Raw genomic sequence first — 72089 nt, 5'->3', positions numbered from 1 at the left:
TAATATAGTATTTGGTAAATTTATCTTCAATTAAATGAATGTGATTTAATATTCAAAAATTAAATCATATTTTGCTGAAAAATTGCATTACGGATGTCGACATCCACAATAGAAAATTTCTAAAGCGGATGTTGGCATTCACAACACATTTTTTTTTTAATTTTGATATTTTTTTTTTTTGCTTTTATTCTTGATCCATCATTTGTTGTAGTAAATATCTAATAACATGTATAAACATTAATATATCTAATGCGATGTGAATAGAGGAGGAAGAGAAAAAGGGGCTAGGTCAAAATGAAAATGAGATTTAATTTGGGGGTGCAAGAGGTAATGCACAAATACATTGTTTCTTTTCTCTTTTACTTTGTTACTTTTACTTTTTTAACTGCGAGGTAGAACAAGAATTGTTGGGGATATAGGAGAAAGGCATGGGGTGCAGAGAGAAGCCCTCCTTGTTTTATTTTTGCACGCTACACTCCACTCTTGGACATTCATTTACTACTTGCACCTGACTTATATGCATCCATCCTTATATTTTTCATTCCAATTTTATCCCTCTTTTTTATAGTTTTCAAAGTGGGTCAAAACTCGTAGGCCAACCCGACCCATCACGGATTCGAGCCAAGTTAGGTTGAAATAGTTAAACCCATGTTGAGCTGGTTTTTATATTGGGTTAGGATGGGTTGGGCTGGTTTTTTTAGCCAACATATTGGGTTGACTAATGCAAACCTAATATTTTGTGATTTTGATTTGTATTTGAGGTTGAACATTATTTTAGATTGTATTGAAGTTTATTTACATTTTAATCACAACTACAATTTAGTGCTTTTATGGACTGAAGAAAAAAAATTGTATTTTTTTAATTGAGTGAGCCGGTGAGCCAACCTTTTTAACCCACCAACCTGTAGTGAGTTGGGTTGGGTTGGCTCACTAAGTGGCTAACCCATCATGGACCGGGTTAGGATGGATGACCTGTTTTGACAGCTCTACTCTTTCTAATTAAACCTTACATCTTGCACATTCATCCTTATTTTTTATTTTATCTTAATTTTAAGCTTTGGGTCTTTATTTTTTTTAAACACTTATTTTAAACACTTTATATATATATATATATATATATATATATATATATATTTTAATTATTTAAAAATAGGTGTCAAGTAATGCTAGCAGACGTATAAACACAAACAAGTAAAACAAAGAAAATACTTTTAAGTTTTTTTAAATGATGGTGTCAAGTGATGCTAGCAGACGTATAAACACAAACAAGTAAAACAAAGAAAATACTTTTAAATTTTTTTAAATGATGGCATATATATATATATATATATATATATATATATATATATATATATATATATATATATATATATATATATATTTTGTACCACATCTAGCCAACTCAACCAAATAATAATAATAAACAATCACCACATCTATACTGAAAACAATTCAAGTAGCCGGCTCAGGCCGACATAGGCCTAACCGGCCTAAACCCATAACCAAAGCTGCTAAAGGAACAGCCAACCTAGGACAGAATGCGAACAATGACGACATAAATCAACTAGAGAAGTAATCGAACTACACCGACCACTCTAAAAGACTTGACGAAGCCAAAACACCTAAGAAACAATAAGCCCACGATAGTCAGGACTAAGGGCCTGGGCAAAGACCCAAGCCCACCTATGGCCCAAACCAGGTGATAACGCTATCGTCAAGCGATCAAATTAATACTACTAAACTATAGCAACTTCAGTATTGCTAAGATAGTAGTCAAGAAAATAGAAAGGGTAAAGTAACCTAAAGTCGTCTCCCAACGAACACGGAATTGATTTTTAACAAATTAGTTCTTATAAAACTATACAAATGAGTTAGTCAAATAAAATAAAAAATATAGGGGATTAAGATAAACAAAGATAGAAATAAAATTTAAAAGATAAAAAAGAAATAAAAACAATAGTAAAGAAAATAGATTGATTCCATTACTTTTTCAAAATAGATTCATCATTGGTTATCTAAAGATTATTGCTCAATTAATTATTGTTATAGATTTACAAACTAATCAATGTAAAGTCTCAATTAATTTGTTGGCGTTCTCACTTTTAACCAAAGTACAGTCTCAATTAAAAGTGAGAACTTTTAGATTATCCACAGTAAATTCAACCAAAGTACAATCTCAATCAAATTTACTATACCTAATAATGTCTATTCTTTTATCTCCTCACCAAATAAAAAGCTTAATTAATCAAAGTAAAGTATCAATTAATTGTAGTTAGAGTAAATACCTTTAACCAAAGTAAAGTCTCAATTATTGGTAAAAACTCATTTAATCATATGAAAGTTTCTAAATAAAATCAAAGTAAAGTCTCAATTCAATTTAAAAACCCTTGGACACATATGACAACCATGCATATAGATTTAAAATCATTACTTCTTACGTGATTTAAAGATAAAAGACATAGATGAATGAAAACCTCAACAATAATAAAAAGAACAAAAAATTAATTGATCTAACCTCAGAATCCAATTAAGAAATTACAATGGAATCAACCCAAGAAGTTTAGAACTCCATGAATGCAAAATAGAAGAAGAATAGAGAGAGAAAGGAAACGAAATTAAGGCCCCCCTAAGGGTTCCTAAACTCTGAAGTCCCGAGCTCTTTTCCCTCTACTTCTCCCTTGGTCTCTTTATATAGGATTTGGACTGGGCTTTTCGGTTGCTAAAACCTCTCAGATATCTTTTAAAATAAAGATAAAGATAAATATTCAAAGATATTTGGAGAGATCTAAACTATTTGACAAATATAGTTTGATTAATAATTTATGATATAATTAAATAAATCAATTATTTAAAGATATCTAATAAATTATTAACAAATAATATTTGCATGAATTTTCTCAATAAGCCATTTTTAATCTTGTAGTCCAAATTTGCAGAGACATCCAAAAATTTCAATATTTACAATTAAACCCCTCTCCTTTGACCAGTCTTTGACTGTTTGACCAGATTTGACCAGCTTTGCTGCTCTATTGACCAGTTTGACTTGTTGACCAGTTTGACTGTGCAATGAGAAGATGACACGTGGCAGCCTTCTCCTTCTTTTATATCAAATTAGGGTTTCCTCTCACACTCTTCTCCTTCCCTTGGCTGTGCCGCTAACGATGGCTGCTCCGACGCGGTGGTGCTGCTACTATGGTGGTCGTGACTGCAGAACGCTGGTGGTTGCAGGTGTTGCGCGAGGTGCAGAGATGGCTCGTTGTCATGGTGCAGTCGTGTGTCGTAGGTTTTAGGTGAAGGTTGCGCATTCACGGCATAGTGGTGTGGGAGCGCGCTGTTGCAGAGCTGGTGATGGAGGTGCAGTGGTGGCCATGGATGCGTGAAGGTGCAGGTCTATTCCGACGAGAGTGGCGCGATCTGCGTGAAGATGATGGTGGTTGCGCCTACCGTTTTCTAGCGACGAAGGTGCAGTGGCTGAACGTTGTTGTGGTGGAGAACAATGGCGGTTGTCGGGGAGGTCCATGGCTGACGGTGGTGGAATGTGAGGCTAGGGTTTCTGGTTTGTGGGAGAGATGGAAGATGATGATGTGGCACCATTTGATTGTCCAAATTCTGAGTTGTTGGATCATGACACATGTCAATATGTGGTTGGACATATTTGAAAATTAGGGATTGCCACATGGCATGATCTGAGTGAGTTAGGTTTAAGTGGTAAGAGGGGGTGTAAATAGACATATTAGGGGGTGTAGAATAGGTTTTTGGTGAGACCCATTTAGAAAGAGGGGAGTGTATAAGTAAAAACTGAGGTGTAGAAGTGATTTTTCCAGAACTTGCTAATTTCAGCCTTATTTAAAAGTGGTTTGTAACTTCAATCAATCTATTTCCGCACCTTGAATGAGCTTACTCTTAACTTCAGTTGCATCAACAAACGTTAAAATATCCAAGAAATAATTTATGCAACTAAAAATCACTTTTTGGCACATTTTTATCCCACAAATTCAAATAGCCTAATTATCATAATTGTTAATTAAATCACTCCTTAAGCACACAAATTCAATTAAATACTTAGAATTAAACACTAAATGAGGGCAAAAATACACAATCATCCCCAGGGCCCAGCCCATGGAATGGTCAAACACAATTAATAATCTATAAATACACTTGGACCCCACAAATTAAAGGTACGCATTCATTACTTCATTAATCACCTGACTTGACTTTCTAAGAGCCTTTGCTGACTTAAGCTTCGGAGTCCCTTCTGCAAGTAACCCCTCCCGGGTCCAAGCAGACATATGCCAACCGGGAAGAGGCCAACTGAGAAGATAGCGGACTATATGGGTAAGGTGACACTTGTGCCTAATGTATCTTATTTGTTCTCTGCAGGAACACACACACACACACACACACACACACACACACACACACACACACATATATATATATATATATATATATATATATATATATATATATGAACATTCAAAAAATTAAAACATCAAATCCAACAAATAATCTTTTAAGAACTACGTAATTCCTAATGGGAAATACGTAGGAGATGATGTTAGTCATTATCAAGTTCACACAAAAAAACTAATTTATTTTTCATTGTGAATTGAAATACGTAAGAGTGAGAATTGATCCATGTCAAGGTCTTTTTTCAGAAAAAAAAATCGTTTATTTCTTACCGTCTTTTCTTATTATTTTTGAAAAAAAAAACACTTAAGAAACCATATACATTTTGTTTTATTGTGTTTTATTTTACAAATATATTGTGAATGTGGAAGTATGACTTAACATGGTAAGTATGCGTGAATTAACTTAAATTACATGATAGCTTGATGATTATGCATATGCTTGATGGGTGGAAGGATGTGAGTTCAAACCATAGTTACCAAGAGTTGTTCTTTCTCATGTTCTAATATTTTTGCTAAAGGAGGGAAAAACCTAGAAACTCTAGAGATTCCTTGAGAAATCAGAAGGGTAGCTTGGTAACAGCTGAGGTACATTAAAAGTATAGTAATGGCCACTAGCCAACCATTAATTTTAATTACTTTCGTTTTATTAATTTTTATTTATTTTTGGGTTGGAAATTGTGAGAGGGGGTGACAAAACAAAGTCCTTGAGTGTGGCAGTAAGGAGAGTAAGGGAGAATTGAGAAAGACCGTGATCTAGAGAGAAAAGTTTAATGTTGAGAGGGAATTGAAGTGGAGGCAAGGAGTGGAGCCTTTGGAAATAAGGAAGAATCCATTAAGAATTGTGTTAGAGCAAGGAATGGTATGAGTGCTTGATTTCCATTCAATTGACACTATTTTTCGTAAAATATGGGTTTCTGCTCAAAAACCACCTGGCGGCTAAGAAGGCTCGCCAGGTGACACAACCATTTCTTCATGGTTTTCTTTGTTGTATGATGAATCGCCTGACAATAATGAAGAACCGTCAGGTGATAAGCACTAGAATTGGATAATTTTTTACATTTTTTGTGTTTTCGTGATGTGTTAGGTGTGTAGTTTTGTGAACTTGGTAATATGTTTCTTGGCATAGTCTGATGATAATATATGCTTTCGATGGTAGTTTGATGAATCGAGGCTTGTGTGCAAATAAGGGGTCAATATGGGTTTGGGTTTGATTGTGTATTATAGTGTGTAGAAGTTGGAAATTTATTGTTGTAAGATTTGGTTGGATGAATAAAAATTTGAATGTAGGTTGGATGTGCAATTATTGTGATTGAACTGAAACTGGAACCTTAAATAGGGTTAGGCGTTTTACATATTTTAGCAGGTGCAGGGAAACTAGAAATTCAAGAATTTTGATGCATTGCCTAGCAATAGGTATGAGTCGCCAAGCGATGAAGGTTGGCCAACACTCTGTTTTGGGTTGGTTTAGTGAGAAAATGAAATTGGGGATTATTGAAAATGGTTCAGATTCGCATATTGCCTGGTTGTATGATATAAGTAAGTGTTAAATTGTGAAATGAGGTATGATGTATACGGATGCAAGAGTAGTAGTGGTTTCGTGATATTGAGATTTGTACGCTTGATGGTACTGCTGGATTTAAGATCATTTGTTTTCTATATATGCTTAATTAACTTTCAAGTGATGCATTATTTTAAAGTTGGAATGCTTGAGTACTTATGTCCAGTGGTACTAAGAAATTGTGATGATGGATTCTGTGGCATTTGAACTATAATAATACGAATTTGATATTCTGGTTGTATGATTGAAATGCATGGGTGTGTTAGGAAACATATTGTTCCTAAACCAGTAGAAGACTGAATTACTTATGTAGTGCCTAGTGGTAGGGATACTCCGCCAAGCGATAAGCCACAAATAAAGGAAATATTGGACGTGTGGCGCCTGGCAGCAGGGAATTACCACTAGGCGGTCTGGAGCACGTTTTTGCTTGTAGGCGCTTAGGCAACGCTAGGCAATAATGCAAGGCCAAGGATCCCATGCAGATGGATTTGCATGGATGGGTTTGATGGTTTGGTCAGGGATATGCTGGATTAGTTATGAGTGGGGAGGTTCGTAACGGAGATTGGAAATGCGTGATTGATGTGGGCAAGGAGGTCCATATCAATTGTACTCTTGTGTGGGGATACAAGCGGGGAGGTTCGTATGTTTCGCGCTCACACCTGAGGCTGCTATGAGTGGGGTGGTTCATAGCAGGTGTTCACGTATGTTAGACTATAAGCGGGCAAGTTCGTGGGAGCATGATAATCCCTAAGGACCAAGGTTGTGAATGGATCTTTCTCATATAGGTGACGAGATTGGGTGGTGGAACGATATAAAGGAGTCGATTGAACTAAAATTTGGTGAAGCTAGATTGGGTGAGGGATTAATTCTAATTTAATTAATGTGTTATTTTTCTTTCTTTCTTAGCGCACCCTTTCTGTTTATGTTTGACGATGATCATGTGACTTGTCACACGGGAGAAGATGTGAATCTAGGTGAAAACGTTGATGCCTAGAGACGAAGCAGGGCAGACTATAGGGGATGTACTCTATGTTTTTTTATCAGACATTTTGTAATAAACTTTTATGATGTTTTTCTCTACTATGAACTTGTAACAAATATGAAGTAGTGTAATTGACTTGTAGCGATATAAGTTTTAAATTTTCCCACGCTTGAGAACCTTATTTATCATTTTTAATTTCAAGAAATTATATGATATTTGCATTATCAAGTAATATCCGCCTTGGGTGTTACACATTTTACATGTTTAATTAAAGGTACTATTTTTGTATGGACATTGTAAGGTGCTAACACATTTTCTACATGTAACCATTTTCCGAATCCAAAATCTGATTTCGTATACCATGTTTTATACGTACATTTTTTTTCATAATTTTTCATAATAAACTATGGTAGTGACTCAAAAAGTCTTACTTTAAAAAATATTTTTTGATTTGTTGTCTTATCACAAATTTCATTGTGATAAAATCCATTTTAGGTGAGAGATAGATGGAAGATAGGCTTTTGGGCTTTTAAGTGTTTGTATTCAAGGAGAATGGTTACGATCGAACTTAACACATTAAAAATAATTCCAGAATTATAAAAATGCAACACTTCGTTTAGCATAAGAAAACATCATCTTCTCATGCATCTGATACGTTTAATATATCTATATCGTTTGATGCAAACAACATACTATTTTTCATTGTAATTGATAAACATATTAAGCATATTAGTCAAGCGATTGATAACGTTATTCATATGGTTGTCATAGGTCTCGTGCATCTAGTGAATGTTGTCTGTGTATTTAAGTTCCTCTCATATGAATTCCTTTTGTGGTGTATTCTACAAACACCTTTCTCTCTTTTCTTCATATGAAGGTTTAGGTATATTAACCTTCTTTCTGTTGTGCATATCAAGCAACCACTTTCCTGATTCAATTTTAGGAGTACTCTTTGTTGGATTCAACATATCTGCAAGAGATACAACTTTTGACCTTAGAACCCATATTTCTTTGGTTCCTTTGTGGTTAGTTTTTGTTGACCTTCTATTGAAGATGTAAATTTATCCAACAAGTCCATTGGTTCATTTGTAGTACAACAAGGTCGTATAATCAATAATCAATAATCAATAATCTATTTGAGTTTGTAATAAAACAGTAATAAAGGTTTGACAATTTTGAAAATAAGTTTAAAAAATAATAAAGATAAATGATGTTAATTTAAATTTAAAGGATTGAACTTTGCTTCTTTCACTTAGTTGCACTACGCTTGATTCTCTATAAATTATGTTCTTTACTTTAGTGTTCCTAAAAGTACTATTTCATGTAATTCTAACCTCATTTATGTAGTATTAGAATCTAAGGTTATCAGACCCGGTGTAATCCCTCACCCCTAGTTGAATGACTCCTTGCTTTAATGGACAAGACTCTTTAAACCAACTAAAGTCTTAGATCCATTTCTTGTATCAACCATGCATTAGGAAATTTGATTGGATCTAAGCTCTAAACTAGTTCTCACTACATTTAGACTGATGAAGTATGATGATTGATCAAGTCACCAAAGCAATAAAAGCAAATCAAATAACCAACACATAATGTAAGAACATAATATATATTGGATCAAGAGAACTACAAAGAGTTTAGAGAAAGTTACATCCAATCCTAACTAGGAAGAAGTCAGCTACTCATATTGATCTCTACAATAAGTGGAAGGAGTTGTTTCATTTCTTTCATGGTTCTCTCTAAAGACATTACAAGAAGTGCCTAAGAACCTAGAACTGAACTACTATATCATACCTCAAAACCAACATACAAATAACATAGGCATGCTCTACTTTTATAGAAAAATAATGTGTTGCTTCAGCTCCCAAAGTGTTGGTCAGCCATGAGGTTTCCTCCCTGGGTTTTCTTCCATGCTTGAGCTTCCAACTTGGTGATAAAAAATAGAGCTTTCCTTCCTAGTTGGGTTTTCTTTTGAGGTTGAGTTGCTAATTCTAGGTTTGAGGTATCCTTACAGTGAAGGTTTCTTCATGTGTAGCTCAACGCAAGTATCGTTTCTCAATCGTATGACTCATATGCAACAAATCGCCTTATAATGCTCAACTTCAACTTTGAGGCTCAACGCCATCTTTTTAATCGAAAACCAAAGATAATTATTCAAGACACAAGTGCAGTTCATATTCGCAATCTGGGATCAAGACAGAGTTTTCGTAACACCATTTCTATATCTTAGTGTAAATTTTTTCTCATTTAAAATGTGAGGCACAACCTCTGATACCATCCTATTAAATATGAATTTTTCACAATTATTTTATTCAAAATAACACTTGATAAAAAAGCTCATTCAAAATCTCTTTATTCATCAATATAGATATATAATTCCTCCAAACCAATAACTTAAATTGTCAAAATGAGACTTGAACTAAAATCCTTCAAATACCAACTAAACCACTACACTATTACATTTTTTTATTCATAACAAAAAAACCTTTCAAAGGTTAAATCAAAACTCCCCAAAGCTACCCCACGAGCTCTTGACAACTAAGTCTCTCCAATTGCATGTCCAAGGGTGAGCTAACCATGTATCACATCACATAACAAGCATATTAACATGTAACTCATGTAACATATTATAATGTAACATATCTCATTCATAAAATAAACTCCACCAATATATGTTCTCAATACCACAACTTGAACTCATCAGAATATTACCACCAAGTAATATTAACAGTAAATCACTATCTCATAGCCAACCATTATACCTTTCATATGCACCAATGCCTATTGGAAAAGTATTTTTCCCTATTTTGCATAGACTTACTAGCAACAATTCCACCCACTCGACAAAGTCTTGGGTGGAGCACTCTTGCTAAGCTCATGTTAAAGACTTACAAAGGAACAAAACACCTTTACCCTGACTCGACAAAGTCCTCTAGGTAAAGAAATCATATTGGCTTTACAACTATCAAAGAGTTCATACTTTATCATCACATATGTACACCCATACATATCATACCTCATCACAAGATCAAACATACCTCAACTCATCATGCAATCCATAATATCAAGTCATATCATCAGATTAATCATAAATCATCATCATATCATAACCCAAGCATTATTTTCTTACACTTAAGGATTTTAACATACAGCTCACCCAAAATTTTTGCACTAGATAATAAAGAAACAACCACATTTCTAAACCAGCAACAACACCATATTAAAACAAACCACAACAACAAAACAACAAGTTCCACAAGGGACTAGTGAATTTTTCCATAGCTTGTGGATTTAGCTCTATAAAACAAAATGCAAACCAGCGAGTTCCACAAGTGACTTATGAATTCTTCCATAACCTATGGATTTGGCTTTAAATATACAAGAGTCAAAATATCGAGTTCCACAAGTGGCCAGTAGATTTTCCCACAACTTGTGAATTTGGCTTGAAATATACAAGATTCAAAACATCGAGTTCCACAACTGACTAGTGGATTTTCCCACACCTTGTGGATTTGGCTTCGAATATGCAAGAATCAAAATAGCGAGTTCCACTAGTGACCAATGTAATTTCCCATAACCTGTGGATTTGGCTTTGAAAATTAAAGAGGCAAAGCAAGAACTAAAATTCACCCAAGCATTGATACAACTGATGGATTCCTAATAAACACATAAAATCTTACTACACTTAACCCCAATTTAACAGTACCCTTAGGAACCATACTCACTACACTAACTTTATCCAAGACCCCAAATTTAACCAAATCAAAGTACTCCAACACAAACCATAATTTCATCATCACAAGGAAACAACTCCAATTGCTATTACACCACAGATTTTCCCATATGCTCAAGAACAATAACAAAACAATTTTATTCCATACAACATTTCACCTCTACTTTTTTGAACAATAAATTCAGTCCATCAAATACTTCAAACAAAATTTCTAATCAACTTACCTCCAACGTCCTACACTTCACAAAAATTCTGCAACCACAACCAAAAACCCATTGTCAAATCATGTTTACTTCAACCATAATTAACACTCCAAAGGAAAACAAGTTCTATTTACAACCATTACTCTAACCTTAAATAAATTCACATGGTAACAAGATGAAGATCAAAATCCCTAATTTCCCCATTAATTCATCCAAACCAAAAATTAAAGTAATTAGATTAAACATCTTAACCCCACTATCAAAGCGAACTTTCCATCCATCTCATCTCATATTCACCACAAAAATTGACAACAATCATAAACACAAAAATATCTTTCCTTATCCAATAAACTTAATCTCAAACGATACATTTCACACTACCACCATGAATTTAACCATTAAAGAAATTTGTTATCATATTCCATCCCTAAGAACGAAATTATCCCTTTACAATTCCATATTTTAAACTATAACCCATTCTCTATACATAACCACAAAATAATGAGAACAAGGCTTAACACCCCCTTACACCAAAAATGTAACTCAAAGATGCATTTCACAATTCCTCCATTCAATAAATAAAAAATATTAAGAAAATGGTTTAGCACCCCTTATGCCAAAACTTAATCTACAATTTTACAATTCACCATCCCATAAATCAAGTAATATCAAGCAAATGGTCTAACACCCCCTAACCTTAGAATTCATAATGAAATTACAGTGAAACAAACTCTAGAAGCTTAGCCCTCAATGGAATCAAAATAAAAGAAGAGATAGTGGAAAGAGACAAAATTAGGCTCCCCTAAGGGTTCCTAAACTCTAAAGTTTTGAACTTGTTTTTTTGCTTTCCCTTGGTGTCTTTATATAGGACTTGATTGGGCTTGGATTTGACTCTTCTATTTTTGAAATCTCTTAAATATCTTTAAAATAATCATAAATATCATTTATCTTTATAGTGGTTATGAATATCCAAAAGTATTTGAAGAGATATAGTCAGTTTTAAAATTATTTGTCAAATATAGTTGGTTTATAATTTCTGATATATATATATATATATATATATATATATATAAATAAATTAGTTACTTAAAAATATTTGATAAATTATCACCAACTAAAATTTGCATTAATTTTCCAAATCTGGCATTTGCAATCCTTTAGATCAAACTTGTAGATAAATTCCAAATATATCAATATTTGCACTTAAGCCCCTCTTGTTTGACCAACTTTGACTAGACTTTAGTTGACCCTTTGACTAACCAATGAGAAGTTGACATGTGGAAGCTCCCACCTTATCTCAAAATCATGTCTTTTATTCCTCATTCTCATGCAACACAAGATCATCCAAATTTGCAAGCCTAGTTGTTCATCATCAACGTTGTTTGCCCTTCGGAGCTATCTGAATTTGCATTGTCTTTTATCTGTAATTTTCTCTTTCAAGTGTTGCAATGGAGGTTCGATGGCTTGAGATTCTCATGGGAAACTCCATCACGGTCACGAGGAGTGTGCGTCGATCTATGTAGTGGCATAATTAGGGTTTAGGTCTTGTGATTTGGATCTCGGAGGCACGATTTCTATGGGCGGTTCTAGTTCGTTCATTGTGGCTAACAGTGAGAAAATGGAAGATCAACAACATGCAGTTCCTCTGATCTGCAACTCTGTCAATGTTGAAGGGATAGTACTACGATGGTTGATAATGTTATGTGTGTGCGACATATTTATGTGTTGGGATGTTGAAGAAGATGATGACGTGGCAATATATGTTTAGCCATTTTTGTGAGTGGAGGATGATGCACATGTGGCAGTCTGTTAGTGGATAGATTTTTAAAGTAAGGATTGCCACATTACATGATCTGATTAAGTTGATTTTAAGTGGTAGGGGGTGAAGATAGACAACTAGGGGTGTAGGAGTAGGTTTTATGTTGTCCATTTGAAAAAAGAGGAATGTATTAGTAAATTAGGGGTTGTAAATGTAAGTTTCCAAAACTTGTTGATTTTGACCTTATTTGAAGGTGTTTTGTATCTTTAATCAATATATTTTCATACCTTAAATGAGCTTAATCTTAACTTCAACTACATGAATAAACATTAGATTATCCAGAAATCATTTATGCAACTAAAAAGCACTTTTTAACACATTTTTATAGCACAAGCTCAATGACAAAAATTATCTCAAGCCCTAATTAAATTATTTTTTTAAGAAAAAAAATAAATCAATAACTCAAGATTAAACATTAAATGAGGGCAAAAATGTGCACTCATCAAAGTGTCATGAGTGCAGCTTTGTTCCAACCTTGTTTTTCTCTTGCTTTTTTTCTTTTCTTATACCTCAATTTCTTTTTCTTTTTCTTTTTCATTCCTTTGAGCACTTCTCTCATTGACTTAATTTAGTACATTCTTTTTTTGTTTGAGGTGTCTGAATTCAACTTTCTTTTTGGTTTCGTTGTACATTTTTGGGTATGCTTTTAGCATAACGCATCTTTGTTCTTTTTCATCCACCTCACAACTTACCATTTTCCTTTCATGGCACACACACTTGTTATATCCTTCTTGACAATAAGAAAGGTTGGATTTCTTACAATCTAAGACTTAAGGTGTGTGTTTCAGGTCAAGGTTTAACAAGGTATTTTCATTCAAAATCATGTAGGGTGGATGTTTGGCTCTAGATTTTGCAATATGACTCACTAAGAAGTTGCACAAATCATTTCTATGCCAATCATGTTTAAAAGACAAAAAATTTCAACACAAAACTAGTGGCTCAATTACTTAGGTGCTTCTCTCAATCTCCCATGAAGTATTTGGCTCACTCATCTTATAAGGCAAGTTCACTTCTCTATGCTAACTCCTAGCCATGAATTGTCTTGCATTGTGTCAAGTTCTTGTTAAGCACTAATGGTTTTTCAATCTTTCCTTCCATGCACCCCTAATTTTCACAAAAATAGATTTCAAAATAGTGTGATCAATTCTTTTTCTGTCAAATACGAGTCCAACCATGTTCCAAAAGTAACTCCTAAAAATATGCAAACTATGTATCAAACAAACTATTCTAAAAAATGAATTTAAAATGCAAAAAAATAAATAAAAAAGAACTTTGTTTTTGGCTCATTTTTTCTCTCGATCATGTTCTTCCACGACTTAAATCCTAGAGTTAATCTCTATATCAAAGAACTTTATCTTCAAATTTAGAGGCTTTAGCATCCTCTTCTTCTAGTACAACCCCTTAATGCAACAATTATTTTTGTGTTGCTTATTCTTTTAAAGGCTTAATACCAAATTTGGTCCCCAATTTAAAAAGATCTTTAATTTTTCATTTGTTCAATTTAGTCCTCTAATTTCTTTAAAATGTTCAATTTAGTCCTTTCCATTACATTGATGTTAACGTTGTGTCCGTACGTGCCACGTGTCATGTTATTGTCATATGATAGTGTTTGTTCTAAATTTAGTCCCCTTATTTAAAATTTTGATCCAATTTAGTCCTCTCTCTTTTTAAAATGAAGCAATTTAGTCATTCTCCAATTTGAGACTAAATTAGTAATTAAACTTAATTACAACTTATATAAACATGTTAAAACATTTTTTAAACATTTATATATCAAATTTTCTACCTAAATATTCAAATTATTTTTTTAAAATTTTTACATAAACAAATTCCTATTTAAACTTATAATTTTTTTAAAATATTAAAAATGTAAATATAAAGTGACACTTGTAATTTTTAAATGTTCGATGTGACAAATATTTTTAATGTTACAAGTGTCACTTTATATTTACATATTTAAATTTTTTAAAATATTATAAGTTTAAATAGAGATTATTTTCACGTAAAATGTAAAAATAAAATAATTTGAATATTTAGATGGAGTGATTTGATATATAAATTAAAAAAAAATTAACATGTATATATAAATGTATATATAAGGTGTAATTAAATTTAATTAATAATTTGGTCTCAAATTTGAAAGGAACCAAATTAACTTATTTTAATAAAAAAGAGGATCAAATTGGATAAAATTATAAATAAGGGGACAAAATTAAAAACAAGCACTATCACGTGACAATAACATGGTACGTGGCACTGTACGGACACGACGTTAACGTCAATTTAACGGAAATGACTAAATTGAACATTTTTAAAAAATTGGAGGACTAAATTGAACAAATGAAAAATTAGGGGTCTTATTAAAAATTCGAATAAAATTAGAGGACCAAATTTGGTATTAAGCCTTCTTTTAAATCACATTTATAAAAGTGTAGTCTTAAATGTATTCAAAGATATATACACTACAAAAATAATTATTTTTAGTAGGGGTTATATTTGGCATTTCTGGGGATTTTAACCCCTACCAATGGCTTTACCAGGGGTTTGTAATTCCCCTAGAAGAACCAACATGGTTAACAGATTACCAAGGATTTTTAACAACCCCTAGAAAAGTGCAACTTACCTGGAGTTTTCAAAACCCCCACTACTGCCTGGGGTTTTCAAAACTCCCGCTATTGCCTGAGGTTTTCAAAACCCCCGCTATTGCTTAAGGTTTTCAAAACCCCGCTATTGCTTAAGGTTTTCAAAACCCCGCTACTGCCTAAGGTTTTCAAAACCCCGCTACTGCCTAAGGTTTTCAAAACCCCGCTACTGCCTGAGGTTTTTTAAAACCTCTACTACTGCCTAGGGTTTTTAAAAACATCTGCTACTACATATTTGTTTGTTTTGAATTTTTTAATAATACATAAATCTTGAAATAAAAGAAAAATTATAAAAGGAAAAATTTAAGATTTTTTTATATTTATAATTTGTAAATATAATGTTTATAAAAGGACCAAAGAACAAATTTTACAATTTTAATATCAAACAAGTTCAAAATTGTCCTGATATTTTTTTCTCTTTTCTACAATATTCTTTGCATATAGTATGCATATTGGCTCATTGTTTTGGATAAAGCATACAATGTTATTGTACTCCAAATATTTGTACACTAACCTAAAGAATTGAAAACAAGTGACAAGTAGTAAAAAACATGAAAGGAAATTATACATTATAGTTATCTGTCAGCTTACATTAAGAACCAAACCAAATGTTTTAACAAATTTATGATGCAACCATCACTTATTTGAACTTGTGCTTCTAACCCTGTTAAATCTTTATATTGGTGCTTCTCACCTTGTTAAATCGAGGAACACATGGAAATCCTGCTTGGTATGGTCTATTACTTCTTCCACTGAGAATCCTTCGAACAACAACCTAAAAGGCCATCATATCAAATATATTAATCCACTAGATCTACTACACACGAAGGAAACCAATCTAAATTTTGAAAGTAATCACTCAATATTTTTATGTCTCATTCCTTACGGCATCCAATTAGATTAAATTACTATAAATCAAATGAATTTTTATTTAATATTCAATAAATGTAGATCATGATCATGTTATATGTCGTGCTCTCGTGACACCACTCTCGATACACATAACACATAATTATATCACAAAACAAGGAAAAAATAGTTATTTAAAGTGAAGCTTGAATTTGAAAGATACTTTGTCAGAGTTTTCTTCGTTTCCAACAACAGGTTGACAAGCCAGTCATATTCAAGTTTCTGTTCAAAATGACTAAAGCTTAGAATTAGAAAAAACTTAATTGAGAGTTCAGGCAAGACAAAATAGAAAAATGGTCTTGAACCATATATTCATTATGTTCAGGCAAGACGACAAAATGCCAATTCAAACCTTCTCATCTTTGAATAGGAAGATTTTATCAATACTACTGATTATATTCAAGTATTTCTGCAGTAAAAATCAAGTTGTTTTAAAGTAAATTAGCAGCTGGAGCGATCTTACCCTTATTTTGAGTATCATGCAAATGACTGCTGAGTGAAACCTTATGAGCATATTCATAAATAAGGAAAAAATCATCATGACTAGTTGCATGGCTAACCAATTCTACCTTAACAAAATTAATAAGAAATTGGACTCAAGCTGTTGAATTACTGCAAGGAATTTATTCTGAAAACTAATCTATTGCGAACAATAAGAAAGCATTACCAAATTAGCATGATGAACCTTGCACAAAACTTTTATCTTTGGCATAAATTATTTAGTTTTTGTAGCTGTAATTCTTTTAATAGCAACTTCCTAGAAGATTTAAAATACAGGACAAATCAGTAAGAGTATAATAGTTGTCTCATTAGTTCCTTATGGTGAAGCACTTGCTTTTTTCTACAACACAACTAAAAGTATACGACCCCAAACCTGCTCACAATGGAGAGCATACTAACCATTACCATGTGCTCTGTGCCCAAGTAGATTTGAATCAGAGAAACCATTGGTTGAGGCAAAAATCACTTCACATGAAAAAACTAAAGGTCTATCCAAGTCCAACATGTGAGGTATTAGGGCTGCAATATCAAATTTTAATAAACTTTAATCTAAAATTGTCTCGTAGAGATGAGTGTAAGTGTGTGTGTGTGTGTGTATAAGTACAAAGAATCAATACAAATTTGAGGTCAATTAACATGTGTAGACTTAAAAAAAATGTCTAGGAACTTCTCCCTTAATGATTGGCTTGCCAAAAAAAATCTAGTGTACTTTTACCAACTAATACATATTTAATAGTGGAATCACTCAAATTTATTGTGATTGGGAAAGAACTCCTTTGATACCATAAAACAATAAATTTACTCATTTCCCCTTACTCAAACAAAACAACGAGTCCCTTTAGTTTCCTCCCTTTTTAGATAAATTAGACCGAGAAAATGTGTTTGGAATATTTTATTAACATTTAATTGTACTTTTAAGTACTAATGTAGTAAGAGAATATAGCCACAAAATAGAAGTGAAAAACTTATATTTCAGCACTTACATGGCTACTAGGCTCTGAATCCATAAAAACAACCTGTAAAATCTGCTCCATTGTTACTTGATCTTTCAGCTCACCAAATTGTTTAGACTGTACAATGATATGCTTTTTCATGAAAGATTAGATTGTTTTAATTCAATCCCGATCCAGTAAAAGCAATGATGTCATCTTAAACCTGAATATGCAAATTTGATATCACTGTCAATCTAGCTTCAACAATGCTATATTTTGAAAACTATAGCAAAAAGTTTTAGGTATAAAAATAAACAAAAACAAAATATTATCAAAATATTAAAGTATGAAATACTGATGTTGAGTGTTCTACGTAAAAAGGTCCAATCATTAGCATACATAAACCAAGAATAAAAACAAAGTAGAAAACATGGAATAAGGAACATACATATAAGGTGTATCCCCACCAAACTTCTTTTGATTAACAAATCCATAGAGAAGCTTGATGTAACCTCCACCACACTCAATCTCCTTTTCAAATTTTACAGAATGTTGGAGGACCACTATTTTGTTCTTGTTGGTGAATTCAGGTATTTTAACAGAGATGGCAAAGTGTTTGCATCACTGGATGTTTGAATACCTACAATATTCCAGAAAATGGCAACAAGTTACAAGGTAAACCAAATTCCTGTTATTATACACATTAAGAAAGAAAACAATAGAAGTTCCTCAGAATGTAATGTGTCTTAACTAATTGAAATTTTGTGGTAGTAAATTACTCTCCCTTGACTTGTACTCTACATTTTCTACCCAAAGCAAGTAGGCTTACCTCAAGAATATGCTAAAAAAATAGTCGAAACTGTGACTACTATGTAGTGCATATTTTTCTCTTCTCACATTTTCCCCTTCACACTCACACATGCATCTTCATTATTTTATTTTATATATTAAAACTGTAAGGAAATTTTTTAACTATAGTATATTTACATCTATATAACAATTTAACCATGTTCACTACAAGAGATGTAATATTTAGAAAACGTTTATAGATAAACTTACAAATCATTGAATAACAATTTGTTTTCATTGACAACTAGATTATGAGTTATGCAGTGAGTAATTTATGAATGATTCATACAATCAATCATAATTCATACAAGGTCGATTGCTGAAGAAGTTGGAGTTAAAGCTTTTGTATCTTAAAGACATTCCAAGCAGTGTTTGTAGCATGTCCAGTAGTCGCAAATACATGTTCAGTAGCTTCCCTTGAACTTTCCCCAAACCAACCAAATCTTATCTATCAAATTCAACTTTAGAAAAAAAAAAGCATATGCATATTACTTAAATATCATTTCATAAGTATAACAATTAATCTACTTTTATTTGAAGTATTTTCTAAACAGGTTAGAGTGCATTATTCTGGTAAAAGTTATATATCTAAGTTTAACAATTTTGTATAAAGATAGTAACTAGATTGCTTAAACTTAAAATAAGTAATAAAACTGAATTTGAAAACATGTGTGAGAAAAATTTGTAAGGCTATATTTACCTGTTAGAAACCACTCTTGATGTAGCTTTGGAAGTGGCAGAAAGAGTTTGTTTTTCAGAAGCTTCAGCAACATCTAGAACCTTGTCACATGTAAAAGTTGCTAAGGCCACATGGTAGAGTGCAAGAAAATCAGAAACTAACTTGTAGGATTTTCAATATTCAAGCAAGATAATAATTATTTTATATTAAATATAGTTGTGTTTTGTTGAACATTAACTGAAATTAGTCGTCTTGTCTTGTGTCTGATGCTCATTGTAAAAGATATATGCATAACAAAGGAGAATAATGAATTCTCCTTTCCTATCTAAAGTAGAAATAGGTTGAACAAGCCATATGTATATATAATGTCAGAGACTTCTTACTAACAAGAGCATCTCCAATTTTTTTTAAAGCAAAACGTAAATACTTGAATTCAGCATATTCAGTGAAATAATATTGTTTAGAGGCCAAAGAGAAATAATATAATTAATTGGAGGCCAAGGGTCCCTCAAGCTTAATGGCTCCTTGTGTTGTCCATGCTTGTTGAGAATTCACTTGGCATTTCTATTACAAGAAGCGACAAAACACTCCTTGTAAACATGAACTACAATCTTTCTCTCACATGGTTCAGAATCATCTAGAAAATATTGACAAGCCACCAAGAAAATCTAAGTAACAAATTGCTACTTTGTCAAACATGTAACAAACATGTAACACTCAAACCAAAACACGAACTCACTTGATACCATGTCATCTCCATACTAATGTGAGAGAAAAATCTAGAAAATAAATGACAAGAAAACTTACCTCAAGTTTCATATAACCATGCCTCACGACCTCATTTATTTGTGTATAATTTTGCAAGAACTTCAATTTATAGATGTGGTGTTCTCATCTACAGATTAAGAAAAAGGCATAAAAATGTTAGTAGTTAAATCAATAATTATATATATATATATATATATATATATATATGAACTATTTAATTGAAATATTAAACACATAAGATTACTGTAAAACATGTTGAAAGATAAGAATTTAGAGATGGGTTTCTTACCAAAACATAAGAAACATATTAAATAATGATATTTTATGGATTACATTTATTAATGATAAATCAACTAGAGAACATATTAAATAATAGTATTGATGATGATTACATTCTTAACTGGAATTATACAAGTAGATAAATTAAACATGTATTACAACAATGAAACCAATTGCACGGGAAACATGATACATCCAAATCCTGTGAAATATTTGACAAATGCTTCACCATTACATATCCCTCTTTTAGTTTTGGACCATACTCTTGTATAAAGGATAGCTTAGAGACTTCCAAAAACCTACAAACCTATAATCTAAAACCAGTTGTTACAAAAGACAAATTTAGTTCTAGAGAATTGTAGAAGTTACTGAAGGAAAAACAGATTTATGGTTCACAAATTCTATCAAAAGACAATCTAACTGATCAGGATTCTCATCTTGTAAAAGTATTTCTAATCTAAATTTCAGGACAGATTGTTATATGTGTAAAGTTGTACTTTTTGAGATAATGACCAACAATAACCATGGAATTCACCTACTAAGAATAAAAAAATCTATGCGATAAAGTGATTGTTAAAGCATAAAGTTAAATGTGAGTATCAATGCTAGAAACATAGAGTTTTTCCATACATCTGGAGTGAAAAAGTGTTGAAAGCGTGAACTCGCGAAATCACTACGAACTTACAAATCAGCAAAACCAACGAAGCACTCACTCCCGTGAAGCACCAGCCCTCCTCGCCTGTGGTCACACCTTCCTTGCTCAGACGAAGTCACCGCCGACAACACCGACCACTATGAGAAGCCCTTCCGACTCAGACGAAGTGACCACGCCCTCTACTCTCCTCTTCGATTTTCTTCCTCTGTGCAAAATCCAAGGATTTTTAAACCTCTACTACACATATAAATTGTTTGGGTTATACTAACCTCTCCTAAAAAACCTCAACTAAAATTCAGAATTTTTGTATGATAAAAGTACAACCATTTAAATTTTTTTTACAATATTATTTTCACTTTTACTTATAAATTTAAGTTATCATATTTGAAATCATAATTTTATTTTAAAGATATATATTAATTAAAATAAATGTATTCTATTCAAATAACAAAAATAAATTAAATTAAATTAAATTAAAACTATAAATAAAACACATTTAATATATAATAAAAATTGTTTAATATACAACAATATGTCAACTAAAAGACACCAAAAACACTAGGTCATTCCTCTCTTTTTTTCTAATCCTGAGTAATTTTATTTTTCATTTCTCACATGGAAGTGGCCAAGGAAACTCCAATATATGTGTGGCCTCAGTTGAACATATCTTCAACAATCGTCTTTGCCTCAACTGATGCACCACGCAAGCCAGGTAATGTGAATCCTACAACATAGAATCCATTTTCACCTTTCCACCCGTTTGGAAATGGTTTTCGGGGACAACCCATCTTTCTCCCTAAACATGTCATTTTCCCTGTTCAAGAGTTCAACCCCATATCAACATATATTCCATTGATATCGTAAAGTTAGCAACAAAGAAGTAAAGGAAACTCAAACAGATACACGAATGTTGAAATCGAATCATGAATGTTAAAATTGAAACTCAAAAGGATATGATCTACACCTAAGAAATTGAAATTCTCCAAAATAATTGAACCAAATATGTGGATTTAGAAGAAGGCTAATAAAGAAACTCTACAATATTAACTATTAAAGTGTAAATTATAACATCAACAAAAAACATGTGTAGGCTATGGAAAGGTATAAGAGAAGGAATTTATGTATTAGGATCTAGAATTTTATGTATGAATGATTGTCTCAGCAGAAAATAAGATGGTCAGACATGCTCTACAACATTGATCTACAAGTTCAAATAAAAAGAAAATTCAATAACAAGTTAATAGTTGGATAACAATTTACATCTACCAATACTCCTAAAAGAACATTGTATTGCTTTTGATGTTTTAGTTAAAATTATTTAGTTGGTATCTCCTCCTGAACAGGCAACAAGAACAAAAATCTAAGCATGCTAAAGAGAGTAAAATAAAGTAAAAAAAATGTCATTACTATCAATGGTGTCAGTAGCCATATGGATTAATTCAAATGCAATAAATCACCTATGAGATTCTTTTAAGGTGGCCATGTGGGAATGTTTGAACAAGTTTTTTATGGATATTTTAAAGAAAGAATATAAGAATAAATATACGTAAAAAATTTATGAAAACTCTAAAGAGAAATATTTTAATATTGAGTAATATTTTGTGGTTAGCAGGGTAAAAATCCATAATAAGTGGATGATAGGGTTTGACCACCAATTTTAAAAGTAAAACAAAAGTAAGTGTAGAAATTGTTTCCCAATATTAATTGTTTAAAAATATGAAGAAGAAAGCATCATGGTATTGGAATCCGCACTATATGAGACTTAACAACTATAAGCTACGGATAAATTCTTGCATTATAAAATACTACTTATCAACATAACTCACTAGGTTCACCCGACAATCTACATAAATAAAAATCAAATTTTGATACAAGAATTCCATGGGTTGATGCAACAAATATCTGGGAAAGTGGTAGTTTTAAATCAAACTTTATTTGCTTGATAAATAGTATGCTACCAATGTAAAACAAGTACAATTATAAAACAATGTCTTGAATGCATAGCCACGATGCTGCAAGAATACATTTGGAAGAAATTAATTCTAGAGAATAGTTTTATCATATCAAAAAATACTTAACAATGCCTTTTGGATGAGAGAGGTAAAAACACATTAAACTTCAATGTTTATATAATGTGGTCCCACTAGCATTGCTATATTCTGTGGGTATATAATAATTCTTATATGTCAAATTGTCCATGACATGTTGTAAATGCATTTTGAAATAATTTGGTGCTTAGATGTTGGTGGTATCTGCAATCTTAACAAGCATGCCTCTTTACCCTAAGGTAGATCTTCCCAAAGTAACAATATTTTATGAATGATTGTAGAGTAAAAGAAGCAGAGCTAGGAATTCAATTTGTGAGTCTAATTTTGGTGGCAACACTCACCAATACCAATAGACTAGTTTTTCTACCCGTGCTATGCACGAGGTTATTTAAATGTAATTTTTTGGACGAGTATTTTAAATGTAATTTTTTTGGTAAAGGCAATGAACAATAAGTGCTATCCAATAATATATATGATGAAAATATGATGTCATTAATAAATTGTCAATTGTATGACACAAAAAAGAAAATGTCATCCATGTTATGTAATCCATTAAGAACCTAATAAAAAACATACATCTAATACTTTTAAAAGCATTGTTGCTCTATTTCATCATAAGTGTTCCTTCTAATTTCAAATTTTAGAAAGAAAAAAAACAATTGCATAGGTGTTTCTTCTGTTGTCTCCTTCTTTATCTGCAACAACCAAAAAAATTATTGATACAAATGAGCACTTTATAACGAAGTGTTACCAAATTACCAAATTACATCTCTTTGTTCAAGCTATTTTCAAACTACATTTGTGCAATGAGATGTTACAAACTTACATTAATATTTATTACTTCTTGCATGTATTCTTTTTTGTAGAACCATTTTCCTTCTGAGCCTTCCATTTTGAGACAAAAGTCTTGCTTCACGTTACAAATGATCCAAATTATGTACTTATTTACATGTCTGAGATTTGAATTAAATTTGAGAATTACCTCCATCTGTTATTATTGTTGCAGAATGAATTGTTGTTGTTGAAGAATGATTTGATTGTGTTGTTGTTTCATCACAAGACTGAACCTATTTTCAAATAATAGCATGACATCAAAAGTCTAACACAAACAAAATATAAATTAATTTATGATATAAGAATAATTCGGTTATAAACAGAAGACTTACTAAACTCAAATCAAATAATGTTTCCTCTATATAACATTTTCCAATAATTGATCAGATTGATTTATTTTGGCTATCACTACTAAAGGAAACATATTTCATTATGCATGTTGATTGTGAAGTTCCAATAAAAAAAATATACATAGTTTTGCAATATAAATTTAAAGTAAGTTCAGTCCAATGAAACCTGATATCTTGTTTCTTTTTATCTGCAAAAACCAAAAATTAACTGATACAAATTAGCACTTTATAATGAATTGTTACCAAATTACACCACTTTGTTCAAGGTGTTTTTAAACTACATTTGTGCAAAATAAATATTTTTGTTAGTAATTGAAATACAGTGAACTTTAAAAGATGACAATATGTATATAAACATACAACCTGTAGGCAAATTTGATGGCATAAAAATTGCACTTGGTGAGAAGTTGTAGTGTTAAGTTGCAGTGGTCGTCATTGTCACTCTAGAATTTCAAGAATTTTATCATTGTCACTATGTAATTTGAAGATGGAAATCAACAACATTGCTACAACTTGACCTGCATTTATTATAAATTTAGTTAATCAACAACATTACCATTGAACAATTGAATAAATTAGAAGAATAGTGTGAAATAAATAATGACATACCTATAGTTTTTTCTTTGTTAAAGAGTTTTGAAAATTTCCTTGTACACAACATTTTTAGTTGTGTTTGTTATATTTCCGTCTTCATCTAGAATAAGTATTTTGAGTCCTTTTTGAGTTTTAACTCTAGAAATAGCAACATAGTTGTCCATGTGTGAAAACTGGACGTGGGAGATAAAGTCCAACTCTAGAGAGAGATTGACCTTGACTTTTATTGATGGTCATTGCAAAGCAAAGTGATATAGGAAAATGTCTTCTCTAGAATTTAAATGGCAAACCTCAATCTGAAGGAACTAAATCCATTCTTAGGATAAAAAATTTATCACCAACGTTTTTCCCTGTAATAACAGTTGTAGAGATGACATTTTTTTCCTAAATGATTGACTTATAATCTTGTTCCATTGCATAGACCTTTGGCTTGATCAATATTTCTAAAAAGCATGATTGGTACTCTTGTTTTCAACTTAAATCTGTGATTCAAAATACCTGAACATTTGATTTCATTTTAAAAATCGGATGTAAACCATTCAGATTGCATTTCTTCATCTTGATCAGATTGGCAAGGTGTATCTGAACTTAGATACGTAATTTCCTCACCACTTATTAAAGATAGCATGAAACCATTAACTGCGTCTACATAATCATTTGTTGGGAAAAGTATTGCTCCATCATCAAAATAACTAGGATTCCTCATATGTAAAACAAAATAAGGGTACACAAATTAAACCAAAGACATCAAAGGTGAATCTGTATTTTGAATCAACAATTGTTCTGGAATTTCAACCATGCTTTCACCATTTTCATTTAAATACATCTCTCCATCTCCAATTTTCAAGATCCAATTAGCAAAATCTTTTATCTCCTCTGTTGTCTACCTATTTTGGGTGGTATTTAATCTCATATTTTTTTTATAGCTTTAACACTTTACAATATTGCCATAAGTCAGAATAGTGTATTGAAGATTTAATGATATCGTACCCGGATGCCTTCTTTATGACAAGTAGAATTTGTCTAAAATCACCTTCCAAGACAACCACTTTACCACCAAATGGTTTGCAATTGTTGCACTCATCAACATTTTTCATTATATCTCTCAAAGTTCTATCAAATGCTTCAAAACACATTTTGTTCATCATCGGTGCTTCATCCCATATGATCAAATTGGTTGCCATTAAAAGCTTATCACATAGACTACCTTGAACAATGTTGCATGTTGGTTCCTCATTAATTAGTAGTGGGATGCAAAAAGTTGAATGTGCAATTTTACCACCAGGAAGAAGTAACGAAGCAAGCCACTTGAAGCTACATATTCACTTGCTTCTTATTGCAGCTAACAATGTCTTCCACATGAGAGTTTTACATGTACCACCATAACCATACAAAAAGAAGAATCCTCCATGTTTTGACATTATTGCAATCATTATATCGTCATATACATGCACTTGTTCATCAATGAGTGACTTGAAGAGCACTTATTTTTTAGCCATGTCTTCTTTATTATATTGAAGCTCATGAATAATAAATTTGTTTTCAAATGGAAATGAATCTGAAATATCTAGTTGAGGTAGGCAAGGATAATCTTTTAAAGACCTTCCATTTGACATCAACATTTTTTCAATTTCAAGAAGACAAACTTTTTGTAATTCAGTTTCTTCCATTTGAAGTTCTGCACCAAACGAAAAATGATATCAATAAATTCTATTCAGTAACTTATTGACAAAAATAATATAGAACAAACTATCCGAACAGATCTATCTTAATTTTTGACTCAAATCAAGACAAAGTGATGGTTGTAATCAGATGGCAAGTAAAAATAAAATGACACTTAAAACAACATAAAACAAAATAACAAAAAAAATAATTGAAGAAATAACATTATATAATACCTAGGCAGTTTAAGTCCTTTCTTTTTTGGTATAAAATTCTATCATATAACAAACTCTAAGTAGAATTTCAAACTACATCAGGTTTCAATATTGTATTCATGGCCAACAATGTAACAAACAATCTTCTAAGTTGATATCCAGGTGCAATTTCACTAGCTTCCTTAATTGTATCAATAAATTCCTTATCATCAGCCAATAATCCTAAAGCATAGCAAACCTCCTGGAATGTTTCAAACATTTGACCATCAATTGTCCTTAAACTTTCTAATCAACACAACCTTTTTGAATAGTCAATAATATTCGCATATAATATATTTCTCTAGAGCCAGGCGGAATATAAGTAAGCCTACCAATGTTGTAACCTTTCTTCCTTGACTTCCATTCCTTTTCTTTTGCTATCCACACAAATTTACTTAGGAAGTCCTCGTAAGTCAAATCTTTTGCTTCTGTATATTTACGATTAGCCTCGAACCAACCTAGAAACATTGTGTTACCGTTTTCACATTTGTTGAATACAACATTAATATCATCATCATCATCTTTAAACACCGTTGATTGCGCGCCTGCAAGATGGAATGTTAATCTTTGAACAGAAGGCCACCTATGGTGAATATCAAAAGCAAATATTCGCCAAACTACTTCGCATGGTGAGAGGTATCTACAGTCATAATACCTCTTTATTTCATCAATAATGGTTTCTTTGTTCAAATATGCAGCAACGTTAGTTATTTTAACTATAGCTCTATCAAGACCTTTGTTGAAATACTTGAACAAATACTTGATTGCATTTGTCTTATTACAATATTCTATATTGACATAAGCTTGATACCTCATTAAAAGAAGTGGATTGTAAGGAATCACACTGGAATTTTCCATCTGGATTCCATTTTTTTCTACAAAACTGTCATTATCACGTCTTCTATATGACGGATATCCTTCTTCATCAATTGTAGTACAACTTGAAAAATTTTTTGGATAATATTTTAGACATCTACCTTCTTTCATGCACGGAGAATTGAATCGTGCAGGTCCACATGGCCCATGTATCATGTAACTGGAAACAACTTTATGCAATTTTGGGTATAAATCTTGATTAGGCAATTTAGTTGAAATTACCTTATCAATATCTGCTAAGTCTTCAATTTTCTTTCTCCATTTAACCACAAAGGTATATGAGTGTGTGATAATCCTTTGTGTGTGATAATCCTTTTTTTTTAAAATTCTATTGTGTATATACCTAATTATATAAAAACAATAAATACAGTGATGAATATTGAATAACTAAATAAATAATATAAATATAAAATGACATACGGAAAATACATGTAGTAGTCTTTCTGAAGAAGTCATTTTTTTTAAATTTGTCATCGTTTGATCAAGTTTCATTTTGAATACTCTACACACAATGTCAGGTCTATCTGATGCAGATAAACCTCTTGGAGAAATAAAATCACGTATTTCACTTCAATTAACATTGCACGTTATAGTTATGAAAAAATCAGGATATCCAAATTTCTTACAAATTGCAATAGCATCTTGACAATTGTTAAACATATACTTGTACCACTTGTGAAGGAAGTAGGCAACACTATACGTCTTCCAATTAAAGAGGAATTTGTCTCCCCTCTATTAACAACATCTTGTAATCCATTAAAAATATCACAACGTATTAACTTCTGATTTGCTCTAATGAAAGAGAAATGTTGTGCTTCAATCATAGTGTAGCAGTCGACCAAAATTATTGGAATAATCAACACGCATTAACAATGTTACCAAACTCTGAAGACCTCTCTTGGATTCTAAAGACTATAAATTCTCTCAAAGAAATCCGAACTCTTACCCTTGCTTTACATTTTGAATGATTTTCTCTAATTGAAATATCTTCTTGATAACCATTTTCTCCAAATGGAAACATTAGAGGATATTGCAACGGAATAAAGGCAATGTGGGTTTCATGCAATCTGGTCAATTCTCAAGAACATTTCTTCACAATGATATCTCTTCCTACATCCGGATTACCAAAATCACCAACTATTAATGCAGTTATCTCATCACATGAAGGTGTGTTGTAGACTCTTGGATCTTTTTATCTGCCCCTAAATAATCTTAGTGTGAAGTTAGATTTCGAATTGTCTGCTGACAAATCTCTAACTCTTCGAAATGATTTTGCAAGAACAATTTGATCATCAATCATTTTCATCAAGTCAGCAACCAATGATTGATCTACAAAAGATTTATCTGGATTTGACCTAAAACACATTTGAACAAACTGAAGTTAAAACAAAATATAGAAGTTGTGCAAACTGAAATGCTTCATTCTGTTGCTGATTTCATTTTCAGTATCGTAAATGTAAAGTTGTGCAAACTTTGGTTTCGATCCATTTTGTGGCAATAAAATTCCAATGCGATGGTAGTTTTGTCCATTAAGAATGAATTGAGGTAGTGTAGAACCATTATTTATCGAAATATCTATCTTACCTCCAATTGATGTGAATGATAACATATTGTTGTTATTCTTATATTTTGTAAATTAGATAACAACAACACTTGTTGTACTCAAAGCATTAAAATTGAATTTTTCTTCTTAACAATATATAATTTAAGGAATTACCATAATCAAACCGAATAAAAGCATTAAAATTGAATTTTACATGTACATATTACACAAAATTAAAATCAATAGCATTTTAACTAATAAATTAGATAACAAGAACACTGGTTGTACTCAAAGGTGTATTAGTTATAAAAAATGTAATGAATTAATTTCAATTTGAGGTAGTGCACAGTCAAAGTATATTAAAAATGGTATAACATAATGGACACCAACAATTATTATTCAAAATATATATATATATATATATATATATATATATATATATATAGTCATTGATGCCAACTTTAAAAGTAGAAGTTCCAAAAATACATATCTAGTAGCATATAATTCAAAAAGGATCATTGCTACATTTGAAGTTCAAAAACAAAAAAAAAACATAAACTAACATCTAATTAATAATTAGAATAAGTCAACACTTTGACATGATGATTGCACTTCATCTGGTCAAGTTCAAAGACCACGTCAAGAGTTTCATCAAGACCACGAATAGTACAAAATTGCTTCCAACCACTTCCAATTCTTAAAATTTCATTGTCATAGATAATCGCCAAAATCAGTAGACAAATTCTAAAAAAAAATTGTTACATGACTATATCAAAACTAAAAATTAAATATTAAAAAATTAATTGATTAAATATAAATATGTCAATATAAATATAAGTATGTAAAAAACTAATAAAAATCACCAGATGGCTAGCGCGAACTTGCAATGGGGTTAGACCTATGGTAAAATGCATCTTCGGACTTCTGGAAAGAGGTTCTACTGTCACAATTCTGTTATAAAACCTACCAATAGACAAAGGTTCGCACTTCCCTGAAAAACAATGATCTGGAAGCAAGAATTTGCCACATATCCAAAGTAAATACAATGATCATGTTATAGTTTGTAAAAACTCGTTAAATCATACCACCCTTCAATTAGTAATGGTTTCTCTAAATTTTTGTTGTAAATGACAACATGAGTGTTGTCGTCAACATTAGTTAGACTCCATTGGTTTTGAAGATTTTCATCATAAAGAATTGCGAAAGCACGATCAACATAACCAACGACCTTGAAGAACAAAAAGTTAGTTGAAAATAAAAATTTATTCACAAAGATAACTTACATAAAAGAAAGGTCTAGAAAGAACATACCTCATCTTTCAAAAGAATAATGGAAAACTGGTACCTAGTCATTGTGTTACAGATGTTGGTGTCCATATTTTATGAAGATCGACAACAAAGAAATAGAAAAAAGAAGAGAACAGGTTGGAAAGGTCGAGGATTGGGTGCAAAATGAACTTATGACATTTGATCTACTTTTATAGGAAAAGATATATCACGTGAAAACACTGCTCCCAAGATATACGTTCAGAGTGCTCAGAGTGGTGATACTATTACTTTATTGGAAAAAGATAAAGGTTTACTTAAAAGAATAACAAAGTAAAATTTCAACAAAAAATAATACGAATTATTATATTATGATATAGAATAAATTAAATATAATATATAATATTTATAATATATAATAAATGATATCACTACAAAAATATGTAATTATAATGGAGGTTTATTACTGAGGGTTATAATAACCTCTGATAAAATTTAATTTTTTAGAGGTTTTAGAAACCCCAACTACGTACCAGAGGTTTTTTAGGAAAACCCCATTAAAATTTAGATTCATACCTTATTTTTTCATTTTTTTTCTTCACTTCTGTTATTTTTTCATTTCCAGACTTTCTCTCTTTCTTAGTCTATTACCTCAGAGGAAGAAGAAACATCATTCATTCATGTGTGGAGAGTGTTCCTCCCACTGTTCTCTACGTGCCTCCCGATGTTCTCCATGTGTGCCTCTCACTGGTGAACAGGCTATTTCTCAGGACGAAACAACTTTCGATTAAGGTGAAGATGCTCCCACAGTTTCCTAGGAGGAAGAAAAAACAGTTTTCGCTCGTTCTCTACGTGCCTTCCACTGTTCTCCCTGGTGTTTGAAGGTCAAGACTGTCTCCCACGGTTCTCCCTGCGTCTTCGAAGGTGAAGATGTTCTTTCTATTTCAATTTCATCTCCTTGCCTCCAATTTTGCCTCAATCCCATTTCGCCTCAATGCCTCTTTCGATTTCTGGATTGATTTTCAGTTTCTCTTTTTCTCATGTCCTAAATCAGTGGGAAGCGATGAACATGCTTATTTGCCACCTTCAACACTTCAAAAATAATTATTTTTAGCGGGGGTTATTTTTGGCATTTCTGGGAGTTTTAACCCACACTAATGGTTTTACCAGGGGTTCCTTTATCTCCTAGAAGAGCCACCGTAGCTAAGAGATTAGCAGGGGTTTTTAGCAACCCTTGGTATTAGCACAACTTTCCGGAGATTTACAAAACCCCTGGTAATGGCGGGGGTTTACAAAACCCCTGGTAATAGTTGGGGTTTACAAAACCCCTGGTAATGGTTGGGGTTTACAAAACCCCTGGTAATGGTTGGGGTTTACAAAACCCCTAGTAATGGCTGGGGTTTACAGAACCTCTGGTAATGGTCGAGGTTTATAGAAGCCCTAGTAATGGGTGGGGTTTACAAAATCCCTAGTAGTGCTTGCAATATTTTCAACAATCAACTTTCAATATGTTTCATATAATTTCAAACCCACCTTATGTTTATTACAATTTTTTATAATACATGAATCTTAAAATAAATGAAAAATTATAAAACGCAAAGGTTTTAAATTTTTTGTATTTATAATTTTCCTTTAAGAATTATAAAAGAATAGAAAAAACAAAACCTATAATTTTAAATAAAATCTACAAAATTAGATAGTGCGAATAATACAAGCTGAGTTCTATTTCTTCAACCACATTTCATAGTCACAACCAAGGAAAATACATATTTGATAACAAATCTCAAACTACATATATCAACTCTAAAAGTTTTCACTCCAAGTTATCTTTTCCTTTTGGTAAAAGCATGACTTCTCCAACTTAGCATCGAGATCTTCAATAGATACCTTTTCATCACGACCACGGGGCTTTCCTAATGGCCTATTTCTCCCTTGTTCACTGTTTAAAAGTCAAACACATGATATAGACAATCAGTTTTTGGTAATAAGGAAAGAACTGTAATAACTGATTTGCCTAGATCATATGAAAGTGAAACTAAAAAAGAAAGTAATCTTCCACTCTTAGAATTCTATTGCAAGTTCTTTAGAATATTAACTAGGTATTAGTAAGGAAAACAAAGTGGTACCTGATGCAATGTAATTAGCAAATTTGAGATGGTCATAAAAGGTTAAAACAAGGAAAATACAAAAGGGTAACAGATAATGAATAACTGAGTTGGTTTTGATTTCTTGGACAGATATTTGTTTATCTGTGATTTAGTTACTTTGACTAAGTGGGGCTTCCAAGGGGAGAGATTAAACTCATCCAATAACGACCAATGCTTTACCATTGATCCAAATCATTTCCTTCCCCAAACTAGTCATTCTTATGGCAACAAGATCCTTTCACTCTGCTGTTGTAAAAGTTGTCTGTAGAAAAATTCAGACATGTTTGATTCGGTCGAGTCCCCTAGAAAAATCTTGCAAAACTTTAATATTCCAGTAACCATTACCTTGTACCACGAGAGAGACTTTCCAGTTCCCTAGACTTGTTGCCATTGTACTTTCTTTGATCCTTCTTCAGTGAAAACGACATACTCCTCTCCTTGGATTTCAACCTGCAAAACGACACCAATTCAATTGTACAATCTCACATGTTCAATTGTGATTTAAACAATTGGGTTAATTAATTAATAATAATACCTTAATGCCCCAACCATTAGCGCTCAAATCAATTTTTCCAGAGTTAAGACCAAGGATGAGTATAGACTTTGGTCCAGCATACATGTGCTCCATGTATGCACCATTGTCCTGTATATATTAAAGGGGATACTAGAATATGATGGCATTGAAACAAACAAGTGGTGAACTTAATAGGGAGAAGAAAAAAAGTTGGGCCTTTTACAAGGAGTCCAATAATGCTAGCCAAGATAGTTATGTGTTAACTCCAACCTTGAAGGTTACAATTTTCTAGAATTCAAAACCTTTATCTTCATGTGTACCATTATTTGTTCCTTAAAACCATCAAGACAATTATTTACCAAATATCAATGCCCCTCATGAGTTTGTCTTAGAGCACTTTGCAAGGCATGAATAAATCCAAATACATTGGAATTGATCAACTTCCTCTTATATGACAAATGATCATTAGTAAAGTTTTTGCGTTCTTACCAATAAATTCTCCATTTACAAAGGTATGCAGTGAATAACCAAGACTCAAAATACGAAGAACGGTGGATATGCCATTCTTCTTTGGCAAGTCTTCCAGACCCAATTCCATGTCGCATTAAATATATAAAAGGGTGAAATCTTATGCATGGGATAATAAATAAGGGAAATTTTTTGAAAGAACCAAGTCTTGAGTTGTTGACATGAACTCACCTTGTGGTTTACCATGCATAGTCTATGGTGTCTTTAAGCAAGCTATAAAGCTCATTGGGAACAATTAAACTAACTGGTACATCCTTAGCGACTGGAATGCTCTCATTAAACACCTCCCACTTGAAATTGTTTCAATCTTTTGCCTTCTTGAAGTTCTTTGAATTATGTTGTGAAGCAACCTAATTGAGGAGGCAATGTGAATTAAGATACAAGGACTATTGAAGGAGCAAAACAAAAATTTGAAAGCCTTATAAAAAGCAAGGGTAAAAGAAGCTACATTTTGGGTGTTGAAGATCACAGTCTTGCAGCCAAGGAGAATACTACTGGAACGTGGTGGAAAAAAATAATTTGTGTCTCTAAACTTTATGGTGGCTGAATTTTTGGTGTGGTTGTTAGTGATGAAAGCAGTGCACAAGTGACTATCCTTCTTCTAAAAAACGATAGTCTGCATAATTTAAACTTACAACATTATGGTTGTAATTCAAAAACGTGGATTGCTATTAATATTAGTAAGGCTATGTGAAACTTAAAAGTGTCTTTTCTAACAACAAATGAACACCATCTTCCATTTTTTTAATTCTGTAAGCACCTTAATTTCTCATTCATTTTCCCTATTCTAACCTGAACAACAATAAAGATATACAAATATGGATTAGTTCATGTTCATCACGATCAAACAGACAAGAAAAAGGGCCAAAAGTGAGATAGAATATATTCATCTATTTGATTGTTTCATTTTTATAACTTTTTGTGTTGGTATTTAAGAATTTTTTCTTGGTTTGAAGAAAGTGAAGTTAGGAATTATATACACACCCTTTCGCTAAATTGTGACTATCGGTAGCTTGACCTCTTTAGGCTCTCACATGGACCACTTTCTTTGCTTTGTCTTCTTTTATCACCCTGCTTTTTGCTCTCTTTCCTTTTCTAGAAATTATTCACAAAATAAAAACCAAACTCAGCCTTGCTCTTGCATATACATTTTCAAACAAACCTGCATTATCACTTTCCAGTTTCCTCACTAGCTTATTTGAATTAAAACCCTCTCACATTGTCGCTGTCAATTACAACCTACACCATAAGTGTTCCATGTGGAGCTAGCTTAGGCATATGATTTTTAATTATAATTAGATGCCTACACATAACTTCATTAACTTTTTAACACGTCTTCAAATTTTTACTTAAATAACTATCTACCACAATCACAACATCTCATGCTTTATAATAATTAATTCAAAACTAATTTTCTTTAGTTTGTGACAGTAATACTGTATAGGTTCCATGCCTAATTTGATATATGGAGTGAGAACAATTAATAAAAAAGTGTTCAATGGTTTGATTAAATTGAAGTATGATGTTTGACATCAAACAATCATTGTATTGAAATTCACGTGAATCAAGATTTTGATTAGAATAGCATCCAAGTTGTATAATTGTCAAATGTGATGCATGAACAAACAATATCTCATGATCAGGGGCCTTAAAAGACAAATATAATGGCATCCAAGTTGTATAATTGTCAAATGTGATGCATGAACAAAGTGAGGGACCAACGTGTTTGAGTTTTTTAGTGACACACATTTTCTTATTTGGATTTAAAATTGTTAATCTCACATTCAAAATGGCTAAGGGAGATATAGAATCCTCAAATAATATTTAAAGAATTACTCAGCATCGAGAAATCAAAGAAATTCATCTGTGTGGTTACTCTTGGAATCGCCTCAATGCGTGCACCATAAAAGTTGCATCAACTGCAAACACACGAAACACTATGAAGCAATCGTGAATAACTAAACCAGCAATGCAGACAGTAAAGCCACTAAACGAAAAAGCAACCAGTTTTATACGCATCGCAGATTTGAGAAAACGAAAACACAACCTGAATCTTTTCACAAAAACAACCATCAAAGTAGACAAAGTGAAAAATTAACAAGAAAGTGAATAACAAATTTTGAAATCAAAAGAAAACAAAGGAAAAGTATTACCAATTTGAAGTTACAATTGACCGAGAGCAAAGGAAAATGAAGATTTCAAAAGGACATGGAAGAGAAATCGGGAGCACAAATTACAAATTGAGAGCAGGGAAAAGGAAACGAAGAAGAAGATTTGGAGAGAGATCCTAGGTTATGGGACAAAAAGAAGATGATTGTGTTTTAGATTTACTAAAAATAATGAAAGAGGATTTGTGAAATGTAAAGAGAGTTTCGAAAAAATGTTAGACATTTTCTGGTAGTTTACTAAAAAACCCTTGATATTTACTAGAGGTTTAAAAAACCTCCTTTATCTGTATAAATTATCAGAGGTTTTATAACCTCCACTGATAAACCCCAATTAAAATTAAACTTTCTTGTAGTGCAAGTAGCAGGCTGACCGTGCCACACCCACCACAATCATAGTGTGATGCTCGTAAAATCCACATATTACCAAAAAGAGGTATTGCATTCATTAGGCTATTGTTAAGACTCTATAGTACTCTCATATGGTAGGAGATAGAAAGCTTGGCACTACATGTTTTCTTGTTTCTGAGCAGCTATTATTGGAAGTGAGAAAGTACAGGCTTTATAAGTTTTGTATCTACTGCATTGATTAATATGGTCAAATACTGATAATGCTTATATACAATTTTATCAGGACTTCATCTTTAGGTTCCAATAACTTTGTTTAAGTTGTTCTGGTTTTCTTTTGATTATTTGTAATTCATATTCATTTGTTTTAAGGTTGATCCATGAAGGATAATCAGCTTAGTTTTGACTGTAAGCATTAAAGCAGTCTCATGATGTTAAAAAATTTCATTGTCATTTACTTATGTAGGATCTAATACTTCCATCTCTCATGAACAAAGGCACTAATTTTTTGGTTTCAAGTTTATCAATAATAGAAATAATGCGGGCCTATATCGGCAAAATATAACCTTGATGGTAGTGACCAAAAGTAACTACGAGAAGCTTTAACCTGAAAGAAATCTTGTAGACACTAGTTGAAAAAATTATGTCAAGCCGATGACGATTTGATCTTGGCTAAACCGAAGATGTCCTTTACCAAAGCAGAGTTGACATTGTCCTGACTGAGATTGAATCAAAGAAAATATGAAGACAAAGAGACATGCATTTGAGAGAGAAAATTGTACAAAAGATTTCAAGTTTTCACTCTTTACTAAAAAGTTTATACGTAGAATTTTAAATTCTCTAATGTTAAGGTATTAAATTGCTATTAAATTTGAAATTTCAATTTCTTTTGAAATTATCCATGCTAACAACTCTTTGTCATAAAACATTTCAAATTTTCAATAAAAGTGAATTACCCTTTAAAAAATATTACTCCAAATATCACATTCAGTAATTTTGCAGTTTTCTTTTATGTGAAATAAAGTTTCATTTCTCTGTAACAAATAATTTGTTTTTTGTTGGCCAACTAATGACTTGGTGGGATAAATGGATTTTAGTATGATACAATGGATTTGTTGAAAATTAATTGATTATAGTAGTCATGAACTGTTATGTTTTCTGTTTTTTTAAGTGGAGGACTAAGTTCAAGGAAACCATGAACAGGGCTGATAATGATGTTAGTACAAGGGTTATTGACTCACTTATTAATTATGAGGTGAGCATTTTCAGTCATTAATGCCAGTTTTTTAATGTTATCTTTGATTTAGTGTTTTTTTATCACTTCTTTTTTCTTGGTTTAGAGACCGTCAAATATTTTAATAATGAAGTTTATGAAGCTGATAATTATGCCAAGTACCTAAAGAGTAAGTGATCAATTTTCCTTGTTAAGTTGGGTGTGTAAAATAGCACTAGTTATTTTGTATATTCTTATTGCTCATATATTGGTCTTGGCCTATTTGTATGACCATTATTTCATAGGTTTGTATGGGCGTCTCTCACTTAAGCTAGTAATGAGCCTTCACGTTGTTGCCTTTAAACTCACTTAAGAAAGCATATAATCTTGCTTAAGTAGGCTTTTGAGTTTCAAGATTAGGTGCTTCTTGACTTTATTAACTTAATTCTCTTTTATAATTGATGTTGCTTGTTTCTCCAGTTTTATTTGTGCTTCTCTTAATTCTTTTTTATAATTGATGTTGCTTGTCCTGCTTCAGTTTGTAATATCATTGTCTAGGAAATGAGGATGCTGCTCTGAAAACCCAACAAAGTCTTGTTGTATTGAATTTTGGTCAAAATTTTATATTTAGTGTTGCTCTTTCATCGACAATGGTGTTGTGCTCTCATGGGATCATGGATGGAACGATGACTGTTGGTGATTAGGTAAAGTTTTCTTAAATTTAGTTCTAGTATGAGGCATGGGTAGCTTTGCTCCATTGAAACTTTTATTTGTTCTTTAATGATTATGTTTGCTTTCATGGACAAAGGATTCTTTATCCTCCAATCACTTTGTAGTTATCTTCTTACTGTCATAATGAATATCTTCTTTTCTTAAATTAATCTAAATTCAATATGCAAGTAATGGTGAATAGGCTTCTCTTCCAATTATCACTTCCACTTAATTTCCTTGGTTGTGTTTTTCGTGAGACTGTACAAAGTTTAGTTGACATGAAATCCATGTTTCAATTACTTGAGGTATCTTCCACGTCGAATTTTAGTAAATTATCTTAAAGTTAATTTGAAATGTGTATTGTTGATTGTGAAATTTCTTTCTTTCACCTCGTATATACCATACACGAGTTCAAAATACTGATTATTGCTAGATTTTAAAAATCTATCAATAATAATAAAAAATTTCTTTTAGTGCTTCCACCACCATTTTTTATTCTTTGCACCAGGTTGATGCTCTGAATGGTAAGTGTATAGGACCTGGTCAACTTAACCATATAAATGACAACCCTTACGTATATGCCGGAAACAACCCAAGTACACGACTTGGGCCGGCATAGACTTAAACTCGTAACTGAACGAATTCTAAACTAACAACAGAACGGCCAACCTAGGACAGTGCACGGGCAAGGACGACATCCGTCAACTGGAGAAGTAACCAGATTAGACCGCTCCTAAAGACTTAGCAAAATGAAATCTTCATGCCATCCAATAAGCCCACGATAGTCGAACTAAGGGCCTGGGCCAAGGCCCAGGCCCACTTACAGCCCAAACTAAGGCCCAAACCAGAGCCCGGCCCATACCATAACCAGACATAATTAATACTCTATAAATACACGTGGACCCCATTAATTAAAGGTACGCATTCATTACTCCAATAATCACTGATTTGACCTTTTGAGAGTTTTGACTTACTTGAGCTTCGGAGTCCCTTCTGTAGGTAACCCCTCCTGGATCCAAGCCGACATGTACCAACCGGGAAAAGGCTAACTTAGGAGATAGCGAACTACATGGGAAAGGTGACGTTTGTGCCTAACTTATTTTGTTTGTTCTCTGCAGGAACAATTGGCGTCCACCGTGAGGCACGAGACGAACACCTCAGTACCCGTTTTTCTCCGAAGATGGTTTCCACCCGCAGCAAAGCTGGAGTGAACAAGCAGGCGGATGCTGGTCCCTCAGGACCTCCTGGCATCACCCCTGACCTGACCGCCATCCTGGATGGCCAGGTGAAGATGCAACAAGAAATGGCAGATCTGAAGAAACGCAGCGCTGATGAGATGGAGGCGCTGCGGCAAGAGAACTCTCGCCTTAGGCGAAAAATTGAAGCTAATCCCACCCTAGAGGGAAAGGCCAAGGAGGCATCTGAGGCTGCAAGGTCCCCGGCCTTCCAGCCTACAGAAAAGGAAAGTGAATACAACCCCACACCTTCACCACCACCCAACAAACACCCATTCCCTCTACCCATCCCACTCAACCAGGACATATTGCAGCCCCAACCCCCGCTGCTACCCTCCCCACCACCCAGATCCCCTACAACATACCCACCACCCTGCACACTACACATGTTCCACCCTACAACCCATAATACCTTCCAACAACCCACATCCCCCCTCACAACTTTACCTCCACCTTCCCCGCTATGATCAACCATCCAATCCCACCTCATCTGCTCCCACCTCACCAGCCCAGATGTCGTCATCCCTTTACCGACTTTATCGCCAACACCCCCCTTCCTGCCCAGTGGGAACCCCTCACACTCCACCTTACTCCATCGACAGCTTCGACGCCCTCTCCCATATGTTTTCCACCCATTTCGCTGGCAGCCGTCCACACCAAACTACCACAATTTCCCTTCTTGGCATTAGACAAGAACAAGGCGAACCACTCAGAGCGTTCATAGATCGCTTCAGTAAGGGAGCCCTTCGCACCCCACACCTCAACCAAAAGATGATTCTCTAGTGCATGGCACTTACCCTACAACCCGGCCCCTTCGCCAACAACGTCTACCTCCACCCACCTATCTCTATGCACGAACTTAAATTGCGTGCGGCCGACTATGTGTGCATGGAGGAAATGCAGACCCTCCATACCAAATTCTGCAATGACTATGCAGCTACCACCGCCAACCCTACCCCACAACCTCCCCGCCCTGATACCCGCCCACGCGAGCCCCACCAACCCCGCTTCACCAAATACGCCCCTCTCACCGTAACCCGATCCCGCATCCTTGATGAGGCCCTACAAGCTGACCTCATCCCTCCACCACGCAAGACCACCACTCCTCCTAATGCCGATATGACCAAGTATTGCCGTTACCACCACAATCATGACCATACCACAAAAGACTGCAAAGCACTCCAGGATAAAATAGAAGAACTGGTCCGTGCTGGCCACTTTCGTCGTTTCATCCGCAGGGATGACCATCCCTCTCGATCCCACCACCCCCTCGATCCGACCACAGACGCCCTGCACACGACCCTCGCCACGACAGACGCCCGGCCCAACCCGTTAATCGAGAACCCCAACCGGCCCGTACCGACATCTCCCCCACTGATCCTCCCCTACGTGCCACTATCAACACCATTTCTGGTGGCTTCGCTAGTGGAGGATCCACCTCTTCTGCCAGAAAGAAACACCTCCGCCATATCTAATCCATCAATCATATCACACATTCCCACCACAGACACCGCATGACTCCCATCGTCTTCACAGACGACAACTTTCATGGCCTCGACCATCAACAAGATGACCCTATGGTAATCACCGTTGAAATCGAAAATTACGCCGTTAAGAAAGTCCTTGTCGACCAGGGCAGCTCCGTTGACATTCTCTACTGGGCCACCTACCAAAAACTCTAACTCCTAAACACTACTATGGTCCCGTATGACGAACCAATCTATGGCTTTTCTGGCGAACAAGTATCCACCCGCGGCTACATCGACCTTCACACCGTGTTTCGTGAGGGAACCCAAACCAAAACCATTCTAATCCGCTTCCTTATCGTCGACGCGCCAACATCCTACAATGTCTTCCTGGGCCGTCCATCCCTCAACACCCTTGGCGCTGTTGTCTCCACCCCCCACTTGGCCATGAACTTCCCTTCTCCTTCCGGCGACATCCTCACAGTCCATTGCGACCAACGCCTAGCACGCAAATGCTACATGGCCAGCCTGCACCCACAACTCCCAATTCAACAAACCAACCACATTTAGCGACCATCTGACTCTGGCATCGCCCTATCAAGCGAAGATCTAGACCCCAGAGTAGGCTGGGATGTTCGTCTCGAACCAGTTGAGGAGACCTCCCCTCTAGAGCTTCCCAATGGCCACTCCATCAACTTAGGCACCGGTTTGAACTTTGACGAGCGTGCCATCATCACACCCATCTTTATCAACAACACAGACCTTTTCGCCTGGTCACCCGCTGACCTACCCGGAGTGGACCCTCTAGTAGCACCCCACAAACTATCCATCTACAAAGAAGCCCACTACATCTCCCAGAAAAAACGCAAACTTGGCGAAGAACGCCGACTAGTGGCTAAGGTTGAGGCCGACAAGTTACTAAATGCAGGATTCATAGAAGAAGCTCAATACACCACTTGGCTTTCTAACGTAGTCTTGGTGAAGAAAGCCAATGGCAAATGGCGGATGTGTGTAGACTACACGGATCTGAACAAGGCCTGCCCTCGCGATGCCTACCCCCTGCCCAATATCGACCGACTTATTGACGGCGCTGCAGGGAATAAAGTGCTTAGCTTTTTGGATGCATATTCTGGGTACAACCAAATCCCCATGGCCGCATCTGACATGAACAAGACCGCTTTCATCACGGACGATGCCAACTACTTCTATAGAGTTATTCCCTTTGGTCTTAAGAACGTTGGAGCAACCTACCAGCGGTTAATGGACAAGGTTTTCAGCCATCTCATGGGACAATGTGTCGAAGTGTATGTTGACGACATGGTTGTCAAGTCTCCAAGCCACCACCAACATGCCCAAGACCTCTCCGCGGTCTTCTCCGCGCTACGTTAGTACAACCTTCGCCTCAACCCTGACAAGTGTGTATTCGGAGTCGACCGTGGTAAATTTCTCAGATTTATGTTGACCCAGCGCGGCATAGAGGCCAATCCTGAAAAATGCAAGGCAATTATTGAGATGCACAGTCCCACTACCATCAAAGAGGTCCAATGCCTCATAGGCCGCCTTACAGCCATTTCCCGCTTCCTGCCCAAACTGGCTGAACAGACCCAACCCATAGTCCAACTCCTCAAGAAATCTACCCGGTTCAGGTGGACTAACGACTATGAACAAATCTTTCAAAAACCAAAAACCACCCTAACCTCACCACCTATCCTCCATAAGCCGGATACTCACCAACCCCTCCTGGTATAAATCACAGCCACCGACCACACCGTCAGCGCCGTGCTGGTCCAAGAAATAGAGGGCACGCAACATCCTGTCTACTTCGTTAGCAGAACGCTACAAGATCCTGAAACCAGATATCAAATGGTGGAGAAGTTGGCCATGTCCTTAGTACACGCAGCTCGCCGCTTACCCCCATACTTCCAAAATCACAGCATCATCGTCAAAACCGACTACCCAATCCAAAAAATATTGCAAAAACCAGATCTAGCCGGACGGATGTCATCCTGGGCCGTCGAGCTGTCGGAATTCAACATTCGCTACGAACCCCATGGCCCCATTAAAGCCCAATGCCTCCTGGATTTTGTCAATGACCTCCAGCACATACCCACAGAGGACCAGTGGACACTTCATGTAGATGGTTCCTCAAATCTAAAAGGCGCCAGTGTCGGCATCGTGTTAGAAGGGCCTAATGACATCCTCATTGAAAAATCCCTTCATTTTGCCTTCAAAACATCAAACAATCAAGCCGAGTACGAAGCCATCCTCGTCGGCCTTTCCCTTGTCCGCGAAGTTGGTGTCAAGACGTTAACGTGCAAAACCGACTCCAAGCTTACTTTAGGGCACCTAAATGACGAGTTCCAGATTAAAGACCCCATCCTTCTACAATATTACCATCTGGTCCGTGCAGTCATTCAATCCGCCTTTGAATGAGTCCGCATCGAACATATCCCAAGGATCGACAACATCAGAGCCGACATCCTCTCCAAATTGGCCAGCACCAAATTAAAAAGCCGCCACTGATCCCTATTACAGCAAACATTATCTACACCCTCCATCACACATACTTGTCAAAACTTAACCCACACCCCAGCTGACAACACCACCCCTCCCCAAAGCTATAACTGGACCACCCCTTATATCCAATACCTAAAAACTGGCAACCGCCCACAAGATGCGGACAAAACTTGGCTGGCTAAGGCCGCCAGGTATACCATGATAGCGATGACCTTTACAAACGCGGATACGGCCAACCTCTCCTCAAATGTGTCACAACACAGCAAGCACAATATATTATTAAAAAACTACATGAAGGCATTTGCGGCTACCATTATGGCTCACGTACCATGGCTACTAGAATCCTTAGAGCCGGCTACTTCTGGCCGACTATAGAAGCAGACTGCTAGGACTATGTCAGAAAGTGCAAACCATGCCAAAAACATGGCAACCTTATCCACCAGAAGCAAGAACAACTCCATCACATACTATCCCCATGACCCTTCGCTAAATGGGAAATGGATATCTTCGGCCCCTTCTCACCCGGCAATGGGCAAGTGAAATTCCTGATTGTAGCTGTCGACTACTTCACCAAATGGATAGAAGCCAAGCCACTAACCACTATCACGGCCCAACAAGTTCAGCAGTTTGTTTGGAAAGATATTATATGCAGATATCGTGTCCCACATACCATCACCACCGACAATGGCCGAAAATTTATAGATAAGGAGCTAGCCAAGTTCTACACTGGCCTGGGCATAAAAAAATCACAAGTTCTGTAAGCAGAGGCGGCCAACAAGGTTATCCTAGTGAAACTGCGCAAGATATTAGATAGCGCCAAAGGCTGATGGCCCAAAGAGTTAGTAGAAGTGCTATGGGCTTATAGGTGCACCCCTCAATCATCAACAAACGAATCCCTATTCGACCTAGTTTACGGTGCAGACGCCATGATACCGGTTGAAATTGGCAAACCATCCCTGCGCCGAGAACTATACGACCCAACCCACAACCACCAAAACATGGCCACTCATCTCGACCTCCTACCTGAACTCAGAGAAAAAGCCCAGATACACAACTTAGCTGCCAAACGAAGAGTTGCTAGAAAGTATAACGCAAACCTATGTCCATGATCATTCGCAGTCGGGGACTTAGTATGGAGAATGGCCAGCGGTGCAAGAAAGAAGGATGGCAAATTCTTTGCCAACTGGGACAACCCATACCGCATACGTGAAGACACAGGAGGAGGAGCTTATCGCCTGAAACACTTATCTGGAGAAGAGATCCCCAATACTTGGAATGTGTCCCACCTCAAATTCTACTTTAGTTAAATGCATATTGTATTAAACCGAATAATTGTAACTCTGGGTGTACTCTTTTTCCTCACCCGGTCTTTTTTCCCTGAGGAGGGTTTTGGCCAGGGAGGTTTTAACGAGGCACCCCAAATTCAATGAATAAAACGAAGGGTTCTCAACTATACATCTTCTCTCTGTTTCACTTTCACGTTCGTTTTAAGTTCCCCACCCTTACCACAAGTAAGCGGCTTGGGTCGAACACCCTTAACTTGATGTTGATCATTTTAAGTTCCCTACCCTTACCACAATTAAGCGGCTTGGGTCGAACACCCTTAACTTGATGTTAATCGTTTTAAGTTCCCCACCCTTACCACAAGTGAGCGGCCTGGGTCGAACACCCTTAACTTAATGTTAATCATTTTAAGTTTCCCACCCTTACCACAAGTAAGCGGCCTAGGTCGAACACCCTTAACTTGATGTTAATCGTTTTAAGTTCCCCACCCTTACCACAAGTGAGCTGCCTGGGTCGAACACCCTTAACTTGATGTTAATCGTTTTAAGTTCCCCACCCTTACCACAAGTAAGCGGCCTGGATCGACCACCCTTAACTTGATGTTAATCGTTTTAAGTTCCCCACCCTTACCATAAGTGAGCGGCCTAGGTCAAACACCTTTCACACATAATAGTGCACGCAAATAAACATCCCATACATATACAAATATAATGAACAATTAACCCGGAAGTAAACGACATTCATAGCAAACATCAAAATAAAGTAATGTACGAGTTATTACAGACTTAGAATCATTAAACCAGATTGGAAATATCAAATTAAAAATCCTAAGCCACCTTCTGCTCGGCCTCTTCCGTCACCACCTCATTACCACCAGCATCGGCGTTGACCGCCTCCTTCGCCCCATCCCTTTCTGGCCTAGATTCCGCCTCATCTATAAGCACACCATCAACAACATCCTTATTGACATCAAATCTAACGTCATTACCATCAACATTCTCATAAAAAAATGACGTTTGACGAACCCCCTTCTGAAAGCCATTGATATGCTCTTGAATTATGCAGCTCTTCAAATCCTCTAGTTCACCCTCCAGCCCGTCATGTGTCTCCTTGATATCATCGTAGTCGGCTTCGAGATCTGCAATTCGACCCTTTAGCTTTTCCTCAAAGTCAAGGCAGCACACCCTCCAAGTAGCAAGCCTCTTCCTCTCTGCTTCCCACTCTTCCTTTTCCTTCTTCTATGCTTCTTTCTCTTCCGCATGCTTATCCACCTTGTCCTGCAACTCTTCAATCTTAGTCTGGCTACCTTCCTTCAACTCCCTCATACAAAGATCCCACACGTCGGCTAAGTAACAATGTCTTAATGCTAAACTCCACCATTGCCTTCACCAAAGCTTTCGGCTCCATGTTATCAATGGAGTCCATCAGCTTCCGGCCCCTTCACCCCACTCGCCGAGCCTGCTCCCATCACAACAGCTTGAACTCTCTTCACATCTTTACCCCTGTCTGGCCTAATCGACAACTCTGCTTTCCTCTTAGTACCACCATGCACGTGGACGTCTACTAGTGAATCTTGTAGATTGGGGACCACAGTGTTCCCGGCAGCTTTAGCCTTCACTGCCTTTTCCTTATGCAAGGTTTGGAAAAGTGTCAAGTTTTTCTTGCCAAGCTACGCCATATGCCCTGAAATACACAACACACAAATCGTCAAAATACTCGAACGTATAACAATGCTCAAAGTTACAAAAAAATACCTTCAATATCTATAATGGGGTTAACTTAATTATACACCCCAACTAAGCCTTTAGTGGGCATCTTATCGCTAAATTGCATCAAAGTATCCACCACATCCTTCTCAACCACCGACAGATCCTCCCTCGAAATCACCTTATATCTGCAAGGGTTGCCAGTCCAGAAGAAAGGGAATTTGGTATTACCATCAACAGTATTGAAGTGTAACCGACCAGCTGGTTTTAACCTTGAAGAACCCATCTTTAAAATGCTTGAATGACTGAGTGAAGGCCTCCAATTTGTTGAGTCCAGGTTGGCTGATTAGTGACAACCATGTTATCAGACTCTTCGGCCTCGTGAAAAAAAAAGTATAGGAAAGCTCGAGGAGACGGTTCCAAGTACAACGCCATGCACAATAATCTGAAAGCTTGCAAATACGCCCAACTGTTCGGATGAAGCTGAGTAGGAGCAACGTTCAACAATCACAGCACTCCCATGGTGAACTTGTCGAACGGTAGTCGGATATGCAGTTGTGAGAAGTGGCACATATACATGTAGAAGAATTCTTCGGCTGCTCCCTCTCAGCCATGGCACACACATTCAACAGCGATAACCCACTCTGGAGCAATTACGTCCCTTTGCGCCCCCTTCTCGAAAATAGGTGTACAATTCAACCACGATCTTAATAAACACGACCATCGGAACACCTTCGTCGGCCAATTGCTCTCCGCTAGCTCCTCGGGCGGATCTTCCCTAACTTCAACCACCCTCTCTATTGGAATTCTCCCTACACTACCCACTTCTTCCCTATCGCTGGTATCATCTCGACTACTCCCACTATCCCTAGACCGCTCACTACCCGAATCTGACAACGAAACCCTATCGCTACTACTAGACATACCTGATTTCTTTAGAAAAGATGACGGAGGAGGAAGAGAAGATATCAGACAGCTCTAAAACGCACGCGAACGAATTTTTTTGCAAATGAGACAGAGTGAATGAACTGCCAACATCACCCTCATTTATACATATGAATTTCAAGCGTCATAACCCTTTCCTGCCAAAAACATAACTCTTTTAAATCATTACAAAGTACCAAAATGGCGGCGCCAAACCTCCCTAAATCAGCCTTTTGACACCCTCTCATCTGCCAAAAACCCTTTCACCTGCCACGAACCTTTTCACCTGCCACAAACCTCTTCGCCTACTCCATACCCCTTCACATCCTCTAGCCTTAACACTGTTCATCACACTTAAAGGCTGGGGGACTGGTGTATCACACCTAGCTGATCCAGACTAGCACATCAATATATATAATCCTTCACCGACACATCGTATTGGCAAAGGCTAGGGGACTGGTGTACTGGACCTGGTCAACTTAACCATATAAATGACAACCCTTACGTATATGCCGGAAACAACCCAAGTACACGACTTGGGCCGACATAGACTTAAACTCGTAACTGAACGAAGTCTAAACTAACAATAGAACGGCCAACCTAGGATAGTGCACGGGCAAGGACGACATCCGTCAACTGGAGAAGTAACCGGATTAGACCGCTCCTAAAGACTTAGCAAAATGAAATCTTCCTACCATGCAATAAGCCCATGATAGTCGAACTAAGGGCCTGGGCCAAGGCCCAGGCCCACTTACAGCCCAAACTAAGGCCCAAACCAGAGCCCGGCCCATGCCATAACCAGACATAATTAATACTCTATAAATACACGTGGACCCCATTAAGTAAAGGTACGCATTCATTACTCCATTAATCACTGATTTAACCTTTTGAGAGCTTTGACTTACTTGAGCTTCGGAGTCCCTTCTGCAGGTAACCCCTCCTGGGTTCAAGCCGACATGTACCAATCGGGAAGAGGCCAACTGAGGAGATAGCGGACTACATGGGTAAGGTGACGTTTGTGCCTAACTTATATAGTTACGCATAATCTACTACTTTCTCATGCAACTATTGTAGATGTGTACAAGAATCAGTTCCAGGTTCTTTTAGTATTTATGAGAACTTTAAATCTTCATATTTGACTTGGTTTTTGTATTGCTAAGTTGTGAGACTAAACTTGTGTATGATTCAAGAACTAGATTGATTACATCACCGGAAGGAAGCAGTGCTTAAATTGAGGTACATTATCACTGCTAAGTTTGCTTTGTGACCAGTTGTTAAGACTCTACAAGTGAAAACTTTGTTTTTCTTTGGTTCTGCAAAGACATCCTAATCTAAATGTTATACATATAGCTGAAGGTTGGCTTGATACTATTGTTTTCTGTAATGATTTGAGAACATCAGGTTTAGAAACAACTACTTACATGTGGAAGCTAGAGATTAATTTATCAAGCTAGAAATAACTATTTCATTGTTTGGTAATATTGGATTATTATATTTGTTTTCAAGATTTTTTATATGCCTGATGATATTTTTTTATTATACATTTGAGCTAGTATACCCAATGAGTGTGTGGGACTCATGGAAGCCTATTTCAATTGCAAGTGAGTTCCTTCTGTGTCATATTGATTTTAAATGCATACAGATGCAAATTTTTCGGGAATTCCCTCAAGTAAGAAAGTTTTGAGTAGTTGCGAGCATGGGTTTTTTAACTTGTTGTGTTAGTGTTCACATGGTCTCTATAAATTGAACAGATTCCATTCAATCTTGACCAGGAAGCATTATTATAGTATTTGTTTGACCATCAAGTCCCTTGTTGCAGGTTTACTCTATCAAGCATGATATCACATATGTGTAGTGTCTCATGCTAGGCTTGCTATTAGCCATTCGAAAAGTAGTGTGTCTCAAGGTAGCTACCTAATCACATGAATTCTTTGCATCATCCAGCTTCATCTGGCTCAAAGTTTTAATTGTCATTTTATGAACCTTGCAGAATTTAGTATGACTTCATGGTGGCGCTTGTAACAACAGTATATGCACACCACAATCAATGCCCCTAAAATTTGACAAACGCTGCTTTGTTAACAATACATCTTAGAAGATGCTTTAGGTGTTGACAATACTATGAAATGTGGTTGAAGAAACAAAATTCAACTTGTATTATTCACTCTTTTGTAGATTTTATTTAAAATTGTAGATTTCTTTTTATCCTTTTATGAATGTTATAGGAAAATTATAAATACAAAAAACTTAAAACTTTTGTCTTTTATAATTTCTCATTTATTTTAAGATTTATGTATAATTAAAAAAAAAGTAACAAACATAAGGTGGATTTAAAACCCTTTGAAAAAATTGTAGACAGAACGGGGTTTCCCCCAGTCATTACTAGGGGTTTTATAAACCCCAACCATTATTAGGGGGTTTTGTAAACCCCAGCCATTACTAGGGGTTTTGTAAACCCCAGCCATTACCAGGAGTTTTAAAACCCCAGTCATTACTAGGGGTTTTGAAAACCCCCAATAAATTGCGCTAATACCAGGGGTTGTTAAAAACCCCTAATAATCTCTTAACTACGGTGGCTTTTCTAGGGAAATAGGGAACCCCGGGTAAAGCCATTAGTGGGGTTAAAACCCCATAAACGCCAAAAACAACCCCAACTAAAAATAATTATTTTTGTAGTGTATATAGTATATAATATATAATATATATAATATATATAATATATATAATATAATATATATATATATATATATATATAATATATATATAATATATAATATCAAATATCTAATTCTAATACAAAATACTTAATTTATAATATAAGATATACAATATATCTTTTATATATTATACAGTATAATATATATGATATAATGTATTATATAGTAACAAAATAAATCAAATCAATTATATCAAATACACAACGCAAATCAATTATATCAAATAATAACTATAAAATATTAGGGAATTAAAATATTTAAGGAAGTTCAAAATGAGATATTGAATTCAATAATTTAAAACGAATTTGGAAATTCCAAGTTTAAAAACATAGAAACAGAAATTAAGTTACTTATTTTAACAAATAATTTTTTTTAAAGTAATTATTTCAAGAGGTGTATATGAAAAATAAAAACTGATACGGTAAACATAACTTAAACCAAAATATCTACTCTTACATAAAACAATTGAATTATTCCAAAAAAAGATTAAAAAAAAAACAAATTAAGTACATTTATTGTAAATTTTAAACTGATATAAAGGTTACGAATAAATAACTTAGAAATAGTTTTACTGTAGCTGGAACCATTTCTGTTTAGACAATAATCATTTCTATTGTCAACGATATATTGGTTAACCAGCAAATAAAGAAATTTTAACAGTCAATTAAATACAAAAATGTATAGTAAGTAAGACTTCATCAATAATTCATTAAAAAAGTTAGTTTATCTTAGATGAAAAACGCATAAAATAATGAAATAAATGTTGCAGATTATCTAGAATTAAAAGGAAAGGAAGTCTCAAAACATTACAATACCAAAATATGTCTCTTGCGGGAAAGACTAAATAAATTTTCTAAAAACAAACAGATGTCTTGATACTATCATTTTTGTTCACTTTTCCTTTTTAATATTTTGCTTCAGCACCTTCAAAGGAATATTGTCTTCTTCAATAGAGTCCAATGATAGCACCTTCTTTGCTGATTCAATCTTCGGTGTTTTGTTCGAGTCCTCAGTGCTTGGATTATCTGTGGGTACCTCAAATCTTAAGGGACTAGAATCAGTTGATTCATTTGTAAATTTCTTCAACAAATCCTATGAAACAGGAAAATTTTCGACAAATTTAAGCTTTAATAAATATTATATTTAATTAAACAAATGTATTACAACATTAACTATACCTATGCAACATCCACATAATAATCCTTAATTATACACTCTGCTGAATTCTCCATTGCTAGCATATACATCCTTGTGCAACATAAACATTTGACATAAATTTTGTTTGTAAAAAAATAAATAAATAACAAATAAAAATTATAAACAGAAATTAGTAAAACATAGTTCTCACCATTGACTTCATGCCAGAATCATTAAACTTATCAATTATACCATCATCAAAACATACTTTCTTAACTTTGAAAGACTGTTCAAGTTTAAAGGTCTTATCATTCCTACTCTCGACTTTAAATAACAAGCTTTTATCCACCAATTCAGCAAATTCCTTTGACAAATGTTCAGAAATAGCATTTTAGATACAGAAGAAAAGTTTATATCATTATAGTTTATATGCAACAAACAATAGAGTTAAACGTCTTTGTTCATAAACAACATTCTACCTTATCAAGACCTTCTAACATATTTGCGCAACCTTTGTTTAGAAGGACAGTTGCATCTCTATCAAACAACACAAATGTTGTTGAATCTGATGAGTCAATGACTCGAATTTTAACCTTATATCTGACAAAGTATTACACAAATAAATTAAAAGTTAATAGTTAGAAATGACATATATTAAAAGTAGAATAAAATGAATACGAATACATCAATTTAATATTACCTTGGAAAAAATTTGATGACATGCTTATTACACTTCTCGCAAAAGAACATCTTAGAATCTGGATAAATAGCCTTGTTACAAACACAAGCAGTATACTATCAATCTTCCTCGGTGACAATATGTTTAATGGTTCCATACACAACATAAGTCGTTACCTTTGAAGGAAAAAAAAATGTCACAAAATTCATTATGTTAAAAGTACATATAGAACTAATCACATATTATTACTTATTTACAATCTTTGAGACCTTGTATGTCATTCCTAGGTGTAGGGCTTAAGAACTCATCTTCAACACTATATTTAGAGCTCTGAGAAAGCTGAGTTAAGCCTTGTGATGGAGATTCAGTGTTTTCAGACATTCTATAAAGTAATACCACATGGTCAAAATATGACATATAACAATATATCATCTATAAAATGTAATATGTAATAATGTAAATATGTATATGTAAATTTCAACATTTCAAAAATCATTAAATATAGAATAACATACATAGATTTTAGTTCAGACGCCTCTTTAGAATCAACATTGTACTGTATTCTAGTGCAGTACTTACAATTCTGCACTTGAACCTTATCTGTATTACAAATTAATGAGTGCGTATTTTTGCCCTCCTTTAATGTTTAATTCTGGGTATTTAATTGAATTTGTGTGCTTAAAGATTGATTTAATTGGGATTTCCTATTATTGAGTTTATTGAGCATGAGATACAAAAATATGTTAAAAATAGCTTTTTAGTTGCATAAATGTTCTTTGGATATTTTGAAGTGTGTTAGTGCAGCTGCAACTAAGTTGAGCTCATGGAGGTGTGGAAATAAATTGATTAAAGCTTCATGACACTTTAAAGATAAATCCAAGAATAAGAAATTATCAAAAGCACAAAAATCCAAGTCAAGCATTCCATGAAGACGGCAAGAAAAGCTTGAAAAAGTGAAGAAGTTTGGCTAAACTAAGAAGAGAGAAACAAAAAAATTGGACCTTGCGGTTTTCTTTATCTTTATGATAGAAGATAATTTGGGAAAAAATATCTTTAGATATTTTATTTGATATTTTTAAATAATTATCTTATTTAATTATATCATAAAATATTAAAAGATAATAACTACCAAATCTTTTTAAATATGACAAGATCTTCTTGAATCTTTTTAGTTCCACAACAAACAAATATATCTTGAAGATATTGAATTATTTAGAAGATAATTTAAGGAGATTGCAAAGGGTTGATTTGGAAATTTATACAAATACTAATTGGTGATAATTTATCATATATCTTAAATTAATTAATTAATTTAATTATATTAGATATTGATATTATCAACCAATTATATTTGTCAAATAGTCTATATCTCTTCAAATATTATTTAAATATTTATCTTTATCTTTATTTTAAAAGATATTTGAGAGATTTTAGCAACAGAAAAGCCTAGTCCAATTCCTATATAAAGAGACCAAGGGAGAAGTAAAAAGAACAAGCTCGGGACTTCGGAGTTTTGGAACCCTTAAGGGGGCCTAATTTCGTTTCCTTTCTCTCTCTCCATTCTTCTATTTTTATTCTGTATTCCATGAATTGCTAAATTTCTTGGGTTGATTCCATTGTAATTTCATTATGGATTCTGAGGTTAGAAAAAAATAACTTCTTTGTTCTTTTTATTATTGTTGAGGTTTTAATCCATCTATGTCTTTTATCTTTGAATCACGTAAAAAGTAATGGTTTTAAATTTATATGCATGTTGATCATATGAGTTCAAGGGTTTTTAAATTGAATTGAGACTTTACTTTGATTTTATTTAGAAACTTTCATATGATATAATGAGTTTTTACCAATAATTGAGACTTTACTTTGGTTAAAGGTATTTACTCTAACTACAATTAATTGACACTTTACTTTGATTAATTAAGCTTTTTATTTGGTTAAGAGATAAAAGAATAGACATGATTAGGCATAGTAAATTTGATTGAGACTGTAGTTTGGTTGAATTTACTATGGATAATCTAAAAGTTCTCACTTTTAATTGAGACTGTATTTTGGTTAAAAGTGAGAACGCCAACAAATTAATTGAGACTTTACATTGATTAATTTGTAAATCTACAAGAATAATTGAGCAATAATTTTTAGATAACCGATGATGAATCTATTTTGAAAAAGCAATGAAATCAATCTATTTTTCTTTACTATTGTTTCTATCTTATTTTATCTTTTTATCTTAATCCTCTCATATTCTTATTATTTTATTTGACTAACCGTTTTGTATAGATTTTATAAGAACTAACTTGTTCAAAATCAATTCTGTGTTCGTTGAGAGACGACTTTGGGTTACTTTACCCTTTCTATTTTGTTGACTACTTTCTTAACAATATTGAAAAAAATTGAAAGAGATATCATTGTGAAGAAAAGTAATAAACTTACATGGAAAAAGCAATGTTTTGTAGATAATGAATCTCTGAATAGACGAATGCATTTTTGTGAATAGATGAAAGAAAGCCATAAACCCTAGTTTTAAAACAAAAACAAATGTAGTGCATACCTTTAGAAAAGTACATCTGCTGAAAAGTATTCGTCAAATATGGCTAATAGTGATAAAAGCTTGTTAAAGAAGCAAAGCAAAATATCTTTGAAAAGTAAACACTGACCGACATGGCATTAATTACTTGTAAAATTGGTGGGAGATCAAACAAATTTCTTGAGTAGTTGAGTAGTGTAAATTATGATATACATTGGAATACTAAAACATAATTATTACGTTAAAAGATATTGTTTTTTAAAGTATTCATCAATATGTAATAAAAAGTATCTAAAAATTAAGTATTAATTTAATTAACTCAATGAATAATCAAATGTATGCACCGCGGTAAGAAAAGAAATGGTGGAACTTTGATAAAAAAGCTTTTGTACCTGTTGGAAAGAAAAATAAAATTATTTCATATTAATAAACTTTTTGTTATCCTAATTAATAATTAATAATAAGTTATTATTTTAAACTTATATTAAAAATACAGATTTAATGAGACATATATATTGTACCACACCTAATCAACTTAATAAAATAATAATAAAATGATCATCATATTTATACACCAAAACGTTTAAGTAACCAGCTTGGGCTAGGCTGACCTAAGCCTAGTCGGCCTGAATCGGTAACATAAGCATCTAGAGGAATAACCTAACTAAGACAGCATGTGGGCAACACAAACCGCCAAAGGAAGTAGTCGGTTTAGGCCGACAACCTTAATACACTTAGCAAAATCAAAGCCCTCTGATATTCAATGAGTCCACAATAATCGACATACGGGCCTGGGTTAAGGCCCAGACCCATTTACAGCCCAAACTAGGGCCCAAGCTAGGGCCCAGCCCATGGCATGACCAGACATAATTAATGTTCTATAAATACACATGGACCCTTAAAGGTACGCATTCATTACTCCATTAATCACCTGATTTGACTTTTTGAGAGCTTTGGGTGACTTGAGCTTCGGAGTCCCTTCTGCAGGTAACCCCTCCTGGGTCCAAGCAAACATGTACTAACCGGGAAGAGGCCAACTGAGAAGATAGCGGACTGCATAGGTAAGGTGACACTTGTGCCTAACTTATCTTATTTGTTCTATGCAGGAACATATATATATATATATATATATATATATATATATATATATATATATATATATATATATAAACGTAATATAAAAGTTTAATAATACATAAACTATCAACAAAACAGTCTCAATATGAAGCAAAGTTCATGTATGTTTTCACTTAAGATGGTAACATCGATCCAGATTATAAAAAACTTTGACATCCATGTTTTTGCTTTTAGCATCAATCTGAAAAATAACTCGATCTTCGCTACGCTTTTCATTGAGGCCATGCACGTAACATAATCTTTTCCAACCACTGGCTATTTTTACATATTTAGGTCTGATCAACAACTTGCATGGCACCTTTCCTTTTGGTCCATTAAGCACAACAGAGAGTCCACTGTCTCTAAAATATTTACCTAAGTCAGAACTCAAATCCTGAAAATAACAGCTAATTTCAATGATTCAATAACGTTTATAACAATCAATAAATATGGGCCAAATTGATCATTTCAATAACATCAGTAAACAAAAAAATAGAATACATTAAACTCACCAAGAAGCTAGCTTTATAATTATATTTACGAAGCCTGATCTCAAAATGAATTAATTTTGAAACTGTCAAAGGAGCATTTGATCGAATATCATCTAGAAATTTAGTAATAGTTGATGCACCACAACTTTGGTAAAATTGGATTTCAAAATTTGAATTGCCAACATGTTTCAAGAAACAAAGTTTGTGTGAATTGAAGTCATAGAAACTTCTTAGATCAGACCAGCCTTCCGTCACCATTGGATTGTGAATATCCAGTTGAATGTAACATTGTGAACATTACCCTTGTCATCAGCGATAGTCCACCGTGGACCGAGTTCAGTGTCTAATCGGATTACAAACAGTCTATTTACATAGTTAAAATCATACCAAAAAAATATACTTAAGAAAAAAAGAAAAAGCGAAAATAATTACAAACCATGACGATGAGCAAACCTGGTCTTTTACAAAAATAGAAAACAAACATCCCTTATACTTTGCAGCACGTATGTATTGTGAACCAAATATGGATTTTGTAGTCGTCATGTCTATGATTACTATAAACAAAATCATATTAACATAAACCATTAAGGAAATGATAAGTGAAAATCATTGAAAACATAGCATATAATTCATATCTATTAAAAAAATGCAGAAACCCTAATGTTGTAAACAACATTTCATCCATCATTTGATTCATCAACAAAATAAAAATGGTAGTTTGAACTGAAATGAAAAACGAAAAACAATCATGATTTAAGAAAAAAATATATTACTAGAGAAGACATTTCATGTCTATGATTACTAAAAATAATATCATATTAACATAAATTGTTAAGGAAATGATAAGTGAAAATCATTGAAAAAAATAGCATGTGGAATGAAAACTGTAAAAGAAAAAAAATTCATATCTATTAAAAGAATGCAGAAAACCTAATGCTGTGAAAATAATTAAAGAACATTTCATCCATCAGTTGATTCATCAACAAAATAAAAATGGTAGTTTGAACTGAAATGAAAAACGAAAAAAAAATTAATGATTTAAGACAAAAAGATATGAGAAGAGAAGACATGTTCATGTCTATGATTACTAAAAACAAAATCATATTAACATAAATCGTTAAGGAAATGATAAGCGAAAATCATTGAAAAAATAACATGTAGAATGAAAACTGTAAAAGAAATAAAATTCATATCTATTAAAACAATGCAGAAAACCTAATGCTATGAAAAAAAATTAAAGAACATGTCATCCATCAGTTGATTCATCAACAAAAGAGAAATGGTAGTTTGAACTGAAATGAAAAATGAAAAAAAATAATGATTTAAGAAAAAAGTAAATGAGAAGAGAAGACATGTTCATAATATATAACTCTGGCTCATACCTTTTTACAGATGATAGTTGAAGAAGAAGAAGAACTCTAAGACTGTATGCAAATGAAATTGAAATACGCAAATGCAGTATGAAAATTTCAACAATGATGTACACGTCTGTAGTGGTTGGAAAACGGTCCAGGACAATGATGAAATGGCGTTGGGGATGAAAAATACTTAGAGAATAAGTTTCAAATAAAATGCAAATGTGTATATGTGTTTTAAAGACTCTTAAAAACGCAATAAATTTTGTTATAATGAGTTGGAAACCAAATCCATTTAATATTGATTATGGAGAAGCGCAATAATCATATTGCAATCTTTGCAAAATGGTGGTATTGAAATTTTTTTTCTTTAATAATATGAAGATGTCCAGAAAGACTAAAGAAAGACTTGTAAAAATTATTTCGTTCAAAAAATTATTAAACAATTTAAAATAAAGACTAAATAACTTTAAATATAGACTAATATTTCGTTTAATAATATTAGTATATTAAATAAAAATAATTTTTATAAAAGAAATTTAGAGTTAAGAAACAACATTTACAAAAGAAGAAAAGCCTTAAAAGCTCTTACCTTGTTGAAGAAAAGATCATCCATGTCATGCACCAATTCATACAGAAAAAATAAAATCATCAGAACTTATATGTGATAGAAGCGGAAAAAAATATTTTGACCGAAAATAAACTTTTATCTTTGTTATTCGAAATCTATTGTCGTGGTGGTGATCGAAGAAGTTGTCGTGCTGGTGATCGAAGAAGAAGAAGAAGAAAGTGTAATAGTATCTAATAATGCAATATTCAAACAAAGTATGCTTCCAAAGAATATAATGGGAACAGAGAAGGAGAGAAAGTGATTTTCGTTCATAATATAAGTAATTAATGAACCAGAAGCTTCCTTTAGAAAAAGGTTTGCGAATGTGAGAAATGTAATGTTGATTTCGTGTTGAAAATGTGTAACGGTTTAGAGAAGTTTATAGAGTATAAATATAAATAGATACTGGTTTGGAAAGTTGAAATATAATGATTTCATCAATAATGCCATGATAAATATAATATTAATTTCGCTGAAAGTGTTATTTAAATTTCTGCAAATGTTATTTATATTTGCAGAAACTCTTGGAAGCAAAAAATTGACTTATTTTTTATAAGAATACGAAAAGATCTTAACCCAAATTTTATCATTCTTAAAAATTATGTTAATTTCATTCAATACTTATTTTTTTCATTTAAGTAATAAAATAAGTTAACAATGAAAATAATGGACTGAAAATAAATTATATTAAATTAAATATAAAAAAAACACTAACAATATACATGATAATGAATTACATATATTCAAAATTAAAAATTATAAATAAAATCATATAGCACTTTAATATTATTGCTAGGTCTTTCATTTTCAACTTCGAAAAATATTTCTTCGAGGTTATCTGCACTTAAATCATGAAGGACACAAAACTTCTTTCAGCCACTTCCTATCTTAACAGATGTTGTTGTTATTAGCAACTTACATTCAACTTCGCCTACAAGTCCATGCAACACAATACTCGAAAGTTCACTATGGTGATAATAACTTGCGTAGTCTTTTCTCAAATACTGCAAGATAATAGAAATTTGAGAATATTACTTATTAACAATGAAATTTGATTTTAAAATATTGAATACAAAGATAATAGAATAAATTAGCTAACCAAGTGGCTGGCTTGACAGTAATATGTGGTCAATTTCACTTTGAAATGAATTAAACTAGACATAGTCAGAGGATGACGAAGGCCAATATTCTTGAGGAAGTTGGATTGGATCTGAGAGTCTACAGAACGTCTAGAGAAGTGGATTTTAAAACAGCAATCTCCAACATAGTAGATAAAAAATATTTTGTCTAACTTACTACTATAGAAAGATCTTAAATCTTCCCAGCCTTGGGTAATAATTGGATTATGAATATTCATATTGTAGGTAACCTGGTGAACATTAAGGTCGTCATCAACAATGGTCCACTGTGAACCGATCTCATTCCGAGTACATATTAGAAACATTCAATCAATGTGTCCAAATGCCTTGTAAAAGAAAAAAATATTAGAAGAAATAATAGGAAAATTGATGGACAAATATGATAATGTAATTAAAGATAAGCAAGGATCTCTTTATGGAGAAACATCGTAATGAATCCTGCAATAACTTCACCATAACGTATGGATTTTGTAGTTCGCATGGATTCCATGTGAACAGAAGATTGCTAACAAAATAAGATTTTTAATAGAAGAAGATTGGTAAGAGAGCAAAATATTACGCACACAGAAGAAGATAGATATTGAAGTAGAAAATTTAGTTTCCATTAGGACTATATATATATATATATATATATATATATATATATATATATATATATATATATATATAATAGAAATGTTTAGTTATGATAGGTATTCAAACAGTCACAACAGTTTCTTATGATGGTTCAAATATATTGAATTAAATTGGGAACATTTTACATTAAATACAAATGCTTTTAACAAACTTTCATTGAAATCCTTTGAAGAGTGAAGAATGTTTATAGACGGTGATAACAAATGTAAACCTGATAGAGGTCGTACCCTACCAAAATAAAATTGATAAATGCAATATGTGGTAATCAACCAAAGTCGTCTCCCAACGACCAATGTTCTTGTTCAAAACTTCATTTTCCAGACAAACACAACACTTATAACACATGGGGGTTTGGTAGATTCAGTTTCAACACAAAATTACTAAAACATAATTGCAGTTTTCATTAAACAATCACGAAAATAGCAATGATTCCTTGCTTCGAATGAAATTTCACCCATCATAATTACAAACTAAATTGGTTTCGTTATTCCTCATGAAACTTGTTGTTAAACAACTAAGCGCAAGTTAACCACGAATTCAACATGCAATTAAGCAATGCAAACGTTCATGAATTTGCCAGAGTTCATTAAGCATGAAAATCAACTAAAACGAATTTCCCACTCTGAAAATTAAGCAAAAATAGATTCGGTTCTTCAATTAAAATGCAAACTCATACGAATCAACGGATACGAAAATTAGTTGCCCATAGAATTCGAATCAACAACAAAATACGAACTATAATGCATAGTTAAGAGGAGAAAATATAAGACAGAAAACACAAATTCAAAGAGATAATGTGCAGAAAACATTACTAATTGCTCCAATTTGTGGAAGAATCAACAAAATGCATGAACCCTAAACATGAGTGCTCTCCAAAACGTCAAAATAGATTGGGGGAAGAAAAAGAAGTGGCTGCCATGCTAGAAAACCCTAAAAAAGTGTGGTCTCATAAAATTTGCCACTCCTATTTACAAAAGTGTCTTTCTACCACTCAAAATTACAAAACTGTCATTCTACCACTCAGAATTACAAAAATGTCACTATGGGCTGAAAATGTTGAAAATGTTGGCCCAATGACGTGGAGGGGATGATTAACATGGCGTAGACATGACAATGATGTGGAAATTACGTGGCAACTCTCTTCATCTGAAGATTAATATCCAAGCTCCAAAATTGTTTTACCCAAATACCTAAAAATAATTAAAAACAAAAATTAGGCCAAATAAAGCCAACAGATGAAAACACACTAAAGATAAACGATTAAACACTCAACAACTATCAAATGGGTACACAATGGCTAGTGGAATGGAGGAAAATAATGACTCATCAAAATCGACCACACTTACTCTTTTGCACTCCTGGGAAAAATTAAAAAGTAAAGCAAAGTAAGGACATCATAGACATAATAAGAGAGACAAAAATAGACACTAGACAAACAAACTAGAAACATACAAATGGAAACACATCCAACACAAAAGGATTCAAAGTTGCAAGGTATCCATGAACATCATCCAAGAAATTCAAAACATGTCAAGTATTCACGAAGCTCAGGGAGAGAATTGAAAGTTACATAACCTCACAAAATATGCACTGTATCACTCAAATCTCTAGGCTATTGTTTACTCTCAAAGCACTCCTGAAAAACGAAGATCAAATAGACTTGGCAAGCCTCTAGAACTAACAATCAAACCAAAACACATGCAAATCAAGATTGGAAGGACTTTTCAAGGTTGTAATGGGGCTGAGGACAAGGTGTGGAACATATGGATAAGTGGCTAAAAAGAACCAAAGGAAATAGAGGAGCAACGGGGAAATACGTCAAAACAAAGCATGAAAGCAATTCCAAACTCCAACACTTCCAGATTCAATTCTCACACAATGCTCAAACCCAAACCTCTTTTCTTTCTTTTTATTTTTTTTTCATTTTTCATTCCTTTTTTTCTTTTCATTTTTGAGTAGAGAAACAATTGTTTTCAAGTCTGACATAAAATGTACAAATGAGCAATCCATGAACAAAACAGGTATGCGCACAACCACACTTATTGTGCGCAACCACACTTAAAAGATAGCACATACTCCCAAAACAATTTCAAAGCTCCAAAATTTCCTAAGGTAGGATGAATCATGGTTTTTCAGGCTAAGGGATCGTAATGAGCTGTAGAACAATGAAAGGGTATCCAGGCTAAAAAAAGGCTATCAACGGAAACAATCCAAGGTAGGCTCATCTGGTTGTAGGCTCATCGGAACAAAATTGCCTAAATCATATCCAAACATGCATGTGAATCAGAAAAGCATTCAAGAAGCATATATCACACAAGAAAGAACAAAGAGTGGCTCAAATCCTCACACAAGTAGAACAACTCAAGAAAGAGGAAGGATATCAATCTACAAAACAACAAGCAGCTCATCCTCCAAGAGTGGAGGAAATGCCCAAAATAAAACAAGAAAGACAAAGCAAAACAAAAAAAATGAAACAAACAACTGACTCCCCCACATTTAAAGTACACATTATCTCAATCTGACTCAAGCACAATATCAAACAATCAAAAATCAGTAGATGGACCTGGACAAGTGCAATAAATGTAAGGAAGGAAAAAGAAAACTCCCTGAATCATGGTGAAACATAAGTGGGGTCAAGCATGGAAATCTCCTCTACAACAGTATCCACCAAGGTAGGGTTGCTGAGGAATGACTTCAGACGATGCCCATTCACTTTGAAGCTCTTATCGGTGGATTGGCTCTTTATCTCAACTGCACCATAAGGATAAACATTAGTCACAACAAAAGGACCAATCCACTTTGACCACAACTTACCACCCATGAGACCAAGTCTGGAGTTATATAATAACACTTGCTGACCGACAACAAACTATTTTCTACCTATGGAGCTATCATGGAACCTCTTGGTCTTCTCTTTGTAGAACATAGAATTCTAATATGCTTCCAGACGGATCTCATCTAACTCATTCAATTGTAGCTTCCTTTCCTCCCCAGCTTGATCAAGTGAGAAGTTGCATGATTTGACAGCCGAGTAAGCTCGATGCTCTATCTCCATTGGAAGGTGGTGTAAGACCCACTAAATTTAAATAATTAAATAAATAATTATTTAATAAATGCAGGTAAGAGAAGCCTTTATGACATTAAATACTAACTTTCATGATGTGGAAAAGTACTAGCTTAAATGGTTGAGAGTACTTTATGATGTTGAAAGGACTTGGGTTCGAGTCCTATGTATGCCAATTGTGTGATATTTAATTTTATTATTTTCTGATGATGTGTTTGGAGTGTGATGAGTACGTAGATAGTTTTATATGCATAAATATTGGCATGAAAGATGACTTGGTTGAAATGGTTGTGCACATGAATTGCAATTGTTTGGTGATGGGTTCAAACCTTGGCTTGAACAAAATAATTTTCTTTTTGTTAAAACTTACTTTGGCATTAACATGAAGAGTCACACAAACCCTAGCTGTAGGATGGCTGGAAAAGTATCTCAAACCATCCATTGAATGATCATTAAGCTCACTAAATACTTAGTTTTTCGTTTTATGGTCATTAACCCTAATTAAGGTGTGATTAAAGAGACCAAATAAGGAGAGAGAAGGGGTTGGGGAGTCTGCCATTGGTAGGTGCTGTGAGGAGAGGAAAATTCAGACTGAAAACTGAGTTGGGTGTGATAGGAAGAGTAGAATTGGAAGAAGAGCAACAAAGGCTATTAGCGATCAAGGAGTAAATAGAGAATTTATCAAATTAAGAAAGGAATTCAGGTTAGGGGAGTTCTTTATCTTGATTTAATCGTGATTGTTTGTTGTCGTAATGTGCTTGAGAATTGGAAATGCAAAGTATGTCAATTTTTCTTAATTTCGTCGCGTTTCTGGAAATCTCCAAGAACTGCCTGGCGGCGTTGAATGACCCGCCAGGCGATGCATGCTCCAGAAACCCAAATTCTGGGTTTTCACTATGAACCGCCTGGCGGCTGAAGAAGATCCGCCAGGCGGCACAAACTGGGTTGCCCAGTTTCTCTGTTTATTAATGTTTCCGTGGTGTGATGATGTTGGAATTGAATTTCTATTGTGCGTGAATAATTAGCTTGATGAATTATTATTTATAATTGTGTAGTTGCGAAAATTGCATGAATCTTTGTTTGATTGGATATGAGAGGCCACGCAGGAATGAGAGATGAGATAATATGTATTATATATGTTGATTGGTACTATGTGGAATATCAAGAATGAAATGGGAGTTAATATTGAATTGAACAACTTGTTTGTTAATGGAAATGTGTCAAAACGCGTAGAAGAGTGGTAATTGGGGAAGTTAGGCCTCACATCGTTGCAGGAAGAATCTGGATTGAATCCAGAAGTTTGTGAGCCGCCTGGCGGCCCAGTAGCTGCTGCTAGGCAACGCCTCAGTTCAGCTAGACTGTGAATTTGGTGTGTGTTGTGAGTCATTGTGTGTTGTGTGGGATAACTTGGAAGTGGGGTGGAAGGAACTTCAAACATGGGATATAATATGAAAATGTATGAAAAGGTATGATCGAGATATGTGTTAAGCTAAATAATTTGCATGCTGATATGAACCACAGTTATTAGAAAACTGTAATTATGTGATATGTATGGTTGGGTTAAATGATTGAGAAATACTCATGTATAAGATGATGAGTAAGTAGTAGAAAATATTATAGTTATGGAAAAGTGGATTTGAAATTGTGAAACTGTGAATACTTGGTAATGTGATTGTGTCTGGAGCATGATTGAATAGTTGCATGAGCAATATTGTCCAGACCGTGGGGACATGAGTTATATGAATTTTAGACTGTAAGATTATAATACTTGGAGTACATTGAGTGTATGTGGCAGGTTTAGAGTAGTAATTGATGAAGAGTAAATGTGCATGATAATAATCGAATTGGTATGATTTAATTATGTATTTGTGAATTAGGCATGAGTTATTGGTATATGTTGACTTTGGTTATAGTATTATGTCTGAAATATTATGACTGGTATGAGAATGATGTATGGTAAATTTGGGGTCTCTTATGACCTAAGAAAAATGCCAAAAACTAGTAGCATTGCGCTACTAGTATGGCGCCTGGCGGTACGGGGCGAGCCGCCAAGCGGTAGGGTCCAAAAATAGTGGCAGTGGCCACTGTCAACGCGAGGCGCCTAACGGTAGGGAAGTGTCCGCCAGGCTATGATAGTGCAGTAAGGACTCTGTTGGCGCTTGTCGCCTGGTGGTGTGTGATGCGCGCTAAACGGTCTGGAACCAGATTCTGCCTAGCGACGTGAGATGCGCGCTAGGCGGTTTTGGTCAAGTGATGGTGCGCGAGGAAGGGTTTCTACACAGCTTTAATTGATGTTCATGATGCGAGCCTTTGGCAAGGGGCCTAGTTACGAGTGCAACTCGTATTGGGGTAACATGTGACCACTCTAGGTTGTAGCCTGGTGGTTTAGGAAGTCTCGTGGAGTGTGCGAGTTGTGGCTCGTACGGCGAGGTTTCGGGTGATTGCCATCTTTAGTGTATTCTGATAGAGCTTTGGTAGTTTGGGAACAACTACAAACTTATGTTTGTTTTGGGGAGCTCCACTTGGTGTCACGGTGAGATGTTGTGGCAAAGTTATTCCCATGTGTGGACTATCAGGTGGTGGCTTGTAGTCGGAGGGGCGAGTAGACACTCGTGCAGCAAAGATCGATCATTGATCTCCCCAAAAGGGTATAGAAATGATAGACATCTAATGCAAGTGTTGTAATGGAGAACTAAAGGGAAAGAGAAAAATACTAACCTAGGTTATGATATGGAGATGATGTATTTCTATTATTATTATGATATTTGTTGGTTTATTTAAATGAGCTCACCCTATCTCTGTGTGTTTGGCGATGATCATGTAACTCGTTACATGGGAGCAGATGTTACTGTAGGTGAGCATGCAGATGCGTAGAGATAGAGTGGGGATCACTGTGGGACAGTTTACAAAAATTTCATTATGGATTTTCTTTTGTAACCTTTATATATTTGGATGATTTGATTTTGTAATAACTGAACATTGCGATTTTAATTACTACCTAAGCGACGTTTTAAGTTTAAATTTCCCGCGTTTGGGAAATTGTTGAGAATAAATGATGTTGTTTTTATTGAATTTATTTTGATTTATTTTAATAAGAAATTTTTGGCTAGGACGTTACATTTGGTATTAGAGCCGTGCTTTCAATGATTTCATGGGATCTTTGGGGAGTGAGCTTGCCGCATGATGTATATATATGTGTTGTTTTGTTAACTTGAGTGTTATTAAAGTTAAATTGTGTGATTTACCAGTTAAGTATGTGGCGAATCCAGGCTATGGCGAATCGAAGGAGAAGGAACGATGCTGACGCTGACGAGATTGCCTAGGCAATCCATCAGATGGTTGACGCTATGCAGCCTGTTGCGGTGCAACCCAGGGTCATGGTTCCACCAACGAGACCCGTGACTATGGAGGATGTGTTAAAGCATAAGCTGTCAAAATTCAGCGGCAAAGCTACCCCTGATGAGGTCGATGCTTGGCTCAAGGAGTCCGAGAAGATATTTAAAGTTATGGCTTATATAGAGGAGCAGCAGTTGAATTTTGCCACCTTTCTGCTGGTTGGCGATGCTGAGTACTGGTGGACGGGTATCTAGCAGCAGATGCAGACTCGACAGGAGGAGGTGAACTGGGTGAACTTCAGGACCAAATTTTTGGAGAAGTACTTTCCAGATTCGGCTAAGCATGCTCTGGAGACAAAGTTCTTGACACCTGCAGCAGGGCAACCGACCTGTTCATACTTATATAGATCGCTTTGAGTATTTGGCGAGATTTTACTCGCAGGCGATCATGGAGGAGTGGAGTTGCTGAAAATTTGAGGGAGGTCTGAGGCATGAGCTATGTAGATTTCTTGTGCCACTACAGATCAGAAAGTTTCCTATTTTGGTATAGCAGGCCAAGATTGTGGAGGAGCTAGAGACGGGACCCAATAAGGTCGTGAGGTCACAAAAGAGTACTACAGAGACTAAGCAGCCGAAGAGTCCATACAGCAGGCCACAATCTTCCTCCCAGGGTTGCGGTGTTATAACTACGGTGGGCCACACCTTCGCAGGAATTGTACTAAAGATGCAGGTAGTTAAGGTGCTAGTACTGAACACGTGAAGTGCTACAAATGTGAGTAGATGGGGCATTATGCGAGGCAGTGTCCCAACAAGAAAGTGATCAGAGAAACACCACAGCAGCAAAAACAACATAAGGTGTTAGCTGATCAACCTCGAGACGCTGGGAGGGTGTTTGCAATGACCAGTACTGATGCCACTCAGTCAGGTAAACTTATCCTTGACTGGTGCTTATTGTTTGACCATAGTATGTTGGTGCTATTTGACTCAGGAGCTACTCACTCATTCGTCTCCGAAGAATGTGTGAGTAGACTTGAACTTGTTGTCCATGACTTGGGGTGCGAGCTGATGGTCTCGACACCAGCATCTGGGCAAGTCTCGACCAACTTGGTTTGTGCTAGATGCTCTATAGAAGTGGTAGGACGCAGGTTCAAAGTCAACCTCATTTGCTTGCCATTGGAGGGGCTGGATTTGATACTCGAGATGGACTGGTTGTCGAACAATCACGTCATAATTGATTGTAGATGGCGCAGTGTAGTATTTCTTGAAGCTGATGGGTTGTCACTGATCTCCACTCATGAGGCTATACAAGAGGAGGTCGACAGAGCTTTGTGCTATATGCTAGTGGTGTAGTCACAAAAAAGGAGTACAATTAATTTGATTAGAAGCATACCGGTAGTGGATGAGTATGTCGATGTGTTTCCAGATGAAGTGCTTGGATTACCACCCAGCAAGGATGTAGACTTCACCATTGATCTCGTCCTGGGAGCTGGGCCAGTATCGATGGCTCCATGTAGAATGGCTTTGACAGAGTTGGCTGAGCTGAAGAAGCAGAATGAAAATCTGGTAGAAAAGAAGTTCATTTGACCTAGTGCGTCGCCATGAGGAGCTCCAGTACTATTAGTCAAGAAGAAAGATGGAAGCTCCAGACTCTGTGTAGACTATCGTCAACTAAATAAGTTGACGATCAAAAGTAAATATCCATTGCCCAGAATAGAGGACTTGTTGTTCCAGTTGAGAGGAGCAGGGGTATTCTCAAAGATCAATCTGAGATCCGGGTATCATCAAATCCTGGTTAAACCAAAAGATGTCTAGAAGACTGCATTCAGATCACGTTATGGTCACTATGAATATGTGGTGATGTCCTTTGGAGCGACCAATGCCCCGACAATATTCATGGACTACATGAATAGAATTTTCAGACCATGGTTACATAAGTTTGTCGTAGTGTTCATTGACGACATTCTTATTTATTCCAAGAATTGGGAGGAACATGCCGAGCATCTATGGGTGGTGCTAGATGTACTCAGAGAGCACCAATTGTACGGGAAAATGTCTAAATATGAGTTTTGGCTGGAGGAGGTTCAGTTCCTTGGACATATGATCTTTGCACAGGGTATTGCGGTTGACCCGGCAAAGATTGAGACAATGATGAACAAGGAGCGACTGCAAATAGTATCAGAGGTATGGAGTTTCCTAGGACTGGCCGGTTATTATCGGAGATTCGTGGATGGGTTCTCAAAGTTGGTGAGTCCTATGACGCAACTTACCCGTAAGGAGCAGCCCTTCTCCTAGACAGACAGTTGTGAGAAATGCTTCGAGGAGATGAAGATAAGGCTGACCACAGCTCCAGTCTTGCCAATTCCAGATACGGCTAAGACCTTTGAAGTATACTATGATGCTTCTTATCAAGGCTTAGGTTGTGTCTTGATGCAGGAGAAATGACCAGTGGCTTATGCATCTCGGCAATTGAAATTGCACGAGAAGAATTACCCTATGCATGATTTGGAGGTGGTTGTAGTAATGTTTGCTTTAAAGACTTGGTGACACTATTTGTGATGGACGTCCTTGGAGTAGGAGAGGGAGGAAATCCATGGAGAATGATGAGGAGAAGATGAAGTGCAGCAGAATTTGGAGAATTAAAGGAAGGTAGCTCTCGAAAATGGAGAATTTGGTAAAGATGAAGAGTAGAAGTGGAGCTATGGTATGGAAGGAGGCTAGAGGAGATGAAGGAGAAGGTTAGTCATGTATGCTCTCAAATTAATAGAAGTGTGGAGTGATCTCAAACACTAGCATCTATTAGCAATTCAAGAGTAACCATTACAATATTTGAGTGGCTCTATTTATAGGCACATGGCCGGCCAAATAAAGAGAAAATGCAACAAAGATGAAATGTAAATGTAGCTTGGCGAAGAAGCTTGATTGTAGACCATGTGATGTAGTAGATGAGTCTAGATGGTGCCAAGTGGCGTATCACACTCTCCTTGCCCAAGTCACACGCACCATGCTTCCATCACATGCTCCTTGCTTAGTTCATGCTTTGCTTGCATCCAAAAAGAGAGCACTCTAGTAACTCTCGGCCAATGGTAGCACATTGGGCTCGACCCAAATGATCCCAACAAGTGTTCTAGCTTTTATTGAAAGCAAAGCCTAAACAATGGCCCAATTTAAATCTAGACTACTTCCTTCATGCATCATCTCATATTTTAGAGATTTCTTTAGCCCATGTAAATAATGTAAAAAGCCCATGATTGACTTGATCATCTTGTGAGAGGCCCATGTGAATCTTTCTCATTATGCTTCTAGTGATTAGGCCTTGATATGGGCTTGGGCTTGTTGATGCACTTGAGCTTGGGCTTGTTGGGGTCACATCAATTTGTATGGCTCACAGTTTTAGGTGTTCAGTAATCACAAGAACTTGAAGTACTTGTTCGATCAGAAGGAACTGAATATGAGGCAACGCATGTGGATGAAGTACTTAAAGGACTATGACTTTGAGTTGTTGTACCATCCAGGTAAAGCCAATGTCGTTGTAGATGCTTTGAGTAGAAAGGGGTGCATGTGTCTGCTATGATGATAAAAGAACTAGAGCTTATTGAGAAGCTACGAGACATGAACTTGGGGTTACACACCGGAGCTGATTATATATGGTACAATATGTTACGAATCACTAACGAGTTCTTTGATGAGGTTCGGGTGGAATAGGTTAAGGATCAGGAGCTGCAACAAATAATTAGTGAGTTGGGTACCGAGAAGAGGAAAGATTTCAGGATGGGTAAAGACGGCATCCTGCGGTTTAGAGAAAGAGTATGTGTACCCAGGAGTCGGGTATTGAGGAAGATGCTCTTGGATGAAGGGCATAAAAGTCGTCTTAACATACATCTAGGTATGACTAAGATGTATAAAGACTTGAAAGCGACATTTTGGTAGACGGGTATGAAAACAAATGTGGCGGATATTGTAGCATCATGCCTGGTATGTCAAAAGGCAAAGATAGAGTACCAGAGGGTGGGAGGTACGTTGGAACCCTTGGAGATTCCGCAGTGGAAGTGGGACAACATAGTGATGGATTTCGTAACTCACCTGCCGAAGTCTACTAGGGGTTATGATGCGATGTGGGTAATTATAGATCGGTTGACTAAATGTGCACACTTCTTGCCGATAAACCAGAAGCTGTCAATGGATAAATTGGCAGAGTTGTATGTGAGAGAAGTGGTTAGACTGCATGGAGTGTCGGCCAGTATAGTATCTAATCAGCATCTGAGGTTTACGTCGAGGTTTTGGCAGTCGCTGCAAGCAGCACTGGGTATGCAACTAAGGATGAGTTCAGCATATCATTCTCAAGCTGATGGACAGTCGGAGAGGACCATCCCGTCCTTGGAGGACTTGTTGCGAGCTTGTGTGCTGGATCACTTGGGTAGTTGGAGTGAGGTACTCCCTTTGGTGGAGTTTACTTATAACAACAGTTACCACTCCAGTATCGGGATGGCACCGTTTGAGGCACTATTTGGGCGGAGGTGCAAGACTCCATTGTGTTGGAATCAGGATGGTGAAGCAGTGGTGTTGGGTCCTAAATTTTTACAGATGACCACTGATAAAGTGAAGATAATTCAAGAGAGGATGCGAGCTACCTAGAGTCGGCAGAAGTCTTATGCTGACAAAAGTAGGCGACCATTAGAATTTGAGACTAGACACCATGTGTTTCTCAGGCTGACTCCAACCACTGGTGTTGGGAGAGTTCTCAAGTCAAAGAAGCTGACTCCAAGGTTCATTGGGTCGTATCAAATTACTCGGAGGATAGGCACTATGGTGTATGAGATTGCATTACCATCTCATTTGGCGAACTTGCATAACATCTTCCATGTGTCACAACTAAGGAAGTATATTCCAGATCCTTCACATGTGTTGGAAGCGGACGATATTCAGGGTCGGGAGGACTTGACTGTGGAGGCAGGACCGGTGCAGATTCTGGATTCACAAATCAAACAATTGAGAGGCAAGGAGATCCGGACCGTGAAAGTCCTCTGGGATGAAACCACACAAGAGATGACCTGGGAGATGGAGGACCTAATGAGACAGTCTTACCTGCATCTATTTCCTGGTAAGCTCTAATTTTTTAGGACGAATATTTTATAAGGTGGGGGGAATGTAAGACCCACTAAATTTAAATAATTAAATAAATAATTATTTAATAAATGCGGGTAAGAGAAGCCTTTATGGCATTAAATACTAACTTTCATGACATGGAAAAGTACTAGCTTAAATGGTTGAGAGTACTTTATGATGTTGAGAGGACTTGGGTTTGAGTCTTATGTATGCCAATTGTGTGATATTTAATTTTATTATTTTCTGATGATGTGTTTGGAGCGTGATGAGTACGTAGATAGTTTTATATGCATAAATATTGGCATGAAAGATGACTTGGTTGAAATGGTTGTGCACTTGAACTACAATTGTGTGGTGATGGGTTCAAACCTTGGCTTGAACAAAATAATTTTCTTTTTGTTAAAACTTACTTTGGCATGAACATCAAGAGTCACACAAACCCTAGCCAGGCAACTACAATGGCTGGAAAAGTATCTCAAACCATCCATTGAATGATCATTAAGCTCACTAAATACTTAGTTTCTCGTTTTATGGTCATTAACCCTAATTAAGGTGTGATTAAAGAGACCAAATAAGGAGAGAGAAGAGGTTGGGGAGTCTTCCATTGGTAGGTGCTGTGAGGAGAGGAAACTTCAGACTGAAAACTGAGTTGGGTGTGATAGGAAGAGTAGAATTGGAAGAAGAGCAACGAAGGCTATTGGCGATCAAAGAGTAAATAGAGAATTTATCAAATTAAGCAAGGAATCCAGGTTAGGGGAGTTCCTTATCTTGATTTAATCGTGATTGTCTGTTGAAGTAATGTTCTTGAGAATTGGAAATGCAAAGTATGTCAATTTTTCTTAATTTCGTCGCATTTTTGGAAATCTCCAGGAACCGCCTAGCGGTGTCGAATGACCCACCAGGTGATGCATGCTCCAGAAACCCAAATTCTGGGTTTTCACTATGAACCGCCTGGCGGCTGAAGAAGATCCGCCAAGCGGCACAAACTGGGTTGCCCAGTTTCTCTGTTTATTAATGTTTCTGTGGTGTGATGATGTTGGAATTGAATTTCTATTGTGCGTGAATAATTGGCTTGAT

The 72089-nt window shown here is 35.0% G+C and overlaps 1 protein-coding gene and 1 long non-coding RNA gene across 8 annotated transcripts; both read right to left on the bottom strand.

The window, feature by feature from the left end:
• Nucleotides 1–15889: 15889 nt before the first annotated feature.
• Nucleotides 15890–21183, bottom strand: LOC114181423. Of its 7 annotated transcripts, none has more exons than XR_003603813.1 (8): nt 20952–21183; nt 20027–20114; nt 19241–19320; nt 18140–18331; nt 17743–17914; nt 17159–17278; nt 16422–16480; nt 15890–16124 (listed from the first exon to the last, which is right to left on the bottom strand). It is a non-coding gene; the product is annotated as an uncharacterized LOC114181423 (long non-coding RNA). The 7 variants fall into 7 exon arrangements; XR_003603815.1 differs by having other exon boundaries at nt 17165–17278; XR_003603818.1 differs by lacking the exon at nt 16422–16480 and having other exon boundaries at nt 20897–21183.
• A 29531-nt stretch (nt 21184–50714) lies between these two features.
• Nucleotides 50715–52020, bottom strand: LOC114180621. Its single transcript, XM_028066924.1, has 5 exons — nt 51897–52020; nt 51661–51718; nt 51440–51560; nt 51172–51324; nt 50715–50915 (listed from the first exon to the last, which is right to left on the bottom strand). Exons 1-5 carry the CDS (start codon nt 52018–52020, stop codon nt 50715–50717), a joined length of 657 nt encoding a protein of 218 aa, XP_027922725.1.
• Between the last annotated feature and the right edge of the window lie 20069 nt (nt 52021–72089).

Source organism: Vigna unguiculata, chromosome 4 (genome assembly GCF_004118075.2).
Source record: "Vigna unguiculata cultivar IT97K-499-35 chromosome 4, ASM411807v1, whole genome shotgun sequence".
Classification (NCBI taxonomy): Eukaryota; Viridiplantae; Streptophyta; class Magnoliopsida; order Fabales; family Fabaceae; genus Vigna; species Vigna unguiculata.
This window is presented reverse-complemented; position numbering and strand designations above follow the sequence as displayed.

Excerpts from the sequence above, each read along its gene's own strand:
- LOC114180621 (XM_028066924.1), bottom strand. The coding sequence starts at position 52,020 with ATGTCTGAAAACACTGAATCTCCATCACAAGGCTTAACTCAGCTTTCT. Across the intron at positions 51,561-51,660 it reads GTCATCAAATTTTTTCCAAG|ATATAAGGTTAAAATTCGAG; the intron begins GTAATATTAAAT and ends ATACTTTGTCAG. Across the intron at positions 51,325-51,439 it reads TGTTAGAAGGTCTTGATAAG|GAATTTGCTGAATTGGTGGA; the intron begins GTAGAATGTTGT and ends CATTTGTCAAAG.